Source organism: Chelonoidis abingdonii, chromosome 7, assembly GCF_003597395.2.
Source record: "Chelonoidis abingdonii isolate Lonesome George chromosome 7, CheloAbing_2.0, whole genome shotgun sequence".
In the NCBI taxonomy this organism is placed as follows: domain Eukaryota; kingdom Metazoa; phylum Chordata; order Testudines; family Testudinidae; genus Chelonoidis; species Chelonoidis abingdonii.
Window position 1 is genome coordinate 26104857 of NC_133775.1, and position 72089 is coordinate 26176945.

Consider the following 72089-nt stretch of genomic DNA (forward strand, 5'->3'; position numbering starts at 1 on the left):
TCCTTCAGCCACTGCAGAATTGTGATTATATTTTTTTGTACATAGACTATGTTTTAATGATGCAGTTTAGTTTTATATATCCCAAGCAAAGAAGCTTTCATTGCTTCCTTTTGGAAACTTTAATACTATAACAGATCTTTGACAGGCAGTCTTATTTATGAATGATATCTAGCATTTATGTTCTTTTTCCTGATTTCATCCCCTTATTCTGAGTTCTCCTCCTATCAGCCACCCTCCATTCTTCCTATTTGTATCTGTGCTTTTCCTGCACATCTGTGTCCTCTATTGCAAATTACAGCTTGTAACTTGCTCCTCAGTGAAGGAGATACAACGAGAGAGGGGACAGGTATTCTGGCTCTGTCAATGAAAACTCACCATTGTCCCAAAGGTGGGGCAGATCGCTGGCCCTTGCTGCATCCACCCCAAAGGTTCTTATACCTGTGCCCGGAAGGCAGCGCATGGCTGGGAGCGGGAGCGGGAGCAGGGCCCTACAGCCCAGCCCTAACAACTTCATTCCCGCCCCGCGACAGGCGGGATTCCTTTAAACGGCCCCGGGGCTCTGTGCAGCCGCGGGCACTGCGCCAGGCTGCTGCCTCCCGCTGGGCTCGCCCCGTGCCTGCCATTGGCCGGCGGGCGGCTGCCATCACCTGGCGGCGGGGATGGGTGTGCCAGCCGGCAGGCCGAGCGGGGGCAGAGTCCAGCGCGGGGGCAGGGGGAGCAGCAGTGTCCCCAGGCCGCTGGGGCGCGCGCCATGCCTCTGCGGCTGCGGGGCAAGAAGAAGGGCAAGTCCAAGGAGACCTGCAAGCTGGTGGAGAGCGAGGAGGCGGCTGCGGCCCGCGGGGGAGGCGATGCTGCGGCCGCGCCGCCCGCCCCTGCCCAGCCCGAGGCCCGGCTGCTCTTCCACACGCAGCTGGCGCACGGGAGCCCCACCGGCCGCGTCGGGGGCTTTACCAGCGTGAGGGAGCTGTACGAGCAGATCGGCCGGGCGTTCCGCATCCCCGCCGCCGAGGTGAGCGCCGGGCACTGCCCCCCTCCAGCCCCTGGCTCGGGCAGCCCCGCCTGCCACCGCGTGGAAGCTCCCGGGTGAGCGCAGCGCACCTGCCCCGGGGGAAGCTGTCCTGGCAGGGCGGCTCCTGCTGGCGGCAGGCGGAAAGGTGCAGCTCCCCGGGGGAGGGGGAGTTGGCTTTACAGAAAAGTCTCGCTTTGCCCTGAGGTAAGGAGCCGCTTTCGTCGCATCGCCGCGTGCGCTGGACATAGGCGCAGGAAGGCGGGTTGTGCCAATCCCGGCTCCAGGGAGCCCTGGCTTTCACCATGGCAGTGCCGCTTGCAAAAGTTTCTGTTGCTCTCCCACGGGAACAACAGGCGCCCTGCGGGACATTCAGTGCCACACGGGAGCGGCGTGCAAACGGCTTGACACGGGATATTGTCACAACGGGACACACAGAGCAGTCTTTGCACAATTACATTGCCTCTGAGGAAGTGGGTATTCACCCAGGAAAGCTTATGCTTCAATACATCTGTTAGTCTATAAGTGCAACAGGCTCTTCGTTGCTTTTTACAGATCCAGACTAACAGGGCTACCCCTCTGATCCTTTGCACAATGGAACCAATGGCCACCTTGTTTGAAATTGGCTGTTGTCTCTTGTTTAAATATATTTTAGTGAAACGAACATCAGGGGCTAGCTATCCAGTCAGTTTAAAAATGAGTTCAGAGTAGCTTCAGGTAAAACAGCTGCCTCCCCTCCTCCCAGAATTTTTGGCGCCCTAGGCAGAATTTGGGGGGCAGCATTTTGTGCGCTCCCCACGGGGCGCGTAGGAGCTTCCAGTTCCGCTCTCATCACGCCGCCGAAGGACCCTCCACCGAAATGCCACAGGTGACAGCGGCAGTCATTGAGCTGCTCAACTGCCTGCCGCTGTTTTCTGCGGCACGTCGGCAGAAGGTCCTTCTTCGGCGGTGCAACGGGAGTGGAACCAGAAGCTCCCATGCGCCCCGTGGGGAGTGCACAAAATGCTGCCCCCCCAAATCCTGGTGCCCTAGGAGACCACCTAGGGTCGCCTAATGGAAGCCCCCGGCCCTGCCCCCTCCCCAGCTCCCTGCAAATTGTTGTAGTTTTACAGTTATTTTTCTGTTTTTCAAAATGTTTTTCCTTCTGTTGCTGTTTCAAAAGACCCACAGAAACAGAGGAGACAGTGGACTGATTACATGGCCAGTGCTGTTAAGTGCAAATACAATTTGTTCTCTAATCGCTATGGCTGTATCTGCATTGGGGGAAAATGTATCATAAAACCATAGAACTGGAAGGGACCTCGAGAGGTCGTCTAGTGCAGTCACCTGCTCTTATGGCAGGACTAAGTATTATCTAGATCGGGGTGGGCAAACTTTTTGGCCTGAGGGCCACATCGGGATTGCAAAACTATGGAGGGCTGAGTAGGGAAGGCTGTGCCTTCCCAAACAGCCTGCCCTCGGGTCCTATCTGCCCCCTCCCATGTCCTGCCCCCTGACTGCCCACTCAGAACCCCCGACCCATCCAACCCCCCTGCTCCTTGTCCCCTGACCACCCCCGCCCCTAACTGCCCCCCTAGGGACCCCACACTCTAGCCAACTCCCCCTTCTCTCTGACTGCCCTGACCTCTATCCACACCCCCACCCCTTGACAGGACCCCTGGGACTCCCATGCCTCTCCAACCCCCGACCCCATTCACCATCCCCGACTGACCCACCCCGCAAGAACCCCTGCCCCATCCAACCACCCCCTTGTCCCCTGACTACCCCCCAGGACCCCCCACTCCCTGGCCCCTTACCGTGCCTGAGGCAGTCACGCCACTGTGCTGCCCAGCAGGAGTGGCGTGCCAGAGCGCAGGCGGCGTGGCGCACTGAAGCTGTGGGGGAGGGTGACAGTCGGGGAGGTGCTGGGGGTTAGCCTCCCCAGCCGGGACTCAGGGACCAGGCAGGACGATCCCGCGGGCCATAGTTTGCCCACCTCTGATCTAGACCATCCCTGACAGGTGTTTGTCCAACCTGCTCTTAAAAATCCCCAATGATGGAGATTCCACACCTCCCTGGGCAATTTATTCCAGTGCTTAACCACCCTGACAGTTAGGAAGTTTTTCCTAATGTCCAATCTAAAACCTCCATTGCTGCAATTTAAGCCTATTGCTTCTTGTCCTATCCTCAGAGCTTAAGAACAACAATTTCCCCCCTCCTTCTTGTAACAACCTTTTATGTACTCGAACTAACACATTTTAACTAGCATGGTGTTCAACACAATTTAGCACTTGTAAACTAAGGAAAACTCATTTATTTGGCTCAGTTTTGTTAATTTGTATGGTAGGCAAGAATAATTCTCTTCAGAGAAGGAATTACTGGGCTACATGATCATAGTGGTTCCTTCTGACTTAAAAATCAGTGGATGTAAGTGACTACAAGATGCCAAGTTATGAAAAATTAGACCCACGATTTTTAACCTTAGCATTCCTTTAACTTCAAAATTAGGGGGTAGTGAGGGAAAATTAAGGGAGCAGTGTAGGATGCTCTCTTCCCAGCCAAATAAATAATTAATTAAAAAGGCCAACTATTAAGGCACATGAATAAAAGTTGTGGTAGGAAGGTCCACCCTTTCCTTAATAGAAACCCTCTTTAATCCCTTTTTGAGTCAAGTTTTAAAACTTGTTTGGATTATGGTTTACTTATGTTTGTAAATGCATTGTTTTCATCTTAGCATGTCAGTGACCCTATGCAACTGTTCCTTGATGTAGCTGCGGACGCTTTACAGCTTGAAATGTCAAACTAAAATAAGATGCAAATATTTTGAAATACTTAAGTTTGATTTTTACATTTAAAATTTTGGGGGTTTTGTTTTGTTTTATAAAGTTTGATTGTGTCTTGTCACTATTGTCTGGTTCCTTTACTTCTAGTATATTGGAAAAAAAGAGTAGTTTTTGATCTAGGAGACAGACCTAGCAGTGTTTCCTTTACTAACATCGTAGTAAATTATCACAAAGAGTGGCCATATTGTTGAAAACATACTCTACCCTGTCATTCAGTTTCATTTGGTAATTAAGAAGTAACTACATTTTTCATTTCTCCCATGCACCAGTTGTCCTTCCCTGTTTCTCTCTGATCCTCTATTCCTCTTCCCCTTTGATTCTCTATTCTCTTCAGTTTCCTACAAAACCATGAATTCTCAGAAATGCAGGGCTGGAAGGGAGCTCTAGAGGTCATCTTGTCCATTCCCTTGCACGGAGGCAGGACCAAATATACCTAGCTAGACCTCTCCTGACAGGTGTTTGTTTTACCTGTTCTCTAATCCAATGATGGGGATTCCACAGCCTCCCTTGGAAATCTATTCCAGTATTTAACTATCCTTATAGTTAGGTATTAGGAAAAACTTTCTAACCTAAATCTCCCTTGCTGCAGATTACACCTATTACTTCTTATTTTACCTGCAGTGGACATGGAGAACAATTGATAACCATCCTTTTTATAACAACCCTTAACATAAGACTGTTATTAGGTTCCCCCCCTTGGTCATCTTTTCTCAAGACTAACCATGCCCAGTGGTTTTAAACTTTTTCTCATAGGTCAGGTTTTCAAAACCTTTTATCATTTTTGTTGCTTTCCTCTGGACTCTCTCCAGTTTATCCACATCTTTACCAAAGTATGGTGCCCAGAAATGGACACAGTTGTCCAGCTGCGGCCTCACCAGTGCCAACTTCAGTGAAGTAATTTACTTCCTGTCTCTTACATACAACACTCCTGTAAATACACCCCAGAACGATATTAACCTTTTTCACAGTTGCATCATGTTGTTGGCTCATTTTCAGTTTGTGATTTACTATAGTCCCACATCCTTTTCAGCTGTACTACTCACTATCTAGTTATTCCCCGTATTGTATCCGTGAATTTGATTTTTTCCTTTCTAAGTGTAGTACAGTAGAACCTCAGAGTTATGAACTGACCAGTCCTGTACAGCGGTGGGTGACCAAAACTGGACTCCAGCAGAGGCCTAGCCAGTGCTGAGTAGAGTGGTACTATCACCTCCTGTGACTTGCATGGTATGCCTCTGTTAATGCAACCCAAAATTATATTTGCTTTTTCTGCAACAGCATTGCAGTGTTGACTTGTGTTGAGGTTGTGATCCACCACAGCTCCCAGATCCTTCTCAGCTGTGCTGCTGCCAAGCCAATTATCCCCCATTCGGTATTTGTGCATCTGATTTTTCTTCCCTAAGTGCTGCACCTTACATTTATTTTTGTTGAATTTCATTTTGTTGTCTATAGTCCAGTTCTCCAATTTAGCAAGATTCCTTTTAATTTTAGCTCTGTCCTCTAAAGCAGTGGTTCCCAAACTTTAACAGCCTGTGAACCCCTTTTACTAAAATGTCAAATCTCACGAATCCGCTCCTAAAAATGAATATTTTGAGGGATTTTCTCCTTTACTGAGTACAAATTATATAAGAAGTGATCTTGGAAATATAAAATTAGTTTTTGTGACATGCTTATTACACACTATTTATTATTATTTATCATTACAGTATTTTTTATTACAACATGAAAATGGCAACAGTCTTCTAAGATCTCGCTTTCATAGCTTGTATCACTTTGAATAAACCTGTTATAAGACAAAGCTTGTGTGTTTCATCAAGGAGTATCAGATTTGAAACAGCATGAAGGTGTTTAAGAAGCCAACTCAAAGAGTTCCTCTTACGCAAGCATTCAGATCTTGAGCAGTCCAGGCAAACAACACACGTTACAACAAAGCTTAAACTTATTCTTCATAATAATTTTAAAAACAATACTAGCTGCCTATTTCATTTTAAAAACAGCAAAAATATCCACCTCCCTTTCCATTTCTTGTAAGGAGTCTTGAAATTTAAATCTCCTCAGTGTAGTAGATATGTTTGCTTTGATCTGCTTAGCTCTTGGAAGTCCAGGCTGCTGGCCCGTGCTGGGGTTGCTAGGGACAGCTCTGTCTGCCATTAGGGAATTTTTTCCTGAGAGCCTCCTGTAACATTCACGAACCCCAGTTTGAGAGCCACTGCTCTAAAGTGTTTGCAATTCCCTCCCTCCACCCTCCAGCTATGTGTCTTTGCAAATTTAATTAGTATGCTCTCTATTCCTACAGCCAGAACATTAATAAAGATATTAAATAACACTGGACCCATCTCCATCCAACCCCATCTCTCATTCTTGACGGCCCCTTCGGGACCCCCGCCCCATCCAACCACCCCTTCTCCCTGTCCCCTGACTGCCCCCTGCCACGCCATCCGACACCCCCTCCTTCCTGACTCCCCCCCCGGAACCCCTTCCCCCATTCAACCCCGTTTCTCCCCCCATCCACGCCCCCTTACTGCGCTGCCTGGAGCACTGGTGGCTGGTGGTGCTATGGCTGGCGGCGCTACATCTGCTGCCACCTGGCTGGAGCCAGGCCATGCCACCGCTGCCACCACGCAGCACAGAGACCAGGTCAGCTGAGTTTTGCAGCTGTGCTGCCCCCGGAGCTCACAGCCCCGCTGCCCAGAGCATTGCGCCAGCGGTGGAGCGAGTGAGCTAAGGCTGTGGGAGAGGGGGAACAGCGGGGGAGGGCTGGGGCGAGCCTCCTAGGCCAGGAGCTCAGGGGCCAGGCAGGACGGTCCACATTAGTTTGCCCACCTCTGCTCTAAGACCTTAGAGCAAGTGTGTACATTCTTGACATACAGCACAATGCCTTCTCCTTTATTTCCATACCTATCCTTCTGGAACAAGCCATATTCCTTAATGTTGGCCCTCAGATAATGGAAATTGTCCCAGCAAGTTTCTGTAACACCAGTTAAGTCATAAGTTTCTTCATATATCATGACTTCCACTTCATCCTGCTTGTTCCCCATGCTCCTTGCATAGGTATACAGGCATCAAAGATATTTTGCAGACTTCCCTGTTGTTTTTCTTCTTGTGTCTTTACTGCAGTTGTGGTTTCTAGTCCTTCTCCAGACTTCAGCCCTTTCCCCTTGTCTTCATTATTTGAGCCTAGATGCTCATGGGCTGGATTTTTGTCACCATCCCCCATAAGACCTTGTTTTAAAACTGTCCTTATTGGGTTAGCCAGACAATGTCCACAGTTGCTCTTACCAGTAAACTGGAAGAGATCCATGAGTTAGAAAAACAGAAAGAAGCAGCTACAGAGCTCAGGGACCCAGCAGTGAAAGGACTGACAAAGTAATTTAGCGTCTGAGAAAGCAGTGGAAATATTAATCCGGGAAGTCAGACAATTTCAGATGGAAAGACAGCAGGTGACTCCATATTAGTAGAAAGTACCAACACTGAGATGTGTTTGGGTTTTCATTGGAGGAACAAGCCAGCACCTGATTGGAGGGCAAAGGGGCACTGGAGTGAATGAGGGAACATTGTGGAGGGTTGAGCCTTCTGGAAATGTGGGAAGTTTGGACATTTAAAATCTTGCAACCCAAAACTATCTAAGACTGACTTAATCCTCAATAAGCAACACAATCCATCAACCCCATCCCCATATAGATATAAATATAATTAATGCATATATCTTCCACATTTTTGCATGGGGAATAAAATGTACACTGTAACTGGAAAATATATTCCTGTATTTTGTTGGATTTATGCCACCAGTGTGTGTAGGGGAACTGCGGCAGAGGTTGTAACAATCCCCTCAAGAGTGGAAGTGTTAGTTCCAGCCCCAGTGACAGGAAAAGCAAATACTGATGGAGAGGACACTATGGATCCATCTGGTGATTTGCTGGTGGCATGCTCCCTTGGGACTACACAAAAAGGAGTGAGACTGGTGTGGGTAGCTAATTTAGCACCAGAAACTCAGATATTAAAACTTGGCACTAAACTGGGGAAATTACTTCCTTGTTCTGGATATGAAGGAATAGTAAATGTCAAAAGTGATATTTCCTTTTGTAGGGCAGTGGTCAATATATTGGGCTCCCAGTTTGGCGTAAAGATTGTGTTTACATAGTTCTTTTGATTATGTTGCTGTTTGCTTTGTAGATGTAAAGATGTGGAGGGGCACTGCAACAGCTGTAACATGCTGGCTGGGTGACTAGCACATCCACAGTTTCTAAAGGGTGTGGCTCCTCTCACATTTGAAGGACCCTGTTTCTCCATCTCAGGAAGTAACTGTGAGGGGAAATTCTGAGGTGTAAGTGCTTCCTGCCATGGGGAAAGAGGGGAAAAACTAGTAACACCATCTGCAGTAGGCAAGCTACCTCTTTTCTCTCCCTCGGTAATAAATAAACAGGTTTTTGTAGTTTATTGAGTTTGTGCCTGTGTCAGTATTCCAGGGATTCTGCCTGCTTGTGCTAACCCACCAATAAGCAGACTGAGTTTGCATAGCAGTAGGCTGTACGTCCATCATTAGGCTGTTTGATATAAAGCTTGTTTGGTATCTGGGTTCTATTCCTGTCTCCATCAATGGCTTGCTGGGTGACCTCAGACAAGTCACTTCTGTGTCTCATTTTCCCACTTGTAAAATGGGGAATGATCCTGACCACTTTGGTAAAGTGCTCTAAGATCTACTGATGGAAGGTACTTTATGAGAGCTAGGTGTCCATTATTATTTGAAATATAAATTTTATATTATTGTGTGATACTTAATGATTATATTTTTATATGACTGTGTCACTTAGGGGCAAATTTTGAAAAGCATTGACTGATTTTGGTTGCGTGTTGATGCATTTGCCTCATTTGGGATGGCCTGAACTTGTGATTAGTGCTACACTACACTACCCTTTGCTCCCTATATATAACATAATAGTCTTTTCTTTTTCTTTTTCCCTTAGCAAACACCACCTCTGTAGCCTTGGAATTACTGGAGTAAGGGATATTCCACAATAGGAAGACTGTCTATTTAATCTATATTTTATGCGTATCAGTCCACGGAGTTTTCTGGCCAAATAAGATTTCCTTCTGTTATGGAAGCTGTACAAGATAACACTCCGGGCAAAATAAGGAGCCTGGATATCTGCTAATTTCTGTGGCAGTGTTGATTTAAAGTTGGCATGAAAGGGCACAGCATAGGTATGGTGGCTTGAAGATCAAATACTTGTTTTGTGAGCAGGAGAGGGAAAGAGCAGAAGTATGAAGGGAAGGAGAGATCAGGAGAATAGTTTATACATGGAAATACACATTTTTTTTTCTTGATGAAAACATGTACAATATAGGAAAAACATTTTTGAGCTTGAATTAATTTTATGAGGGGTGTATGAAGAGTGTACTCTGGTGGCTATTGTTTAAGTACTAATACGTTATTTTGGTTAGACTTTTATATTAAAAGTATGAAAAACGGTAATGAAGCCTTTATCTTCTGCATTGGCAGTCCTCCAGAATGTAACAAATATAAGTATACTTTTAACTTTTAGATGCTGTAATAGTATAATATATTGTGTAGCTGTATCTTGAATATGTTACTTTGTATATTTAGTTGTCCTGATTAGAAGCAGTTATTCACTAAGAAAGGACAGAGAATACAGGGTGATTCAGTTTTTATTTTTGACTGGCTGACACTCTTTCAGGCTAGTATGGAACTGACGCATTTGTAGAAAGTTCTGCAGCCTTGTAGGCTGCAGTGAGAATGCCACCCAGATGAAGGCTAAATAAAGAAACTCTGGATCATGTTTCTAAATATCACATTTCTGCCCTGTTGCCAATTTTATCTGTTCAGAGGTGTGAAACACGTTACTAGATGAGTGTCCATGTTTGACAAGGTCAAAGCAAGGGCACTATATTTTTCTTAGAAGCAAAAAATTGATAAAATAACATTTTGTGGAAGAGCAACATAATGGAAGAGCATTAAATCACAATTAAACTGATTGAGTCATTATCTAAATTGTGATATAAAGCTGGGAACGTACCACAAATCTTTGTAAAGGCATTTTGAATTGGACTCCCTCAGGAAATAACATATTTGATTCTGATGGCTTAAAAAGAATGGTTATGTGAAAGTAAAATGTGGGTGATGATGGTGGAGTGATAATTAACCAAAGAATGTTTAAGTTACCTATTAGAATAAAACTGAAGTGTGTTGGATGAATCTGTAATACTCAGTGGCCAGCTGATGTGCGACTTTTTGACTGGCTGCTAAAATAAGACATTAGAATGTAATGGTTGTTTGGCCTATGTGAAATGAGTTGGTGACTTTAAACCAGTTCCTAATAATATAAAAGTTTCTAGAGCTGTGGAGAGGTGCTTAGGTTATAAATAAAAAAATCAATGAATGATGTGCATAGGATGGAATAGACTGCAGTTTGTTCATTCTAAACTGTGAGAGTTCTGCAGTGCTTATGGGGTAAAATCAGCAACGCTTCACCCCCTTTTTTGTCATTAAACCAAGCAGATCAGACTCTAGTACACAAAGACATGTCTGCTGGGTAGGATGGTGCCATTTTTATAAAGGCAGTTTTCAGAGTAAAACAGCATGTTAAGATCCAATTCATTTTTGTTCAAACTAAGGTCTGGTCTAGAACTTACATCGACATAGTCACATATCTCTGAGGGGTATGAAAAATCCACACCTCTGAGAGAGACCGCTAACCCCCTGTCTAGGAAGTGTTAGGTTGATGGAAGAATTCTTCTGTCAAACTAGCTAGCACCTCTTGGGGAGGTGGGTTATATCTGCACTGATGGGAGAACCGCTCAGGCCTGTGTAGGTAATATCTATGCTGAAGGTGCTACAGCAGCACAAATGCAGTGCTACGACTGTGGTGGTATGTGTAGACATACCTTAAGACAAGCAGTAACACTGCGGATTTCTGGATGCTTTCTTAATTTATAAATAGATTAAAAATGCCTGCCTATAGGTATGTTTTTGAGAATGCTTTCAAGGCTATTCTTGCTACTATTGCTATCAAGGCAATTCCAAGATCATTTTTTGTTTCTCCCACTCACCACCTTAACACTATAATAAAATGCCTATTCAATGGTTAATGAGCCTTATCTCTACCTCCTAAACTGATTTCAAATTAGGAAATATATTCTTAAGATGTGAAGACAGAGGACTCATACCAAATGTTGCATAGGCTTTTTTTAAGTCTGGGACTCCCAGTAATTAAATTCTTTATATAGCCTGGCAGTATGTGCCTTTCATTTTTTGAGTTGATCTGAACTCATGCACAACCTCAGTGCTGAGTAACAGGTTAGGCACCTGCTTCTGTTCTCACAATTTAATTTGGCTGATTTACTAGAGTTATTCCTGATTTACACTGGCATAAGTGAAATCAAAACCAGACTGACCCAAAGAGCTGCTACCAGATTTTTTCCAGGCACTTCAAAGTTAATGGGAGTGCAACAAGGGTGCTGAGTCAGGAGCTGACTCAATATCCTATTGTTATTCAAATTCCTCGCCACTATAGATTAATTGGGATCTAATTAGAGGATCAATTAACCAGTGGTGCTATACTGAAGGGCTAATTAGAGGGGAGAGGCAACCCCAGCAGCAGGGAGCCAATAAATGGAGAGGAAGGAAGCCCTGGAGGAGGAGGGAACTAAGAGGCTGAAGAAAGGCAGAGGTGGCTGCTGTTAGTATTGTCCCCGTCCTCCAGAATCTGAGGGATGGGGGTGAGCCTGCTGGAACAGTATAAGGACACATGGTGGGGGTGAAGGAGAACTAGAGTGGGTGTGGTCTACACTTAAGGTGAGAGAGGACTACAGGGGACCACCCTGTGACAGGGAGATCAAAGGTTTTTCTTGAACAGGCGTAGCGGTTTCTTTGAACCACATCCTCTCAAGCAAAGGCTGCTGTTCTCTTTAAACTGTGGCATATTTCAATGACTGACTAGATAATCAATGCATGCTATGAATAAATGTGCATTCTTCTTTCCATGAAGAAACAAAGATAATTTTTCTGACTTTGCTACATTATGTATACTATTCTGCAGGCTGCTGGTTGTTAACACTCTGTTATGTATGTTTTGAAAATGTCTTGATATTGTAATAGTACAAAATGAAAACTAATTCAAGGTCCTTAATGTTGCTTCTCACAGCAAAAAGATTGCCCCAGAAATGTTTTGTTCAACAGTGTCTGTTTTGTTTGAGAAGAAAGCTAAAGGTCAGCTTTATATGGTGGACAAGTTTCTGGAGAAACAACCCTCTACGCTGCCCCAAAAATATCCACCATAATTCTGAGAAAGACTTGTTTACGATTTAATGTAGTGGTATTGCAGAAAAATCTTTCCTAGTTAGTTAGCACTGTTCAGCTCATTCTCCCGCTGAGGTGTGGAACCTGTTTGCCTCAGGGGGAGTGGCTCTGCAAATTCTCGCATGCTTATATCACTATTCAAACAAAAATATGTATTAATATTAGCAAAAGACAAAGGATATGATTTTCTATCCACTTTTCTGCTTTGAAGTACTATATGCTATTGGAAGCTGATGTTCAGATTGCTCTAGGGAACAAGAGGTAATGATTTTAAGCCATTGGTTCCCTCCAGAGTTACTCTGATTGGACACTGAGTTTCTTCTGTCTACAGTTTCATTGGGGAGCACCATAAATACTCCCACCATTTGCACCAGCCCCACAGACCACCGTGATATACAAAAAGACCTGTGGGAGGTGAAGTGGACAGTGAGGTATTGAGAGTTCTGCTGGCAAAAGGTGTATTCTGAAATTGTCTGATTGGGGCATAACAATTTTTTTGAAATTTTGTGCTGTAGTTGTGTAGAAGGATGTAAAAAATAGGGCGTGGAGGGAATTCACCACCATCAACCCAACATCCACAATGTTCTGAACAGAAAACCTCTTCCAGGAGGCAAACAGTTTGGGAATCTTACTACTTGGGCCTGCAATCTGGACTCTCTTCTCTCCTGGTTGCTATAAGCTTTGACAGGGGAGCTGGGTTGATGGTGGAAACAGAGTGCGAAATAAGCAAGATCTGTGCTCAGGAAACCACTTCAAGCTGCTGCTGATCTCCCCAGATTCATTCGCCTTGGTCATGCCTCTGGGCCACATGGAGGATAGCCTCTTAACAGAGATTAGGGAGAGGAAAGGTAGCTTGTGATGTTTCCCAGCAGTGCCTGGGCTTGCGAGGTACCTTGCTATCACTTGCCCTTAGCCTTGTCTGTACCTGCCAGGGGTCAGCTGTCCAACTCCCCTGGGTATTGGCAACAAAGCATTCCTCTCTAGGTCTTGCAGGCCCTGCTGCCTATCGACAGGTTAGAGATTGGCACACTCCAACCATCAAGCCATCCAAACATCAGCCTGGAATGTCCAGATTTGCTGATTTCAAAGAAACAGCACAGCCCAGTTTACCAGTCAGAACTTAGGTCACCTCTCTGTTCAACACACAGCGCTTAGATATACTTGATTTCAATATAAACATAAGTTTATGTAACAGAGTGTAGAGATTCAAGTAATAGCAAGTTAGAAGTATTGCAAACACATGGTGATATATAAAATAAAATCATAACACACATTCAAGAACCTAGTCTAAATTAATTAGATACTCTTATGTCTTGTAGAGTGTGGCTCAACCAAAGTCCTCATAGTAATTCACAGTCAGGCTTTGCTGTGATTCCGCTTTTCATGAAACATGCTGTCAGCTTGTCTCCTAGGTGAAGGACCCAATGTGTTCTTTTGCCTCCCAAGATATACAAGTCCTATCCTTTTGTCTTTATTCATAAACAGGATACCCCTCTGCTGCTTTGTTTATTCCTTTAGATTTTCTGTTGTAGATTTTGCAGCCTTTCAACTGGGACCTGGTTTAGTATGCAAATAGGCCTCCATTGTGAGGCAGACAATACGCAAATGGCCAGATAGGGAGATTAGTGTCTGTTACCTGCTCCCTGAAAGGGACCTGTCAGAGGCATGTTACCTCCTCGTGACCTGCCTTAACTCCAAGATCTTAAGAATGTTATTTTCAGTGTAGATACATAACTTAAATATTCTCTGTACATACATACATTTTTCAATGATTGTGATGTAAAGTGGACTACCATGTCTTGGTAGAGACCTTACATGTCACTCTTTGATGAACTATTATGCATATATCTGACCCAGGAAATCCCTTTAAGACCCTGTGCAACTCCTGTACCCTCTACCAGTTGGTACCAAGAGGTGTCTGAGTCTTAAGCTGTGAGCTAAGGTACTGGATAATATGTACCTTCTCCCCTGCACCCTGCTATTTCTTCTCTGCAGAATTTGTGCTATTTAGTATTTTTCTTGTCATATGAGTGGATGGGAATAGGGTCTTTAGCATTGATGGCTGGACAGAAAATGGGGGTCATCACTTAAGACCACAAAGGATTTTTTGCTCCAAACTCATGGGTAATTCAAATTCAGGAAAACAAAATTCTTTGCACCATTTATTTTCCTATCCTAATGGCTGACGTAATATTTTAAAACTCAAATGTAATTGATTTGTTTTTCCTTCTGTATAGATCATATTTTGCACTTTGAATACGCACAAAATTGATATGGACAACCTCTTAGGAGGGCAGATTGGTCTTGAAGATTTCATATTTGCCCACGTAAAGGGACCAAAAAAAGAAGTGGATGTTCTTAAATCTGAGGATTCTCTTGGGCTTACCATTACAGACAATGGAACGGGCTATGCCTTCATAAAGGTAAATTTTAACAGAATCTTTTATATCTAATATTCTTAAGTTTTATGGTTTTAAGTAATCCTCTAGAACTGGAGCTCTTTTGATGACTGAACATTCACCACAATTAAAGAAAAGCAGCAGGCAATCCTGTGTTGAGAGAGCCCTTAGATTTTTAGTTATTACTCTATTTCTAACCTTTTCACAACTTTCTTAAGTGCTTGAGAAGTTGATGATAGGGCAACTGCTCACTCAAGTGACAGTGAAGTTATCCTAAATTTCTGTCACTCTTAAAGCCTGTCCACAGCACACATAGTGCCCTTCCACTGCATTAAACTTGCCTTCATTGCACTGTCCCTCTTTATCCTGTTTCTGCAGTTATTCTACGTGCATTAGCAAAGTTAATTGGAGTGCAGCTGTGAAGAGTGGAAGATTGTCTAGAGAGAGATTTTTTTGATCACTGGCTGTTCAGTTCAAAGCCTACAATGAATTTTGTAAAATATGAACACTGAATTCTCAACAAAACTTTGAATTTCCTAGTGTCAACACTTCGACGCTTAAAATTCCTAGCACTTCCACTTTGCTCTTTTGGATGTATGTGGACAGATTCCCCCCCCCCCCCCCAAATGTTTTAAGAAGAATGTTTTAAAGGTCCACTCTTCCAGCACTCCTGGGAATGATACTCCCCTCTCTGCTTGGCTGGTAGCATGTGAAGAAAAGTGCCAATCACAGGGATTACTGTAGGTTGGGGGCAGATTGGAGAAAAAAAAAAAAGTGATAGTATTCTCCCATGATCCACCAACTCTCTAAATCCTGCTTGTTCGTGTCATAAAAATGAGCTGCTATTCACAGTAGATTGTGTAGATCTTCATAATACACCAACACCTTGTTTACGCAAAAACTGTATACTTTTAACTGTACCAGTATAGTTAAAGCAGCGCAACCCCCTTAGTTGCGTGCAGTTATACTGGTATGAATGTGGTTATATCAGGGTGCGTCTATACTTTAAAACACTGCATCAGCGCAGCTGCACTGCTGTAGTGCTTTAATGAAGATGTTCTACACCAACAGGAGAGAGCTCTCCTGTCAGTATAGTTAATCCACATCCCTGAGAAGTGATAGCTATGTCAGTGAGAAAAGCTTTCCTGTTACCATAGTGCTGTCTACATGGAGGGGCGGGGTGGTGGTGTTAAATCAGTATAACTATGTTGCTCAGCCGTGCGGATTTTTCATAGCCCTGAGTGAAGTAGTTATATCAATATAGATGTAAAATGTAGACCAGACCTCAGTATAGCTTATTTCTGTATGCTAGATTGTACAGGTATAAGTCTTGGTAGTCCATCGATCCGATGATGACAAATCTGTGCAGATCATCTATTGTTGGTCTCATGGTATGCCCTCTGATGAGTATACAAGCCAATTCTAGAGGTGCACATTTTGCTGCAGATAGTACATGGGAAGTTCGCGGTCAGTGGATTGTGCGCTGCTGGTGCTCTGTGACGTTGTTCACGTGCCTCTTGTAGATGCTGGTAGCGGTCTTCCTCAAAGGCAATGCAGGTATTCCTGACTGCTGCACGCCACTGTGTTCTGTCGCTGGTCGCGTCCTCAAGGTCCCTAGGTTTGATATTGCTGTACTGCAGATTGGCTTTCATGGTGTCCTTGTAACGTTTCCGCGGACGACCTATATGCCAGATGCCCTGGGAGAGCTCACCATACAGAAGCTGGTGGGGGATTCTGTTGGCATCCATGTGGCTAACATGACCGATCCAACGTAGCTGTGACTTCATGATCATCATTTCGATGCTTGTCATCTGAGCCCTCTCGAGGACCTTAAGATTGGACACTTTGTCTTGCCAGTGGATCTTCATGATGTTGCGGAGGCAGCGCATGTGGAATGCTTCGAGCTGCTTGATCTGATGCCTATATAGTGTCCATGTTTCGCATCCGTACCAAAGAGATGGAAGAACAACAGCTCTGTACACAAGCAGTTTTGTTAACATCTGGATGTTGTGGTGGTTTAAAACTTTGACACACAGACAGCCAAGTGCCTGGCTTGCTTTGGATATTCATGCGTTGATCTCATTATCCAGTGATCCATCACTGGATATGACACTACCCAGGTATTTAAAGTTCTCCACTACTTTAAGCTGAGTGCCGTCAATGGAGATATTTGGGACAGAAGCATTTGATACAGGTGCAGGTTGATGGAGAACTTCTGTCTTTCCAAGGCTGATAGTTAGTCCGAAAAGTTGTGAGGCCTCAGCAAACTTGTTGACAATGCACTGAAGATCATTTTCAGTGTGAGCCATGAAGGCACAGTCATCGGCAAAGAGTGCCTCAAGAAGGAGTTTCTGCGCTGTCTTAGTCTTTGCATTCAGGCGATAGAGGTCAAAAAGTGAACCATCGTGTCGGTATTTCAGATATATACCTTGATCCAGATCTTTCATTGCATGGTTGAGGACACATGCAAAGAACAGGTTAAATAAGACAGGAGCGAGAACACATCCTTGTTTCACGCCGTTGGTGATGTTAAAGGGGGCTGATGTGGCTCCATCAGACAATACTTCGCCTGTCATGCTGTCATGAAAAAGGCGTATAATCTGGACAAATTTTCTTGGGCTGCCAAGTTGTGTTAGAATAGTCCAAAGGGCTTCCCTGTTGATGGCATCAAATGCCTTCGTCAGATCTCTGAAGACAGCACACAGTACATATTCTGTTCAATGCACTTCTCTTGTATTTGTCTGACAGCAAACACCATGTCGACTGTGCTCTGGCCAGGTCGAAAACCTGTTATACTGGAACAAAAAATGCATGTAGACCACACCTTACAGCTCTGCTTTCTCTTGTTCTTTGAAAAGCACCAAAATGGCTAACAGTGCTGACATTTAAATGTCAAAAACTGATTATATTTCAGAGTTTAACATCCTATTGAGCTGAATGGTAGCAATTTTCACTTGACACAGCTCTCATTTCAGCTGTCTGCAGACTCAGGCAGACACTACTGCATCATTTTCCTTCATCTCACATTTGGAAGGTTTTCTTTGCAGCCTTGACAGCTAGATACTTATTTAAACAAAATTACAGTTTATATTCTGGAACTAAAGATAGCAGTCATTATAGAAAAGTGCAGTCTCACCAAACTGTTGCATATTGGCCTACTCTGGGACCTGGTTTTAGGAGGAGAGAATCCTCTGGTATTGGAAGAATATGAGCAGTGCTTGCAACATTATAAACCCAAGAAAGCTCTGTCCTGGGTTCAATACACTTCTGAAAAGTTATTTTTAGGGCTGTCAAGTGATTAAACAAATTCATTGCAATTAATTGCACCTTTGATAATAGAATATCATTTATTTAAATATCAGAGGGGTAGCCGTGTTAGTCTGGATCTGTAAAAGCAGCAAAGGGTCCTGTGGCACCTTATAGACTAACAGACGTTTTGTACCATGAGCTTTCGTAGGTGAATACCCACTTTGTCGGATGCAAGTGGGTATTCACCCACGAAAGCTCATGCTCCAAAACGTCTGTTAGTCTAAAAAGTGCCACAGGACTCTCTGCTGCATTTATTTAAATATTTTGGATATTTTCTACATTTTCGAATATATTGATTTCAATTACAACACAGAATACAAAGTGTACAGTGCTCACTTTACATTTATTTTTGATTACAAGTATTTGCACTGTAAAAAAAACAAAAGAAATAGTATTTTTCAGTTCACCTAATACAAGTGCTGTAGTGCAGTCTCTTTATCATGAAAGTTGAACTTACAAATGTAGAATTATATACATAAGAACGGCCATACTGGGTCAGAACAAAGGTCCATCTAGCCCAATATCCTGTCTTCCAACAGTGGCCAATGCCAGGTGCCCCAGAGGAATGAACAGAAAAGGGAATCATCAAGTGATCCATTCCCTGTCGCCCATTCCCAACTTTGGCAAACAGAGGCTAGGGACACCATCCCTGCCCATCCTGGCTAATAGCCATTGATGGACCTGATCCTCCCTTGAACTTATCTAATCTAGTTTTTTTGAACTCTGTTATAGTCTTGGCCTTCACAACATCCTCTGGCAAAAGAGTTCCACAGTTTGGATGGTGTCCCTAGCCCTCTGTTTGGCAAAAGCTGGAACAGAAGACAGGGAATGGATCACTTGATGATTACCTGTTCTGTTCTTCCCTCTGGGATGGTGTCCCCTAGCCTCTGTTTGGCAAAAGCTGGAACAGAAGACAGGGAATGGATCACTTGATGATTACCTGTTCTGTTCTTTCCCTCTGGTATGGAAGCCATTCCATACCCCTAATCAAGTCCACTCAGTCCTACTTCTTGTTCAGCCAATTGCTCAGACAAACAAATTTGTTTACATTTGCAGGAGGTAATGATTGTCCGCTTCTTGTTTACAATGTCATCTGAAAGTGAGAACAAGCATTCTCATGACACTATTGTAGCCAGCATCACAAGATATTTACAAACCAGATGCGCTAAAAATAGTGTGTCCCTTCCCGCTTCAACCACTACTCCAGGGGACATGCGTCCATGCTGATGATGGGCTCTGCTCAATAACAAACCAAAGCAGTGCAGACCGATGTGTTCACTTTCATTATCTGAGTCAGATGCCACCAGTAAAAGCTTGATTTTCTTTTTTGGTGGTTCTGGTTCTATAGTTTTCACATTGGAGTGTTGCTCTTCTAAGACTTCTGAAAGCATGCTCCACACCTCATTCCTCTCAGATTTTGGAAGACACTTCAGATTCTTAAACCTTGGGTCGAGTGTTGTATCTATCCTTAGAAATCTCACATTGGTACTTTCTTTGCGTTTTGTAAAATCTGGAGTGAAAGTGTTCTTAAACTGAACAACATGTGCTAGCTCATCATCTGAGACTGCAATAACTTGAAATATATGGCAGAATGCGGGTAAAACAGAACAGGGGACATAAAATTCTCCCCCAAGTTGTTTAATCACAAATTTAATTAATACATTATTTTTTAACAAGCATCATCACCATGGAAGCATGTCCTCTGGAATGGTGGCCAAAGCATGAAGGGGCATACAAATGTTTAGCATATCTGGCACGTAAACACCTTGCAATGCCAACTACAAAAGTGCCATGCAGATTCCTGTTCTCACTTTCTGGTGACACTGCAAATAAGAAGGCAGCATTATCTGCTGTGAATGTAGATTAGCTTGTTTGTCTTAACACTTGGCTGAACAAGAAGTAGGACTGAGTGGACTTGTAGGCTCTGAAGTTTTACATTGTTTTGTTTTTGAGTGCAGTTATGTAACAAAAACAGATTTACATTTGTAAGTTGCACTTGGGATTTTTGACAAATATTTTCCACTGTTGCTAGCACCTGTTCAGCTCCAACTGTGGCAACAACAGTGGGGCCCCTAGTGTAGATAAAACTTCTGTGGCTGCCAGTGTTTTTAATACTGTGACGTTATTGATATAAACTGGGACCATATAGAACATGGGTTGCAACCAAGGTCCTGTAGTGGCACCAAATCTTATGTAAAGGGGGTCATATAAGGTGTCTAAGACCAGGTTACGGGTTACTGGTTACGATTATGCTGTCTGTATGTCTGTATCATTTTTGTAGTTGAAGTTATGAATATTGGCTGTATGCTGTCTGTATTTCAAATTGGTGCTGCAGTTCTGGGAGACACCCCAGACAAGCTGGTGTCAGCTCAGCTTAGCCTGCTTGATGGCCCATTAAGGACCATCACCTACACAATTGACCCATTGAGAGGAGGCGAATACACCTTGTGACTCAACAGAGTGTGCAGAAACTGGCCCATGTGACTGCAAACTCCATTTTTTGCTGTAACTTTCCACAGTAGGACAAAGGAGTGTTCTACACCTGAAAGCCTATATAAGCGGAGGCCTCATCTCCATCTTGTCTTCAGTCCTGCTTCTTACCTCTGGAGGGACTTTGCTACAAGCTGAAGCTCTACACAAGGGACTGATGACCCATCCCAACTGGGGATGTTCTCCAGAGAGACTGATTTAAACCTGCAGTTTACTCCATCACTGCTAACAAGCCTGACCAAGAACTTTGCATTACTGTATGTAATTGTTCAATTTAACCAAATTCTAGCTCTCATCTCTTTTTTTTTCCTTTTATGAATAATCTTTAGATTTTAGATTCTAAAGGATTGGCACCAGCATGATTTGTGGTAAGATCTGATGTGTATATTGACCCTGGGTCTGGGGCTTGTCCTTTGGATCGAGAGAATCTTTTTCTTTTACTGGGGTGTTGTTTTCATAACATCATCCCCAGGACGGGTGGCACTGGTGGTGATACTGGAAGACTGGAGTGTCTAAGGAAATTGCTTATGTGACTTGTGGTTAGCCAGTGGAGTGAAACCGAAGTCATTTTTGTCTGGCTGGTTTGGTTTGCCTTAGAGGTGGAAAAACCCCAGCCTAGGGCTGTGACTGCCCTGTTTGAGCAATTGGTCCTGAATTGGCGCTCTCAGCTGGGTCCCGCCAGAACCACATCGTCACAAATACTATGTCATCTAATCAATACAATAATAACAATCCCTGAGAAAGTTTTAAATTGGAGTCAGCCATGATAGGAAGAAGATTAATTATTTGGTCAATGAGTGTATTAAATAATGGAGAAAGTGGGTAGGTGGAGAGACAAGTCTCCAAAAGGCACAAGCTGTATCTTTTAGTGCACTTTGTTCCCAGTCAGATAGAAAGCTTTAGTGACAGTTTCAGACATAGTTGAATAAAGAGCTGCATTTAGGGGAATAGCTTTTGTCATTAGAGCTTTTCCTTTCATTTGAACTGATTTAGTATTCCATTAGAAATTAATGAGCTCTGTTGTACTAGGTAATCTGTTGATAGTTATAATCACTTCCTGCTTATAACTACTGACTGCTCTGTGTTTAAAAGGGTAAGTTTCTAAAATAGTTGATAGCATGGTCAGATTTTATGGGTGCAGTTGAAAACAGTGGTTCTTTTGTTTTAAAATCTAAAGTTCTGCTTTATAATAGAAGCATTAATTTAAATTCAGTATTATGTCACTTTTGCAAAGCTGTATTCAACAGTCTGTCACCAATTCTATTATAAAGTCCTACTTTTAAGGGATTTATAGCTAAATGGGAAGATATATTCTGGAGTGAAACTAATTGTCCATGAGTTATCCCTTGGGGAAGAGAACTTTTTGTAAATGCTAAGGAGTACATTGTTATAGTATGATGTATGAAGTTATAGGTGTGCAAAACTGATTATCATAAACTGGAACAGTGTAATTAATTCCCTGTGTTCTGCATTGAAAATGCATGACTTACCCTTTAAAATGGACAGTAAACCATTTGAAAATTAAGCATTGGATCTCAGTGGCTGTGTCTAGCATAGCCCTGCTTTCTTTTGACAGCCCACCAGAAAGTTGTTATAATTAGCCTGGAATACAAAAGTTGGTTTGAAGTACCACATACATGTTTCCAGTCAGCAATGCTTAATTTGTACCCTGATAATAAGAACACCTGCTTAAGTGAAGAAACTAAGTGGGGATTGAATTTAATGAGATTTCACTGCTGTTTGCTAGATACACCTTGCACTTTATAACAGGAATGTGTGTTGCAGCATTTTGGGCCTGATTCCTTATGTGTAAAACACGCCTTCCTTCCCCCCCACTCCCCACCCCTCCAACAAAGTCTTCCAATTGGCTTTAATCTAGATTTAAAAATGATTTGTGCTATAAGAGTTAAACTCTGTAGGAAGTTTAAAATTGCCACGTCTTGCAGAACACCATATATTACCAAGTTTTCCACTGTCTTGCTCAGACACAGGCACACAAACTGGAAGCAGGCTTTTGAGACAGTTATGCTCCTAGCAGTTGCTCCAGTTCACATATTTTTGGGGGGGGGGGGGGCGAGGAATTTCAGTCCCTGTCCTCCCTGGCAGGGACCCCATTCCTGTTTATCCCCCCCTCCTTCCCACCCTAGCAGGGACCCTGAGTCTGCCTCAGCTGATGAGTCACCCCTCTCCACCCACATAATGCATGAGTTGAGTTCTCGGCAGATCCTCCTGTACTTCACTGGGACAAACTCCACGTGCACCAGGTCTCAACACCCTTTCGCCTAGTCGCCCTTTTATCTGGATGGAGGGGCAGCTGGGCTAAATTTGAGTTGTGTTGTGACCCCATGCGCCAGGTCACAATGCCACTTGTTGAAATGTGTCCTAGCTGACACTCCATCTGTATGGTCAAGCGTCTGGGTCAAATTTCAGTGGCATTTCAACCACACAGCGCAAGTGATTCTCTGAACTGCCCCGACAGCAGCCATGCTGATTTAGTATGGGACCACTGCTTATAAGTGGCTCCCGGTTCCATGAAAACCTTGGGGGAGGAAAATTGTCCCCCATTGGCACCACTGTCTGCTAGGGTAGGTGTTAAAATAGTAGACAATGATATTTTATTTCCTATATCGTCTTGTAAGCTGGATGAATGGATTTATTGAAAATAAACTCAGTTCTCACTGAAATAGTATGTGTTTCAGGAAAAGATAGGAATAAATTATATTATTATGTTATAGTTTCTCCACCGAAGTAAGGGAATGAAAGATGGGATTCATGCATAGAAAAATTAATACTACAATATATTTTTAATTCATATAAAAATTGAAATTTCAATTTTTAGTTCTAAATTCTGCCCCTAAAATGTTCTGATAATGCAAATGCTAGACATCTTTACATCCTTTGGGATTTTCTATCTTCTATAATTCATTCACCATAAGATGAAAAAAATACTAAGTTCTGTTATAAAAGACATTTTATAAATTTTAGATGTTTTGTTTTCCATGAGATGTCCCATTAAGAACATAGATTTCATAACTTCATTGTTATCTCAGTGGAAATACTGTAATGTGTGTCTGTGGGGTGCACTGGAAGTGTGAGAACATATGGTGTTCTGAGAGATGTGTGGCAATTTTAAACATACTGTTTATAGTACAAAACCTTTTAATAATCCAACATCTACTTAAAGTTCAGTTTATTTCTAAAGCAGATTTCAAAATGCATTTTATGCCACATCTAAATGCAATTTTATATTAAATGCATATTAAATAATTTTTGAATGCTTGTCAAGGCATGGTACATGAGAACCTCCTGTTCTGAATTCACTGTTAGAATAATAGGTGCAACTATACTGATATCATTAGAGTTTCACTCATCTGTAGCAGCAGTGAATTAGGTGCAACCTGTTTATTTTTCCACAATTTTGTTTCTAACTAATATAAATGCTTTTTTATCTGACAGCATATTAAAGAAGGCAGCCTTGTCGACCAAATCAAAATGATATGCGTGGGTGATCATATAGAATCTATAAATGGAAAAAATTTGGTGGGTTGTCGTCATTATGAAGTTGCCAACCTTTTAAAAGGACTGGAGAAGGGTCAGACATTTAAACTAACATTGATAGAGCCTATGAAAGCATTCGGTGAGTGACATGCATACTGTCCACCCCTTGTAACTGAAAATTGAAATACCATGCCTGCATTGTTTTGTTTTGTTTTGTTTCAAACACAGTGAAATTTATCCTAGGTAACCTAGTTGCCTAGAGGAGTTGAAGTGTGTTGTTTTTAAACTATAGGAAAACAAAGTTGAACTGGAAACCTTGAAGGTACCTTAAGATGTTAAGACGCTACCTCTGGGAGGTGGTCTTTTGCTCAAGTTTCACTATAACTATAGTTCAGTTTCATTTGATTTGTGAGCTATATTCATTTTCAGTTTTTATTTTCTTGCAAATTTCCTTGGAATTTATCAGTGTTTATTACAATGGGTGAAAATCAGTGCAAAAAATTGACTTGACAGTATTCTAGGTAAATATCAGTGTTACTACTGGAAGAATGGAGAACAGAAAAATATGCAACAAATAAAGAAAAGTAAGAGTATTGGAAGTAAAGGCAGTTTAATACTGTGGTTTATTTCATGAACTGTACCTTAACACATGCACATTTCCTCTGCATTGCCTAACTTTAATTGACAGCCTCGTATTAACACTTATGCTAATTTATTATTAACATAAACACATCTACCTAATGTACTGGATTTTCTTAACATAACCAGTATTTTCACATATTTGAGTGGTCTAAAATTCAGGTGAAAATTGTATTTGTAAAATAATAGTTTTTGTAAAACCTAGGAATTTTGGGGGTAAAAATTAGCAAAAAACCCAAAAACACAGAATCTTTTCTATGTTTCATGTATAGTGATGGGTTTGAACAAGACACAACTGTAGTCTAGTGCTCTGTATACATGTAGCGAGTGACTTTCTCTTGTGCCCAGAGTGACCCTAAACTAAATCAATTCAATGTGTGGGTCTCTGTGGCTATTTTTATTAAATGTAGGTTGCTTCCTTGATCTTCCTGAAAATGGAAGTCATAGAATCATAGGACTGGAAGCGACCTTGAGAGGTCATCTAGTCCAGTCCCCTGCACTCATGACGGGTCTAAGTATTATCTAGACTGTCCCGACAGGTGTTTGTCTAACCTGCTCTTAAAAATCTCCAATGATGGAGATTCCACAGCCTCCCTAGTAAGGTTGCCAACTTTCTAATCACACAAAACCAAATATCCCTGCCTGCCTCCTTCCCTGCCCTGTCCCCAAGGCCAGGCCCCTGCTCACTCCATCCCCACTCCCTCACTCACTTTCACCAGGTAGGGGGTTGTGGTGCGGGGTGTGTGAAGACTCTGGCTGGGGGTGTGGGTCTGTGGTGAGGCTGGAGATCAGGGGCTTGGGATGCAGGAGAGGGATCAGGTTGGGGCAGAGGGTTGGTGTGTGTGTATGTAGGGGGATATGGGCTGGGGGTATGGGCTCCAGGTGGGGCCAGAAATGAGAGTGCAGGAAAGAGGGTGCAGGAAAGAGCTCTGGGCGGGGGCAAGGGGTTAGGGTACTGAGGAGGTGAGGACTCCAGCTGAGGGTGCAGGCTCTGGGGTGGGGCTGGGTTTGAGGCGCAGGAGGGAGCTCTGGCCTGGGGTCAAGGCTTTTGGAGTGCAGGAGGGGCTGTGGACTCTGGCTGGAGATGTAGGCTCTGGGGTGGGGCCTTGGATGAGGGGTTTGGAGTGCGGTGGGGGGGCAAGCTCAGGGCTGGGGCAGGGTGTTGGAGGGATGCGGGGTGCAGGATCTGGGAGGGAGTTTGGATGTGGGAGGGGACTCTGGACTGGGGCAAGGGGTTGAGGTATGGAAGGGGGTTCGGAGTGCGGGTTTAATCACCACCCAGGTCCAATCACTACCAACCTTCCTGGTGAAAATCGAAACAAAGAAGTCATTAAACACCTCTGCCATTACCACATTTTCTGTTATTGTTTTTTCCCGTAACCTGTCCTTGGTCTTCCTTTTGCTTTTAATGTATTCGTAGAATGTTTTCTTGTTATCCTTTATGTCTCTAGCTAGTTTGATCTCGGTTTGTGCCTTCGCCTTTCTAATATTTCCCTTACGTACTTGTGGTATTTATATTCATCCTTTGTAATGTGACCTAGTTTCCACTTTTGTAGGACTTTAAAAATTTTTTAGATCACTGAAGATCTCCTGGTTAAGCCAGGGTGGTCTCCTGCCATACTTCATATGGAATAGTTTGCTCTTTGCCCTTAATCATGTCTCTTTGAAAAACTGCCAACTGTCTTCAATTGTTTTTTCTCTTAGACTTGCTTCCCATGGGATTTTACCTATCAGCTCCCTGAGTTTGCTAAAGTCTGCTTTCTTGAAATCCATTGTCTTTGTTTTGCTGTTCTCCCTACTACCATTCCTTAGAATCATGAACTCTACCATTTCAGGATCAGTTTCACTCAAGCTGCCTTCCACTTTGAAATTCTCAACCAATTCCTCCCTATTTGTCAGAATCAAATCTAGAACAGCATCTCCCCTATTAGCTTTCTCTACCTTCTGAAATAAAAAATTGTCTCCAATACATTCCAAGAACTTGCTGGATAATCTGTGCCCTGCTGTATTATTTTCCCAACAGATGTCTGAATAGTTGGAAGTCCCCCAACACCACCAAGTCCTGTGCTTTGGATGCTTTTGTTAGTTGTTTATAAAAAGCCTCAGCCACCTCTTCTTCCTAGTTTGGTGGTCTGTAGTAGACCCCTACCATGACATCACCCTTGTTTTTTACCCCTTTTATGCTTACTGAGAGACTTTCAACAAGTCTGCCTCCTGTTTCGATCTCAACCTCAGTCCAAATATATACATTTTTTATATATAAGGCAACACCTCCTCCATTTTTCCCTGCGTGTCCTTCCTGAGAAAGCTGAACCCTTCTATACCATAATGAATGAATGCTTCTTGCATTCAGCTCCTCTGAGCATTGTATCTGGAATGGTGAGTGCTTTCTGAAAGTTTGTCAGCAGTGCAGATCACCGTAGGCTGGGTCACGTCAGTCCCATTAGGTGCTTGCCCCCAAACTCATCATCCTGCCCATCCACCGCCCCACACACATGCAGAATGGGTACCGGGGTTGTTTTACAGAACACACTGATAGTATCTACACAGAGACTTTGTGATTCTTGCACTGGTTCAGGATTCCCCCGATTGCCCTTCCAGGTCCTTGGGAATGCAGTAAGGTTAAGCTGTGCTGTCATGGTTTCCATACCGATACCAGCCTTTGAGCCTATTTAAAAGGGTTAGGGTTCCACAATGTATATGTTTGCTACAGAAAAGATAATAGAAGCAGAGACTGAGGGTATAGCTACACTGGCACTTTACAGTGCTGCAACTTTCGCGCTCAGGGATGTGAAAAAACACCCCCCTGAGCGCTGCAAGATACAGCGCTGTAAAGCCTCAGTGTAATCAGTGCCGAGCTCCCAGCGCTGCAAGCTACACCCGTAGAGGATGTGGTTTACGTGCAGCGCTGGGAGAGCTCTCTCCCAGCGCTGGCGCTCCGACCACACTCACACTTCAAAGCGTAGCCATACCCTGAGATTCTCTAGTGTACCTGTTTACCTTGGTCTGCCTGTACCCTGCTATCTCTCTGTGTGCATCCCTCACCCCATGGCAAGCATCTGTGGGATGTGAGGAAAGCATGTGACAATTCATGAAAGGCTATTAACCCATCTCTGCCCATGCAAGGAGGGAGCAGTGGCTCTTTATGAGAGAATTATTTATATCACTAATCATCTATGTATTATATTTTAACAAGCCATTGAAAATTAAACAGTATACTTGTAGCTGAACATTTAAAAATTATTTTCTAGTTTTTATTTCCATTATTTTATTCAAGATTTCCCCATAAATTTTCTATATGATATTTTTCCATAATAGTAAATAATTCAAAATAAAATGTCGACAGATCATTGATAACCATTGGCATATGCACCCTGAATTCTGGGTTCTCCACCAATGCCTCCGATTTCAGCAGCAAGTTGAAATATTTGTTTTCCAAGTCATTGTAATCTGTGACCAATCTAGGAAGACTGTAATGCACCAGTGTGGACACTTGGTGTCAGAATAACTGCAGTAATTAGACAGAATGAAAGAAACTGGAAGTGTGTTTTTTTTAAGCTTGATGCTACAGCATCGTAAGAGAGGTAGGGGTATTACCTCTAAAAAAAAATATATATTTAACAAATATATATATTTGTTAATATTGCACATATGTACTTAATAGTGGTGCTAAGAATATAGAACATGTTGCAAATGGCAACATGGAAACAATTGATTTTGATATTCAAAATTATTAGTGCAATAGGGATGCACTAATCTCTAGGATACTTCTTGCTCTAGACATGGGGATACTAGCAGATGTTGTTACTTGGAGAGGGCACGCTTTCCCCTCCTCCTCTCAATATGTAAAAATGTTGTGTGTCCTATATAGATAATGTGTTTCTTTGAATTATTGTATTAGGAAATTAGTTTATGGAGGATTTTAAGGAGATATAAATCGCAAATGGAATTATATTCACCACAGCCCATTTGTTTCTGTTTTTTAAAAGAACATATAGCTCCAATATGTAGAAAAAATTGTCAACATAGCCTAAGTCCTTACCACATGGAGCTAGCCTGGAACTTTAGGCATATCCCTGAGCAAGGGGAAGTGTTTAAGCTGCATCACTTCAAGAATAGCTGCAGAAGGCATGGTGACTGGGAGTCACATCAGAGGCCTTGGCTTCACTTTACTTTATACCGCAATAAAGCCTCCCAGAACGCTCTACCTTACTCCCCGTCCACACTGGCAAGGCACGCAGAGTGCTCTGATTCCCTGGCTGGAGCATTCCTGGTACTCCACCTCCACGAGAGGATTAACGGCTGTTGTGTATTGGGTGGGACGCTGCTGCTCCAGCGTAAACGGGGATGTCATAAACAGATAGTTAAGGGTTAGTGTCTCTTTTACCTGTAAAGAGTTACAAGCAGTGAACCTGGAACACCTGACCAGAGGACCAATCAGGAGACAAGATAGTTTCAAATCTCGGTGGAGGGAAGTCTTTGTTTTGTGTTGTTTGTTTATCCGTTGTTCTCTCTGGGTTCTGACAGTGACCAGATGTGCAACCAGGTTTCTCTCCAATCTCTCTGATACAGGCTCTTATATGTTCAGAATAGTAAGTACTAGGTAGATAAGGCGGTTTTAGTCTTTGATAGTTTTCTCTATTTGCAAATGTGTATATTGCTGGAAGGATTTTAATTTGTATTTGTACTGGGGGGGAGGCTTCTCTCTAGTGTCTATAAGCTGAAAGACCCTATAACATTTACCATCTTGATTACAGAGACAATTTTTACTTTTTCTTTCTTTTATTAAAAGCTTTTCTTTTTTTAAAAGACCTGATTGATTTCTTCCCTTTTTAAGGCTCAAGGGAATTGAGTCTGTACTCACCAGGGAACTGGTGGGAGAAAGGAGGGAAGGGAGGGGGGAAGGTGGAATTCCTCTGTGTTTCAGATTCACGGAGCTTGAATCTGTATTGCCTCTTGGTGAGGGGAAAAGAGGAAGGGGGAAGGTGACATTCCTCTCTGTTTTAAGATTCAAGGAGTTTGAATCACAGTAATCTCCTAGTGTACCCAGGGAGGGGAGGATCTGGGAGGAAGAAAGGAGGGAGGGGGAATGAGTTATTTCCCTTTGTTGTGAGACTCAAGGGGTTTGGGTCTTGGGGGTCCCTGGGAAGGTTTTGGGGGGACCAGAGTGTACCAGGCACTGAAAGTCCTGGCTGGTGGCAGCCTATCAGATCTAAGCTGGTAATTAAGCTTAGAGGAATTCATGCTGGTACCCCATCTTTTGGACGCTAAGGTTCAGAGTGGGGGTCATACCATGACAGGGGAGTAACGTTATTACGCACTGATTGACCTCCAGAAGCTCCCCATAATCCTTTTAACTGAAGCGTCCTCTCTTGTCTTTGTGAACTTCAGACGCGGAAGTGCCATTTTAAAGCTCCGTTTCAGTGGCTGCTTATAAAAAAAACAAACACAGCTACTGTTTGCTTTGAATGAGTGAGAGACAGGCAGGGGGGCTCCGTTTGGAGTGCCGACACCTAGCGTTTGCTTGAAGAGAGAGGGGGCAGCGAGGGGAGGTGGGTGGCTGGGGTCCATTTCAGTGAGCGGCTGCTTATCTAGTCTATGAGAAAAAACCAAACAGCTGCTGTTTGCTTTCAGTGAGTGAGAGGGGGTGGGGGAAGGAGGGAGGTCAGAACTTACAAGGCAGCGTGCTGACACACTCTCAGCACCCCAAAAACCCACTCTCTCTCCACCCACACTTCCTGCCACACTTCTCCCCGCCATTTGAAAAGCATGTTGCAGCCACTTTAATGCTGGGATATCTACCCATAATGCACCACTCCCAATGCAACTGCAAGTGCTACAAATGTTGCCACGCCAGTGCGCTTTCAGCTCTCACTGTGGACAGACTGGAGTGCTTTCCCTAGTGTGCTCTCCAAAGGCTGGTTTAACTTAAAGCGCGCTACAGCTGCAAGTGTAGCCATACCCTTATGGTATGGTTACACTCACACTTTACAGCGCTGCAAAAACACCCCCGAGCGCTGCAAGATACAGCACTGTAAAGCGTCAGTGTAATCAGGGCGGCAGCGCTGGGAGCGTGGCTCCCAGTGCTGCACGCTACACTCGTAGAGGATGTGGTTTACGTGCAGTGCTGGGAGAGCTCTCCAGCGCTGCCGCTCCAACCACACTTACACTTCCAAATTCCAAATGTAGCCATACCCTTAGTGTCTTGCCTGCTTACTCCTTACTCCCAGGGGATGAGGGAAGAAGAAGAATTTACCAGCTGCATCTCCTCTTCCCCCATAAACACACACACCCTGGCTCAGTTATTCTGGCTAGTTAGTAGGGGTATGATGGACCCAAGAGGTCTGCTCATTTCCCCACCACTGTGCCCCCTTTCCCCATCCAGGAGTGCTGCTCAGGAGAAGCAGTAAGCTAGGAAACAGGTAGCCTGAGTAAGAAAGGGGTTCTTGCTCTCCCTTGGGTAGGCATGTGGTCTGAGTCACAACCTCATGTCAAATCATGAGTAAAGATACTACTGGTGGTAGAGCTAATGTAGGTGTATTCTTTGTCAGGAATGAGAATTTGAAATGTTTCTTGTTAAAGAGAATTTAACTTCCCCCTTGTTACTGCACCATGAGCACAAAAACTATACAGAGGGTTAAACAAATGTGAGTATTAGAGACTGTACAGCATCAGTTTATTAAAATGAGATAAAGTAAAATTAGTGTTTTGAAAAGTAAATTTTAAATTTGAAAGGAAGTAGAAATTCTCCTCACATAATCTGACTCTATAGACTAATAAAGAAACCAAATGGGACCCATCTGAATAAAATGAATGTAAAATACTGAAGATTCATCTTTTTAAAAGCAAGATTATTAAGAAAATGTCATGGACAGGGAATTCTTTTGAGGAATAATTCTGGAAGGATAATGATCAATTTTAGAGGCTTTAGACTATAAAATTCCTGGGTACTATGACTCTACTTTTGCATTTGGAATTATATTTTAATTATATTACAACTTCTTACAACCCCACCCAATTCTGTATTTTTCCACTTTAGTTCCTCATATAATACAGTACATGAGTAATAGTGCTAAAGTGAATAATGCATCCCTTAGGAACACTGGTCACTAATTTTATGAAGCAGTTTTCAAGAGAATATGCAAATAGGCTGTTTTTCTTAAAATTGATAACCAAGTTGTTGTGTTTTCCCTATGCATGAGCATATAATAGCATGGATGAAAAGGCAGGCATAAAGTGACGGTGTAAAGCTCCCAGTGGAAAGAATTAAAGTAATGCAGCTTATTAAAGTAATACAAGACTTTTTAAAAACTTCTGTAAAGAAGAGTAAAATACATTTTGGATTACTTTCTAGATAGACACCAAATGCCTTTTTTTTTTTTTTAACTATATCTTATTATCTTTTATTAGCTCAGTCATATGCTGAAATAATTGATCTTGAAACAGACAGATTTTTAATAACTGAAGAAAGGATTTCTTAGTAATAAATGTGTGACTGGGGTCCTAGTGGGGGCCAACTATGGTCACTCAATTAAGGTGAACTGCAAAGAATGGGGCGGACAATTCCCATAAAGCTATTGGATATTCCAATACCGAGATTTACCAAGCCAGTATACAACAGCTTCTTTATTACCTTCCTGGTTATTCAGAAGTCCAACAACACAGTTCCCTTAAAGTGATCCAGCCTCAGTCCTCCATCCAGGTACATACATCAAATATGATGAAATTTTTTTAAAATCTTATTTCATCGTATAAAAGAAAAGATTCTACTAATCCCAAAAGATTGGACGCATTACCTCCCAGGTTAACAAATGTTTCAGATCTTACCCAAATACATGCTACAGCCAATTCTTAATAACTAAAATCTAAAGGTTTATAAAAAGAAAGAAAGGTGAGAGTTAAAATTGGTTAAAGGAATCAGTTACAGTAATGGCAAAGTTCTTGGCTCAGGCTTACAGCAGTGATGCAATAAACCGCTGGCTTAAGTCAAGTCTCTGGAGTACATCCACAGCTTGGATGGGTCATTCAGTCCATCGTTCAGCGCTTCAGTCTGTTGCAAAGCTCCTCGAGAGGTAAGAAGCAGGATTGAAGACCAAATGGAGAAGATGCAGCTGCTTTTTGTAGTCTTTTGCCATGCAGCCTGTGCTTCCTTTGTTCCAAACACAAGCTGCCCAGCACATGGCTTGGAAGCCTTAGAGTTCTGTCCATGGGCATGTCCCTGCATGCCTTGCTGAGTCTTAAGGTGTATCTGCCTTCTCTCAATGAGTAAGTTTTGTAGCTGATGGTCCTTAATGGGCCATCAAGCAGGCTTGGCAGTGCTGATGCCAAACTGTCTGGGGGTGTCTCCCAGAAGCATAGCACAAGTTTGAAATACAGACACACATACATATCTATAACTCATAATACAAAGGTGATACAAACATTTAAAAAAGATTATCACATCTGGCAAATTATAACATTTTTTGCAGATATCTTACATGGCATATCTGGTTGATTACTTCATGGGTGTTACCCCAGGAGCAAACATTTGAAATCCAGGTATAGAGCCAATACTTACAACTGTAAATACAAAAATGATACATGCATACAGATAGCATAATCATAACCAGCAAATCGTAACCTTTTCATAGACATCTTACTTGACAACCTTTGTGCAATATTTGCTGCAAATATATAACAGTGGGTGCAACAATTATCTATATGGTCATATTTTAATCAGATAACGTCACAAAGTGTTATCTGGAAATTGTGTAGTGTGATGCATCAACATTTATTCAGAATGTTTGTAAAATTATTTTTACAGTAATTAAAAAATTAAAATTCACTGTTCTGGATAGTTCAATCTCATTTGAAACAGTCATTTAATATTTTACAATGTGTAATATAAAGTTAGTGAATGGATTTGGTGTTCATGAAAGGTTCTGTGAGACAATTCTATATGCAGTTCAGACCTGTAAACTCCCTGCTATTCATTTCTGAGACTTTCTTAAATAGATTATGAGTTGTGGAAAAGTCTGTAGTATGCCTAAATGAAGACTAGGAGTCAGAGTACCATTTTTACTTGTGACCTGAATGCTATACTTAAGTTTCCAGAAACAAAAGGCTAGTGTAAGCCTACACTGCCACCTACTCTCAATATACAGTATTTATTTTGAGATTAGATAGATACTTTATCTTCTCCTAATTTGGATTTCTAGCTAGCTCAGAGACAGTGTTTTTCTATTTTATTTTGTCATAAATATAGTATATGTGCAGCATTGAACTAAGTGCTGTACCTGTAATGAACTAATTTAACACAGAACTAATGCTGTGTATATATACTGTATCATATTTTGTGTGTATATAGATATTCCGAAACACAGAACCTTCATTAACTCAGAGTTAAGATTTGTCAAGTACATTTTCTTATAATATAAACATTAAAAAGCAAAGCTAATGTAACATTCATACCTGAAACAGTATCAGTCTATAAAGCATTAGTCTGCTACAATTATGGCACAGCTGCTTCAGTCTTGCAGCTGATAGCACATGGACAGACTGCAAGTGACTCTTAATTAACAATTTAAAACAGACTCCACATGAATCAGGAATAAAACAGAAGAAGAACAAGACAGTGATAATGGGCCAGAGTTTGGCAGTTCTGAATTTTAAGCTGTTGGAATACTTTTTCAGCATGTTCTCCTAGCTCCCATCAAACAAAGGAATGAACTGGTGGAGAGAGTATTTCCAGATTAAGAAGATAGGGAGTCCATTTTTTGTACAATCAGCTCTGTGACACCCATATCAGTCAACAGATTAAGGCCAGTTCAGCTGCTTATGAGTTGACAGATCAGAACAATGCTACCAACCTTACAGATAAATTTCTATCCTAAGTGGCAGTGCCACTGTGAGGCTGAGACATGCCACGTCTAAGAGGCATGCGGCTCATCAGGGAAATCCGCTGGCGGCTGGGATGGTTTGTTTACCTGCAGCATCCACAGGTTTGGCCAGTTGCAGCACCCACTGGTTATGGTTTGCTGTTCCAGGCCAATGGGGGTTGCGGGAAGTGGTGTGGGCTGAGGGATGTGCTGGCCGCTGCTTCAAGTCCCCCCGTTTGGCCTGGAATGGTGAACCGCAGCCAGTGGGAGCTGCGATTGGCTGAACCTGCGGATGTTGCAGGTAAACTAACCGTCCTGGCCCGCCAGCAGATTTCTCTAATGGGCCATGTGCCAAAGTTGCCAATCCCTGTTATAGGTGGTCAGCTGGACTTGGACTTGCAGTTCAAGATCAGTGAAAGGAGCCAAAGACTCCAAGAGACTGTGGAGTTTGCCACAGAACTTGCCTCTTTTCTTGCAATTATGTACCAGAAGAGGAAGCAGCTGCTAGTGAGGAAGATGGAAGCTGGTCACCATGAGTAGGGTCCTACCAAATTCATGGTACATTTTGGTCAATTTCACAGTCAGAAGATTTAAAAAATTGTAAATTTTATTATTTCGGATATTTAAATCTGAAATTTCACAGTGTTGTAATTGTAGGGGTCCGGACCCAAAAAGGAGTTGTGGGGTGGGGTTTTGCAAGGTTATTGTTAGGCGCTGCTGACGACGGTGCTGCTGTCAGAGATGGGCAACTGGAGAGCGGGGGCTGCTGGCCGGGAGCCCAGCTCTGAAGGTAGAGCCACCACCAGTAGCAGAGCTGGGCCCTCAGTCAGCAGATCCTCCCAGCTCTGAAGGAAGCAGCACAGAAGTAAGGGTGATATGGTATGGTATTAGAACCCTTACTTCTGTGCTGCTGCTGGCGGGGTGCTGCCTTCAGAGCGAGGCGCCCAGCCAACAGCCACCACTTCCCAGCCACTTAGCTCTGAAGGCAGCGCAGAATTAAGAGTGGCAATACTGTGACCCCCCTGCAACTCCCTTTTGGATCAGGACCCCCAAATTGAGAAATGCTGGACTCCCCTGTGAAATCAGTATAGTATAGGGTAAAAGTACGCAAAAGACCAGATTTCACGGTCCATTATGTGTTTTCATGGCTGTGAATTTGGTAGGGCCCTAACCATGAGTCCTGTAAGTACAGCTCTGCTTCTAATATGTATGATAGAGGGGATTCTAATTTGGCTCAAGACTGTATTGAATGATTAGAACAGATGATAAATCTGGTTGGTAAAACAAGGGAAATTGGCAATAATACAAAAATTAAAGGAAACAGTTCAATTAAATGCTGGTACCATGACAAATCTGGCCACAAAAAGAAGGACTCCTATAAATTTAAGGCTAGCCAGGACAGACTGTTGAAGATGTCTAGTGAAAGCTTCTCTCTCTCAGTTTGGGAGATGGGGGAGCACTAAACTGAAGGTGGCCAATTTGAAACTGAACTCCAAGAAATGTTAATTATTTCAAAAAGAGGCAATGTACTTTGGGCACACAATTGGTGAGGAGGGAATTTCCACTGTCTCTCCTTCACCCCACCCACCAAAAGAGGCTGTACAGAGCTTACCAACTTCCCAGACACACTCAGATATGTAAAGTTTTACAGGACTCTTCTCCTGTCACAGAAGGATCATTTATGGGTTTGCCAATATTGCAAAACCACTGCATAGGATGGATGAGAAAGGGAAGCCACTTCACTGGCCAGGAGAGCGTGATGTAGCATTTTCAGAGTTGAATCAGGCTCTTAGCCTGTACATGTTTCAAAACCCCTTTCATATTGGACACAGATGCTAGTGCTTTGGGTTGGGGGCAATATTGACACAAGAACTGCAGAGACTTGAGAGGGTGATACCTTCTTGCTGCAGGAGTCTGAGTTTTGAGAGAAATTATTGCAAAACCTAAGAGGAACTCCAGCCTCATTCTGTACATGTTGCAAGTTTGGAGATCCTTCTTCCTCACTATCCGCCTCAATCGGTGCTTAATTTGTAATGAAGGAGGTGCCTGGGCTCAAGCAATTTTTTTTACATTCATAACTAATGCAGCAATCTCAGAGGTGCTGAGCACTGGCCTCAGTTGTATAAAATTTTTCTGTTGTATACTTTGTATACTCAGTTGTTTGCTTGCTTGGATATAACCTATAAACAGCAGAATTGCATCAGAGATTAGGATTAAGGAAGAAAAGAATACTGACGATATGCTAAGCCTTTAAAACAAACTGCATCATAGATGACTGTAAGCATTCCTGGCAGGAGCAGCTGTAGCTTTTTTGCTGCTCCAAGCACGACAGGCAGGCTACCTTTGGCGGCTTGCCTGTGGGAGGTCCCCAGTCCCACGGATTTGGCGGCTTGACTGTGGGAGGTCCACTGGTTCCACGGATTCGGTGGCAATACGGCAGTGGGTGCGCCGAAGCTGCGGGACCAGCAGACCTCCCGCAAGCATGCCGCCGAAGGCAGCCTGACGGCCACCCTTGCAGGGACCGGCAGGGTGCCCCCCGCGGCTTGCTGGCTCAGGCACATGCTTGGAGCGCTGGTGCCTGGAGCCACCACTGATTCCTGGGTTACATTCCAATGATTAAATCTATAGAATGTTTTCATCACTATTTGTATGGGAGGAGGGTTTTGTGAGGACAGAGCATGCTTCCCTGCAATGACTTTTTAGATTCAAGGGTCCTGAGGGATAGCTTACTAGGCAGTTGGAGAACTGCAGTACTATGATTTCACAGATACACGCAGGCCTGGCCATAAGCATGTTAATGCTGATGTCTTGTCCAGTTGACCTTGTTGGGAGGCTAATTGCAAACACTACCCCACGGAGAAGAGCAAGGAGTTAGTTGCTGAGGAGGATGGGTGTGCTGCTTTACTTCTAGTTTGCAGAAGTGTCTATGCTCCTGGCTCATCCTCTAGAATAATGGCGATGGGTGGCTCAGAATGGATCCCAGAGCAACTAAAATCTTCCCAAAGAGATGACTCTGTTATCAGGGTAGTGTGTAATTGGAAAAATCAACTGGAAAGTTGATTTTAGCCACCCTGGACTGTACTGTCAACCAGACATGACAAACTCATGAAAAAGCACAGGAATTGGGCTTGGTTTTGGTTTAATTGGCTTGCGAGTTGTTTTTTGGCTTGTTGCTTGTTGTAGCTTGTTGCTTTTTTTGACTGGATCACAGCAAGCAAGGGCGGGGGGGGGGCAAGCAAGGGCAAGGGGCAAGCAGGGGCCAGGGATGGGAGCAAGTCAGGAGTGCACAGCAGGCCCACCACAGTCCCAGACTGCACGCCAGGGAATCTAATCACATAGAGCTTGGGGTTCTTAGGGATTGGCTTGTTTTGGCCTTGTTTTGAAATAGGATTAGCTTGATTTTTCTCTTATTGTGAAAGTCGGGGTGCTTATTTACCACTTGAAAGTTGGCAACTGTGGAGTCAACTCATAATACCACAGTAAAAGCTTTCTGGACACAGTAGGAAAACTTGGAATTTAAAGATGAAATATTGTATAGGAGCTGGCATAGGTGCTGGAACTAGGGATGCTGGGGTGTTGCCATACCCTCTGGCTTGAAGTGGTTTCCATCATATACAGGGTTAACAGTTTGGTTCTACTGCTCTCATTACCCCAGGTGATGAGATAAACTATTGGGTGATGGATATAGGTACTAGCTATTTGTACCAGATACATTAGAAAAGGTGATTCTGAGGTTATGTCATGATTTTAAAACTGCTGGACATTTTGGGGTTGCAGAAACCTTAGCTAAGGTAAAGGAGAATTTCTTGGGTAGAATGCAGGCTGGGTTTATAAAATTGGTGCAGGAAATACAATGCTTGCACTATAAAGAAGGGCCCCCTAAAACTGGGAGAGCTGCTTTGCAGCAGTATCTTGTGGGGTATCTGGTAATCAATAATGGCTGGCAGCTATGGACTGCTTCACAGAATGGCCTGAGGCTTATCCAATAAGAAATCAAGAAGTTGTAACAGTATTAGGAGTCCTAGTGAATGAATTTTTACCAGATTTGAGGTCCCGGGTGAGTTTCACACAGATCAAGGGAGAAATTTTGAATCCAGTGTTTAAACAGATTTGTTAGATTCTAATGATCCACACAATTCTCACACCACAGCACACCCAGAATCTAATGGGATGGTAGAAGGATGCAATAGGACTCTGGGGGGTTCAGCTGGCTACTTTGGTAGAGCAGTACCAAACAGAGTGGAACTAGCAAAAATTCCATTCCTTTTGATAGTTTATAGGATAGCAGTCATTGAGAGTACACTGTGTGCTCTAAGATTTTTCACGTTTGGGCATAAGCTAAGGACGGCTGAAAATTTCTTGTATGGAGTTCCTGAAGAGGAACAAATGGATTGAAACCATTTGGACTATGTAAACACACTACAATCCAAAACTGAAAAAGTTCAAACCTTTGCTAGGGAAAAGTTGGTAGCCTCTGATAAGATAAAAAGTTTGTATTATGTAAGTTCATATGGGGAAACTTTTAAAAAGAGGGGACCTGGTCTGGTTACACAATCCTAGAAGAAAGTAGGGTAGGAGCACCCTATATAATACTGGCCCAAATAAATAAAGTGGTGTACAGGAACCAGTTGGGTCCCAGGACTAAACATAGTTACTATAAGGACCATTTGAGAAGATATCAGGGGAACAAAATTTCAGCTTCCTGTGGAAGGTAAGGCTGGAAAAGCTGTTACAGAGGTGAATGCCCGATTAAAACAAAATGTGCAGGGTCTGTCTGAGTTTACAAATTCTACAAATGTTCCTCAGGGGCTGATTGAAAGGAAACCTGGAAGAGAAAAGCCCCAAAGAGATTTGGGTGAGATTAAAATTATTTTGGGGATGATGATGTGAAAACATCTTGATAGAAAACACTGTACATATGTAAATAGTCAACCTTGTATAATTTTTAATTTATTTCTTTTCTTTCTGTTTGGGATGGGTTATTGATTATCGCCATTTTAGGCTTCACTGGGATGATAACCAAAGCTGAGTTGGGGGTGGGGGTGTTCCAAGCTGGGGAAGTCTTGTTATGGGTTGAGTTAAAACCTCCTTGAGATTGATAGGTGTGAACTCGCCCTTCAGTTAACATAATTGTAAACACAAGCCCCCACCTAAGAAAAAGAAGTGTGTGAACCTGCCCAAGTGCTTTTTTCCCCTAGTAAGGGTGGAGGAGGAGGAGGAGGAGGAGGGAAGGCAGAGCACAGAGAAATCAGAACAGAGGGTGACCTGGTGACCACAGTGTGGCCCTGGAAAAAACTTAGAAAGCGATCCCTTGGGTCTGTTGGCGACAGAGGTTTGGAGCTATAAACTAAGAAACTGCTCCTTTTGTTCTTGATTCTGAGTTTGGAGAATTAGGACTTTGTACCTAACAAGATTGCATCAAAGAAAATACCAGACTCCATCAACTTCTACTTCCAAATGGAACATCCCCAGACCCTGAACTTTGACTAGCCTCTCAGGTCAAAAAGGGGCTACAGTGTAATCCTGGAAAAAAGCTAAATCTGTTGAGCAGGGATTTACCTGTTAGTGTGGACCACAATGCAGGATTGAAGTCCATGAGAATTCTACCTGAGTAAAAACTGCATGATTTTTACCAATTCCTAATACTATTTAATGAATAATGATTTGCTCTAGAATAGAGAACTAATTTATGCAAATATGCACAAACATAATAGAATGAACTATGCCTACATAGATTCATTTTTCAAAGGAGAGTCTTAATTTTATAGCACAGTATTTTCTTTGTGCTTGTAAAGCATCTGAGTAGGATTCCATAAGGGCTGAGAGATCCAGGGTAGTGAGTCTTAATGCACAATTGGGGCCCAAGTTATATCTAAAATATTGTTGTTATAGATTCAAGTTGCTCTACATTTTACGTAGACCTAAAAGCTGAAGCTACTGAGTCAGCTAAAGCATATTTATTTAATTCTAATTAAATGGTACATTTAACAGTTGTACTTTTGTTTTTAGAAATGATTGAACCAAGGTTAAAAAGTGGAACTCTACCAGAGGCTAAAATCTCCAAGGGAAGAGAAACACTTCGATTGAGATCCAAAGGTCCTGCCATTGTGGAGGAAGTGGTATGTTTACACTGGGGGAATAATTAGAACATTTGAAACTGTTAGCATCTGTTAAATTTATGCAAAACATCAGATTTATCCTTCAGCAAAGTTTATTTGGCAGAATGGTATTTTCTTGAAAAATTCCAGCACAGCAAAATTGCAGTGTTTCTAACTTTGTTAAATGTCACTAAAGGTGGTTTAAAGCTACATTCAGTATTGATGTAAGAAATAAAAATAGTGGGTAATGGAACAAGGTGGCTTATTAGGAAATGTGTCAAGTATCAGAGGGGTAGCCGTGTTAGTCTGGATCTGTAAAAGCAGCAGAGAATCCTGTGGCACCTTATAGACTAACAGAAGTTTTGGAGCATGAGCTTTCGTGGGTGAATACCCACTTCGTCAGATGCGTGTGGTGGAAATTTCCAGGGGCAGGTATATATATGCTAGCAAGCAAGCTAGAAGGTTAGTTTTACAATCAGGAGATGATGGCCTGTTCTAGCAGGCTTGAGTGTGTGGAAAACCAAGAGAGAGAGAAACTTGTTCTATAGTTGGCAAGCCATTTCACAGTCTTTGTCTCAACCCTGAGCTGATGGTAGTCAAATTTGCAGATGAACTGAAGCTCAGTCATTGTTCTCTTTGAAGTCTGGTCCTGAGTTTTTTTTTGCTGCAGGATGCCCCTAAGGTCTGGCTATAAGTGTGGGCCAAGGAGGTCGAAGTGCTTCTCCTGCATCGTCAGGTTTTGTATATTGCTCATCCTAATATCTGATTGGTCCTTATGCTTTGTTGCCATACGAGAATAAACTGGAAGCTCTCACTGAAAAGGATTAAATGGACACAAATCAGATATTTAGGAATGGGCAATATACAAAAACCTGTATTGAGGAGGACTCAAGGGGGGGGGCCCCCACCTTTTTTTTCAACCTCCTTGCCAAGTGGCAATCCTTTGCATGCAAAAAAAAAACTTCTAGACCAGACTTGAATAGGAAATTGTGAGCTTTCAAGTTTCATTGCAAATTTTTGACACCATCAGCTCAGGATTGACCAAAGACTTGGTTAATGGCTTGCCAGCTTAATTATTTTTAGAACGTTTCTCTCCTTGGGTTTTTTTCACACCCTCAATCCAGCCTGCTTCTTTAAACAGCAGGGCTATCCTCCCTATGAAACTAACGCTCGTTATCTCTAGCTTGGTGCTTTAGATTTATATTATAACGTGCCCCTGGAAATTTCCCCCACACACATTGACGAAGGGGTATCCCCATGAAAGTCTATGCATGCTCCAAAACTTCTGTTAATCTATAAGGTGCCACAGGATTCTCTGCTGCTTTTAGGAAATGTATGATAGTTATAGAAATAAATTTTAAAGCCAGGTTACTCATATCAATGCTGTGAACTCGTGATTTTATTACAGGTCTCACAATATTTATTTCTCCTTCTCCCCACCGCCTTCTTAAAGCCCCAGTTCTTGGACACATACGATTATGTGAGAATTTCAACTTGCATTTTAACAAAACAGTTTCTAAACCTGGTGGCTATGGAGAAAATCTAGAAAATATGAACTCCAACAGCTCAAAGTCCATAAGGCAAATAAAAAGTTTCCAAAATGTATTACTCAATAAACGTTATTTTTTAAGACAATTGTGATTTTTTTTTTTTAAGTCTGACTCATGATTTTAGAATGCTTGGAGTCTGCAATACAGATACTTATATATACTGTGCAAATATCTGACACTTGAAATCATTCAGAGATTAGATTGTGTTGTGTTTGTACAGCGCCTAACACAACGAATAGGTCCATGAATAGGACTCCTCGGTGGTACAGGTGGTAGTAATATTAATAATAATTTTCAGTAATAAATGAATCAGCATCCTTTATGTGGAGTTTATAGGAATATCAAATTATCTTTGACCAAGGAAACATCTTTCTGCATTAACCTTCTTCGCTTTCAGTTGTTATAGCTTATTACTGATCATTCAAAACGTGAAAGATGGCTGCATCTTTTGGCATTTGTCAGGGAAGTGAAAGGCGTATCACATCTGTTTTCCAGTCATATAATAAGCTATCAATGGCACATCTTAGCCAAAAAGTAGGTGAGTGTCACACGGCTGTCCCTTTAAGAGAGTCAGATGCCCTGCCTACCTGCAACAGGCTCTTCTGAAGGGAAGGAGCCAGCCCAGCTTTGCCCGGGGCTAGCTAACTGCCTAAGTAGCTGACTCCCCTTTAAGGGCCAGCTCTGTGAATGTGAATGACATGCTTCTCATTTCATTCATGTGCGTGCCCAAAATGCTGAATCCCTCTGTCAGGTGGAGGGAACTGAAAGGTGTATCTTCTGTTCTACTTGTGCAGAGTCACCAGGAAGTCAGATGTTTCTCCCTAACTGTATCGTACTGCTATTTCACCCTAGACTTTGGCGTGGGATGGGGTGGAGGATAAATCTTAACCAAAACCCAAAACATTAAGATAGAAGATTTGCTTGCAATTTATTAAACAAAAAAAATGGAACAAGTCAGATCCTAAATGCAAAATCTGGATTAATTTGGGTGTCTTATATGTTTAGGATTTAAACTCTTAAGTGTTTTGTTTCCATAAAGCCCTCTGAAATTGAAGAAAAAGCAATAAAAAAAGTAGATGACCTTCTTGAAACGTACATGGGAATAAGAGATATTGAACTAGGTGAGTATTTAATTAATGGTTTCAGCACTGCTATTTGATTAAATCGTATTCCTCTGCTTTGTTGTTGTAATTAATCCTTATCTAATGCTCCCTCTTCTATGCAATGTGTATATGTAGTTGTGTGCATTATTGGATAGTGTGCATTGTTGCTCTGGTTTACATCCTTCAGTGGTCAAACATAAGTGTCAAGGGCCTGTGGTAAAAACCAGGCAGCAGAACCAGAGTTTTATCTTTGTTATGCTATTACACAGCTCTAAGTACCTAAGATTCCTTAGCTGTGGAAAGATTATCAGTTGTCACAAATCTCTTCAATCAATATGTAATTTCGTTTTCATACACTGACTATAAATGTGATAAGTTACCCATGGAAATGAAATATGAGGAAAGGATTCATTCAACTAGGAATTTCACTCATTACTTATCCCAGAGTAGCTGAAAATACAAATCACCACAAGTATGATAGTTATTCAACAGGCAAATGATTAAAAGCTTTATCATTGACCCCCACTCGCATTCTGTTCTGTTCTCCAGGGGCTTTTGATGTCAGATAATAAGCTATTCAATCTCCATTAAACTGACATCTTCCATAGTGTGATTGTGTTTAGAATGCAATGCTCCTAATTTTAATTCAGAGGTTTAAAAAGGAAATGATAAAGTAGCATCCATTATAAAAAAAATAATGGAGTAAAATAAGATCAAGCCATAATATTTGTCCAGTGAAGGATCTTGTACAGTGTAAAGTTTCAAGAATGACTAAGTACACAGAAATATCTAAATAGGTACAATGCTTTAAGCTCAGTGACAATGCAATTTGGCCGGTAGTATTAGGGGAACATTTTCAAAGACGCGAAGGGCCATTAAACTCCCACTGGCAATTGTGCATGTAACTCATTTGTGCCTTTGAAAATCTGTCCCGTATACCATTTTACTAGAGTTCCACTCGGGTCTGGGCAGAATGTGTCCCAGAATTTGGAAACATATTGTCCTTCACAATTTTAAGGGCACAGTGGAAACTGAGTCAATAGACTCTGCTTCTTATTTAAAAACAAATGAGCCAGTGAAAGCCTCCACAAATTATTCTAACACTGGTATGTGGTGGTGGTAAGTGAACGGAAACTGCTCTTTGATTGGTGGGACAAGAGAGACTTCTCCCTGAATGATGACAATGAAGGCCGCTTTCAGGATCGCTCCTCTAAAGCTGAGGTCTGGAACACATGGGGCTATCTGGGACTCTTTCTTCTATCCTGGTGATGGCTGGATCATGGAAGACTGCTCCTGCTACCAAAGAGGACAGAAGAGGATGGGAAGCCTATGTCAATAAAACCCAATTCTGGAAGAGCTCTTCTGCTACTGATGGAAAGTTCCTGACAAAAATGACTTCCTTTCCAACTTGGGATCTTTTCTCCAGTGCTTATGGGAAATCACCCTGTCCTTCAGAGTCACTTATCTATTAGTATGTCTCAGGATGCTGTACTTGGTTCCTTCTTCTGGTCCTTTAGTACCTTCCCTAGCACTTCAGGCAACCTCATCTGTCCTCTCTGCCACTGTTCAGATTATTCCTAAATCTGCTTTTCAACCCTTTACCTCCATCCCTCTCTCCAGTCTCGTATCGCTAAACCTCTGACATGTCTGTTGGGATGTCTCACCACTATCTCAACTCTGCCCAGAACTTCCATCCAGATCTTCTTATCCTTAAACCATCTCTCTTCTTCATCATCGCAATTTACAGTTCTACTCTTCTTACTTTCTCCAAGGGTGGCAACCCTGTGGTCCTAGAATTATAGAAATGTTGGGCTGGAAGGAACCTCAAGAAGTCATCTAGTCCATCTCAGCCATCTCAGAATTAAGTACACCCTAGGCTGTTCTTGATAAGTATTTTTCTAACTGTTCTTAAAAACCTCCAATGGGATTTCACAACTTCCCTAGGTAACCTGTATCAGTGCTTAACTATCCTTATTGATAGAAAGTTTTTCCTATATCTAACCTAAATCTTCCTTGTTGCAAACTAAACTGATTACTTCTTGTCCTACCTTCAATGGACATGGAGAACAATTGATCTTTATAACAACCTTTTACATATTTGAAGACTGTTATCATGTTTCCCCTCAGCCTTCTCTTCTCTAGACTGAACTTCCCCATTTCTTTCAACGTGTCCTCACAGGACAAGTTTTCTAAATCTCATATAATTTGTGTTGCTGTCCCCTGGACTCTCTACAGTTTGGTCACATCTTTTTTAATATGTGGGGCCCAAAACTGGACACAGTACTCCAGCTGAAGCTTCAGCGGTGCCGAGCAGAGTGTAACAATTACCTCCTGTGTGTTACGTATGCCATTCCTGTTAATACATTGCAGGGTGACATTTGCCTTCTTTACAATGATATCACACTGTTGACTCATTCCGTTTGTGATCCCCTATAACCCAAGATTTTTTTCTGCAGTATTATTGCCTTCCTAATTATTCCCCATTTTGTATTTGTGCATATGATTTTTCCCCTCGTAAGTGTAGTACTTTGTGTCTCTATCTCCTTCTCACATAATAGTGTCTCATTAACTTCTTATAAGGAAAATCTCTACCCTCTTCAGTATCCCTGCTGCTAAAACCCTTCTCTGTACCTGGTGTCATAAACAGTTAGCTAAGGGTTAACGTCTCTTTCACCTGCAAAGGGGTAACAAACAACACCTGACCAGAGGACCAATCAGGAAACAAGATGTTTTCAAATCTCAAGGGAGGGAAGTTTTTGGTTCTGGGTCTGGGTCTGTTCTGTTGCTCTCTTGGCTCTGAGAGTGATCTCTCTACTCTCCTGGTTTCTAATCTTTTGTTTCAAGTTGTAGTACAAAGGTAGAAAGACAATAGGCTTATCATTGTTTTTTTTTATACATGTGTGTAGTTGCTGGATGTTTTAATTGTATTTCTTTTGATAAGGCTGTTTAATTCATTTGATTTTCTTTTAAGCCATAACCTGTAATTGTCACATCACAATCCCAGAGACCAGTTTTATGTCTTTTTTCTTCTTTTTTATATAAGCTTTCTTTAAGGCTGTTGGATTTTTTCCTAGTTGGGGCTCAAGGGGATGGTGAGTCTGCAGCTCACCAAGGGAATGGTGGGAGGAAGAAGACAGGGCGAAGAGAAAATCTTTGTGTTAAGAGTACAAGCTGCATTTGCAGGGCTCTGATGAAGGGTGAGAGAAAACCTGATCTCCTGCGTTGTTTTCAAGGAATTGAAAACAGGGTGATCTTCAGGTCATCCAGGGAGGGACAGCTCTGAGGAGAAAGTAACAGGAAACAAGGGAGGGGGTTATTTTCCCTTTGTTGTGAGACTCAGGGCATCTGATCTTGGGAGTCCCCCAGGGAGGGTTTTGGGGAGACCAGAGTGAGCCAGGGACTGAAATTCCTGGCTGGTGGCAGCACTATCAGATCTAAGCTGGTAATTAAGCTTGGAGGTTTCATGCAGGCACCCACATTTTGGACGCTAAGGTTCAGAATTGGGACTTATGCTTTATGACACCTGGTCATCTCTGTCCTTGACTTTTGTATCTTTCTTTGCAGCCTCCCTGATTCTCACCTGCTCTCCCACCAATCTATCCAACATGACTGCAAAAGCCCTTTTCCTTTCCAGCTGCTCTGAGTAGCATCACACTCCTTTATTGACTTCACTTGCTTTCTGTCTATCCCCTCATTAAACTGCCCTTTCCCAGGAATCTTTGTTGTCCTCTTGTGTTCTTGTGTTTTTTGTCTTGTATATTCTATGCTGTAAGTTATTTGGACTAGGGGATGTCTTTTCTGAGTATTGGAAACCCAGTGTATGTTTAGGATGCAATATGACTGTTAGTTAATTAAGAGGAAGAGTAACAGCCATTTTGTGGGGGGAAAAAAGAGCAAGTGTGTCTAAAAACAGAATCTATATGATTTCTGCTCCTCTCTTTGGTAGGTTGTGGCCCAGTTAAAATTGGCACCTGATTAAAATGAAACAATAAAGAAATGGGTTTCTAGGGATTCTTTTAAATATTTTTGATGGTGGTTTCAGACATGTAGACAAAATCAAGGGATTCTAACCACCTGCAAAAGGCAGGAATGCACTTGAAATGTATTGTCTGGAATGTCTCATTGGTATTAGAAGAGGGAATTATTTCTCTCCCTCTCTTTTTTTATTAAAGGCTCAGACCAGAACCACATAATGCTTGGATATTTTTGATGTAGGCAAATCACATTGCATTATTCCCTGCTAAATAAAAACTAGTTGATTCTATTCAGACTCTTTAAGTACTTTTATTAAGCTGGACTTAGGCTGGTTTACAGGGTAGGACTTAGGTGGCAATAAAGCCTCCAAACAGTTAAGTGTGCAGTAAGTGCTAGCCTGGTGCTGTCTAGGAGTGAAAGTGTATAAAAGATTGAATGAGAATGGCAGGCAGATCGGAAGACTCATAGCACATCAGAAGTATTATATGGTGTCAAAAGTGAAACTCAAAGGAAACTTCACCTCAGATGTTAAGTGTGAAAGGGACTATATCAGAAAATAGGAAAAAGTGGGTAAAACATCAGAGTAGCTATGTGTCTATATATTCTAGCAGAGGTCACTATAGTTGACTTTTCAATAGACTTCCATTCTAACAGCCCGTTTTCAATCACTTATTATAACTTATTGAAACTCATAGTTTGGGCTGATATTTCCCAGACTTGGCTTTTGCCTCAAAGTGAATTGTTTAGCAAAGTTTGAGGAAAAATGTCTCAGCCTTTTGAGTCTGAGGAGAATGGGGAATAAGGACACTTTCCCCCATAGAATAAAATCCCAACCTTGTACTGTGCAGCTATTATAAGAAGCAGTTGGGGGTAAAAAGAGGAAACTGACACTGTCTGTGAATCAGTAAGATTTACTTAAATAATTGACATGGAAATAGCTCTCCCTGACAAGTGCCTTTTTAATGTTTTGACAAACATTGGCTTGATTTGCTGTTGCAATTATCCATGGAAAATTGCACTCTGTAAACATCAGTACATACTTCATGGAGTTTTCTCACTAGGCCATAAATGACCTATCTCAAGGAAACTACATACTGTGAGTGCACACGTGGCTAAATTAGTCTCACAGTGAAAATGTTATGAAAGTACTCAGTGTTTGAGGAGCCCTTATTTTATTTACTGCTAAGGTGTGCAGGGAATGAGGCAGGAGTCAGCCTCACACATGCAAGAACCTTAGTGGGACTTGAGAAAATCAAGAATGATTTGGTCCCACATCTTACACTACCATTTAATAACATAGTAAGGTAATTCAGCTCTACTGACACTAGAGGTCAGCCCCAGGCTATTGTGAAAGTAACACACCTACTACTAAAGTTATGATCGTTCCTCTCAGAAATTTCAGATTTCATAATATCAGATGTATCTGAGCAGAAGAAGTTGCTTTAATGAGAATAGTACATGTAACGTACCACAGGGGGCACTGAAATTATCATTACCATTGAGGAAGCACTTTTATTACAACCTCCTGTTCTGAAAAATCTCACTGACTGGGCTGACATTTCTCGTGGGTGTTTCAGCTCTGTGGTCATTTTTAAAAAAAGTTTAGTTAAACCTCCAATTAGATATTTTTGAGATGCTATTTCTGCTATTTGAATGACTCATTTGTTTTAATTGTACTTAGCAGCAATGTTTTGGTTTGTTCCCTCTTCCCCATCTAACCATGCAGTTTAAACAGGGTTGTTAACCCCTGGAAGTCAGGGGGGAATCTCAACTAGTGCTGTGAAAATCTCAACAATTTCAGTTCACCAGGACTTATGCAAGGTTCCGTGGCTTTGATTTCCAGATTCTGTGTTTGAGTTTCATGTTTGAATGCATATTCAAACTCAAAGTAAAATTCAGTCAAAACTACTGATTCAGTGATTTTGAAGTTTACTCATAACTTGTCACATCTTCACATAAGTCCTCTCTGGTTTGCTAAAAGTTCGTAAACATCAGTGAACTTGGGAGGAGTTTCATGTTAAGAAAACTTGAAACCAGGAGAAGCTCACATGGTTTTGATCAGACAGATTTACAGGCTCCAGTCCTGACTCAGAGGCAGAGAGCCTCTGCTAGTGGTTTTATTCTTCTGTTACCTTGGTCAGGCACTGTTGCATAAGTTGTTTTACATCCCTCTAAGTTGAAAGTTTATAGGAGTTTTCAAATCCTTCCAAATGTGACAATAGCATTTTCTCTGTGGTGCTTGGGAAAACAGTGACTTGAGTATTGGATGGATCACAAAGTTTCAGTTAATATCAGCTGGCAATTTAAGAAAAAGAGATGAGCCAGTAAAAGCAGAAGTGTTTTGAATTGATTTGATTCTAGGTTGTAATATTCTCCATTGTTGTGAATATGCCGTGAGGCTGTGGTATCTACACAAATATCTCAGTGAGCAAGCTGCATTCAAAGGCCAAGTCCTTGGTGGACTGTGCTGAGACTGCTTTGCATAGCTTTGCAAGCACCCAGCATCCCTAAAATTATCTCAGCCATCCACTGAAGGACTTTCCCTGACTAAGGGGTCCTTGGCTGCATAGAGCTGCTCTTGTGGCTCCTGTGCTGACACCCCTTCATCATCTTTGCAGTTGGTGCAGGCAGCATGGCCAAGGCATCCCTGGGCCTTGCCAATATCCAACTGCTGTAACAGGTCCCTGAGGATATTGGTAGTGGGCATAAAGTTAGAGCAGCCTTCTCTAATTGATTTTGGGTTCTAGACCAATGCCCAGATGGTCCAGGATTGGGAGGGTACAAAGGACACCTCCTGAACTCTAGTAATTACTCCTTGGCAGAAGCCGAGGACTAGGTCCAAAATAATTACCATAAATGTATCCATTTCCAATCTGAAATCTGTAACTCAATCACAGTTTCTCATGCTCTGCTGTTTTGTGGAAGTAAATGCTGGCCCACATACACATACAGGGTTAATGCTGCTTTATTAGCAGAGCTTCAGCAATCTGCTCTGTGCCCTAGCAACCTTGTGTACTAGATGTGCTAGTTGTCTTAGATTACAATACAGTGCCTTTAAATGGATCCATCATTCTATCCTTCTTCCAAGGCTTTACAAATACACTAGAGCCTAATGCACATTTTTCTAGTTTTGTTCTCATATCTGCCTTAATAGCACTATAGTTGTTTCAGTACAGCAGATCTTCCTTACTGATCTTGCCACAGCATAATTCCAAAGGCTGTTTGTCTTCCTTTACTCTAAAATGATGTTAGAGACCTGCTTTTCAAAATTTCTAATGACAAATCAGATTTTTTCCCCTCACTGGATCTTCATTTGCACCTGAAATCTTTCCATGTTTAATATCTTTTTACTATTCCATTTTGTAAATTGATTAAGTTTATCCTATACATTCTTGAGGGTTTTTTTTCCAAGCACTTTGTAGCTGTTTTGAAAGTCTTTATTCTGCTTTGTGTGGCAGAAGCCCTCTGGTATCTTCTCTTTGGCTTGCAATTTCCTTATTATCAATTTTTGTGTATTCATCTTTCAAATGAGAATATTTCAGATAATGCAGAGAGTTCTCTGTAGAGCTAAAAGCACTTTACAAACAAGGTAAGTATTATTATCCCCATTTTATGTGTGAGGAAACTGAGGCACAGAGCGGTGACATGACTTATCCAAGGTCACCCAGAAGGCTGTTGGCCCAGTAGGGAAAGAACTTAGGTTTCTTGAGCCCCAGTCTAAGACCCTATCTACTGGGCCACACTACATCTCTGTCTCCTTCTGTATCCATTCCTTGGCCAACCTGGAGTGCTCTGCTGTCTGTTTTCTGCCTTTTACATAGCAGAGAGATTTACTTTTTCCTGTCCAGGCTTTGAATTTTTTCAGCCTAGAAAAGATACAGTGTTTTCAGGGTTTTTTTTCTTGTCATATTTGCAATGTCTTTTCAAATGCAGGGCAAGCCGAGTATACTCCTGACTGGGGTCTGATTCATCCTGACTTCTGCAAGTGTTTGGAAACTAGTCTGTCTTCAGTTGCATGCTTGTTGTGTACAGGTTGTACGCTGCTCTCTAGGCTCAGGTCCTGTGAATTCTCCGCTTCCACAGATCATCCAGTGTCCAACAGTGTGGCCATTTTAAGCTCTGGCTTGCTAAGACTGTTTTATGAAGCCCAGTTGATTAAACATGTTGCATATTTGCTTCTTGATCTCACAATTAAAATAACTGAATTTATGATAAGTAGTTGGTGTCACAGTCTGGCATAAAAATTCTGACATCCTGGAATAGATGTGTTATGAAGTGTTGTGCCACATTTTATCTGGTTCTTTAGCTCCAGACCTGGATTTACTTTCACAAGACACTACAGTTAGTAGTAAGGATACTGAGTCTGTGCTGAGCAAGAAGAAATGAACCAGAACTAAAGCGAACAAGATCAGGAAAAATTTGTCCCTAGGAATCCAGCCATGCTCTCCTACGTAGCAGAGCACTAGTGATTAAGAGGGAGATTTAGGAGCATGAATCCTGTTGACTCTCTTTTGGGACTTGTGCTCCTAAATCTTGTTAGATGCATTTTAAAATCTCCCCTAAGCAGACTTTTCTCAGTGTTTAAAATATATTCTTTTGAAATATTACAATGAGCATGTCATTTAACTGTAATTTTCTTTATAATCTTCCTATATATCTGTGTTTATGGCCTGGTCATTTTTGTTTTTGTTTGTTTGTTTTTAAGCTGCAACAATGGTAGAAGCAGGAAGAGACAAGAACAATCCAGATGAATTTGCTGTTGCACTTGATGAAGCTCTTGGAGACTTCGCATTTCCAGATGAGTTTGTTTTTGATGTATGGGGAGCCATAGGTGATGCTAAACAAGGACGATTGTAATGAGAAATGTACAATTTATTAATCGCTGTTTGAAGATAAAATTGCTTTTAAACAATTATAGGATCAGAATTTCAATTTATTAATATGAATGATGGGCTGATGCTGTATATGTTTGAAATATTCCTTTTGCAAAATAGTATTTTCAGGGTACATGTTTTGAAAAATCTAGTATAGCATCCAGGTGTGCTGAAAACTACACATTTAAAAACAAATATTTGATCTACTTTTATGAATTAATGTATGGAACAGTTCCACGGTATCTGTTTAGCATTCCATTGATTCAGTATCTTTTTCTCTCACATGTGCAGTATATTAAAAGTATTTTGCAGCTCTCTGAAGTAATATTAGACATATATAATAAAGAGCTAGGGGTATTTTATCTTTTTTAAAGAAAAGCTTTATAAAACTTGATAATATGAAAAAGTACTCAGATGTGCTATAACTCAATAATCCTCTGTTCCCTCCTGTACACTTTGATATACATCTAATCCCTTCTTACTGTTGTGTATGAAGGAGTGCTCTTCCTCACAGAAAGTTGGAAAGAGGCTAGTCTTTGTATAGGTTCAAAAAAAGCTTCCCCTCAACAACGTCCGAGGCTTCATTTGAGATCTGAGACCCTTTGGATGAAAATGATTTATTTTAATTTGGTGTGTAATATAAGATGCCTAAGTACTACCGTGGTGGGTCTATTAGAAATGCATAGAACAGATTATATATCAGTCTCTGTCTGCCATATTGCTGCATCAAAGTCTTCTGGACCACAAAAGAACACATAAAAGCCAGCCACACCTACTTACTCGCACACATACGTAATGGCAGGGATTTGGCATTGAATGCTATGGCATATGACAACTCATGTGCTTATTAAAGTTAAGCATATGCTTGAGTGCTTTGCTGAATCAAGATCTTAGTTTCTACTGTTGTTTGTGTGGCTTTTTCATGAAACATGGGAGAGAGAGAAAAATTTAAAAGCAAGAAAATGTGATTTGTAAAACCATAAAACAGTGGCAGCATGGATATAAAGGCCAGGCTTAGAACCTCAAATTACTTTTAACTCATTTCTTTTAAATTGATTAGATTTCAAGTTGTCAGTGTCCTTTTAGAAAATCATGTTGTACATGAATACGTTTCTTTCTCTCTTTTATGTATCGGTAATAAAACCTATGATTAATAAGGGGGAAAGAACTTTAAAAAAAAAAACCCAATTTATCTATATTTACTCCCGTGTTTACTGTTTGTGTTCAATCCATTTCACTCTTGTTTATAATCAGTTTCATATTCAGGTTTTCAGTGTTGCAATGTTTGGATTTTAAACAAGGCAGAAGGATACTTTCTACTGTTTTTTCATTAGGTTTTGTTTTGTTTTCTCTTTGTTTTAAATTGTGGAAATATATTGATCTTGGAATTTATAAAAGCTTGTTTTACATAATTTAAACATGGGCCAAATGATGGGTGACAAGATCCCTTTATAACAAAACCGAAGAAAAAAGTGGGACCTTATCTGTGCAAGTGCTGTAGCTTTTCAATGTTCCTTGATATTTGAACCAGCATATAAAATAAATACTATTCCAAAAAATAAAGTTTTCTAAATTTCTGTCTAGTTGTTGTTTTTCCCCTGTGAACAGTCAGCAGAAAAAGTTTTTCATTATCTTCCTGTGGCTGATTGAAATGGATGTAACAAGTGCTCACACATTTCATGCTAATTAAATATTTCTAAAAATATGACACTTACAAAATGGCACAGCCTGTACTAGAACCTGAAAGGTGCCGTTTTGGGAACTGACTCATAGCTCTTGGTTGCTAAAGAGGTTGCTGAAGTAATGAAAATGGTATATTTTGTGTCCACGGAAATGGACACAGCTGCTTAACTAAAAAGACACACTTATTGGCTACACTTTTTCATCCTGCATTTTATAAAAATGGTATCTTGTGTTCAGTATCTCAATAACGTATATGATAAAGGTAGCATAGATATCCGACTTAGTAGTTTGTTTCCATTTTCATCTATACATCAGTGTGACATCAAATGAAAATTGAGATACCTTATTATCTTGCAAAAAACATCTAAAAAAGGGGGGTTGGTAATTATTTTTCATGACTCTGTAATGATAGAGTTAGTAAAATAATGTGCTCTGACCAATGAGATACACTTGCTGTGCTGTACAAAATGATGAGAGGATTTCTTTAATTTCCTTTGAGAATAAGTGCATGAGTGCAATAAGTCTCAGTCCTTTTCAGAGGATAGACAATATAAGAATTTTCAAAGTTCATTTATAAATATCCTTTTAATTTAATACAGATACTGACTTGAGCAGAACTCTGGGCATCTACTCAGGGGTTTAGGGGCCTGAAGTGTCTTTGCATGCATGTGTGTTGAGGTGGCATTTGCTGGTGATCTGCAGAGAGCTGCCAGGTTACATGTTGCAGGCTCCTCCTCCTCGCTTTCCAGCTTTTTATTGCACTAAAAAATGGTGTAAAATGCATACTTCATATAAACAATAGTTTGATTTGCTATGATTGGATGTTAAATGGAACGTGAGTTGTCCATAATATCTCTCCTTTAAGATGTGGTTCACATTATGGAAACAAAGTTCGAACCCCTGATTTAACTGAGCGAGTCTAACGTAATTCAAAAAATGAAAAGCTAGAATTGCTCAAGATAGTTAAGCCCCAGGCAGAATGCGAAGAGCTACAAAAGGATCTCTCAAAATTGGGTGACTGGGCAACAAAATGGCAGATGAAATTCAATGTTGATAAATGCAAAGTAATGCACATGGGAAAACATAATCCAAATTATACATACAAAATGATGGAGTCTAGATTAGCTGTTACCACTCAAGAAAGAGATTTTTGGAGTCTTTGTGGATAGTTCTCTAAAAACATCCACACAGTGTGCAGCGGCAGTCAAAAAAGTGAATGGAATATTGGGGATCATTAAGAAAGGGATAGATAATAAGACTGAAAATATGATGTTGCCTCTATATAAGTCCATGAAAAGCCCACATCTTGAATACTGCGTGCAAATGTAGTCGCTCCATCTAAAAAAAGGTATATTGGAATTGGAAACGGTTCAGAACAGGGCAACAAAAATGATTAGGGATATGGAATGGCTGCCACATGAGGAGAGATTAATAAGACTGGGACTTTTCAGTTTAGGAAAGAGATGACTAAGGCAGGATATGATATAGGTCTATAAAATCATGACTGGTGTGGAGAAAGTAAATAAGGAAGTGTTATTTACCCCTCATAACACAAGAACTAGGGGTCACCAAATGAAATTAATAGGCAGCAAGTTTAAAACAAACATAAGGAAGTATTTTTTTCACACAGTGCACAGTCAATCTGTGGAACTCCTGGCCAGAGGATGTTGTGAAGGCCAAATCTATAACAGAGTTCAAAAAAGAACTCAAGTTCCTGGAGGATAGGTCCATCAATGGATATTAGCCAGGATGGATAGGGATCATGTCCCTGATCTCTGTTCGTCAGAAGCTGGGAATCGGTAACAGGGGGTGGATCACTTGCAGGGCTGGCTCCAGTGTTTTTGCCACCTCAAGCGGCAGGGGGGAAAAAAGGCGCAATTGGTGGCACTTCAGCGGCAGCTCTACCGCCGCCACTTCATTCTTCGGCAGGAGCTCTACCGCTGCTGCTTCATTCTTTGGCGGCAATTTGGTGGCAGGTCCTTCCCTCTGAGAGGGACTGAGGGACCCACCGCCGAAGACCCAGACGTGCTGCCCCTTTGCGTTGGCCGCCCCAAGCACCTGTTTGCTGTGCTGGTGCCTGGAGCCAGCCCTGATCACTTGATGATTACCTGTTCTGTTCATTCCCTCTGGGAAACCTGGCATTGGGCACTGCTGGAAGACAGGATACTGGGCTAGATGGACCTTTGGTCTGACCCAGTATGGTCGTTCTTATGTTCTCTTACAGATGTAATTCTGACAGAAGAATTCCGAAGCAACATATTAACTGCTATGGGGTTCCAACCTGCTCTCACTGAAGTTGATGGACTGACCTTACAGTGTGCAAAACGCAGCAGACAAGGAATATCTTACACTTCTAAGGGAATGACTATTGTGATTTATGGGTGGACTTACTGCGGTACCTTTAGTACTCCAGATGTCATTTCAAAGACAGAGTTGGTGATTTTATAGGATTCATTATAGTGTAATTATGCAGGAGTTTGAGGATTTATAATTAGAGTCGTGGACAAAATCTTGAGAGAGTAGGCTATGCCTTCTGAAAAATATGAAATAAGATACACAGCTGCCTTAGGAACTGAAAGTAAATAAAAAGGATAATGAATAATCCCACCCACCACTTCTTAAAATCTATACACATAAAAGCCATCCTCCCTGACTCAAACCATCAAGGATGTATGAATTGTGACAGACTACTAGGAATTTGGTTACATCAATGATCCCACATTCAGCATCACATAGCACCTGCAAGTTGGTGGACTGATGTGTCCTTTATAACACACACACACAAATTTCATTATCAGGTGGTGCTCAAGCAGCTATCTGTATAGTCAGTACTTCTAAGAGCAGATGTAAAATGAACAAATCAAATCTGAAAATTGCACCTAGATTTGCCTCCTGGTCTGAATATTGCATACACGTCTAATTCTATGCATCACCTTCTACATCATATGGCATGCTCACTTGTTTTAGATATGCATATATCACAAAGGCTTTGAAAAACTAGTCCCTCATGCCTTAAATGGAAATATTGATCTTAAAGCCAACTCATAAGAGTAATTTCATAAAGGTGAAGCTGACAGACAAGACTCTAAAAACAAAGGGAAAAAATAACAGCAGTGAAAGTAAACATTGTAAACAAATTAAAATCCTAGAACATTTAATTATTTCAAATAAGCCTATGATAAAAAATATAATTTTTTTGATTGTAAGATGCTTGCTTTAATTATTTTAGGCTTTTACTTGATTTTAAATTACATGCAATTTTGAATGGTAACAGCCCTAAATTTGAATTTTTATTTCAAGAAGCTCTGAATAATGTAGCAAAGAGTTTGGCCTTTGATGCCAATGGCACCAGAATTTCACCTCAAATATCAACAATATTGATAGATATTTTTGTCCTAAATCTTTGCTCAGTTAGCATACATCCTGCAATACTAAACTATCCTTGCAGTAGAATGAGAGAGACAAGGTGGGTGAGATAATATCTTTTATTGAACCAAAGGCAGTTGATGAAAGAGACAAGCGTTCAAGCTCCACAGAGAAGAGCTTTGCGGAGTTTGAAAGCTTGTCCCTTGTCCAACAGAAGTTCGTCCAGCAAACAATACTTCCTCACCCATTTTGGAACTAGGATATGAAAGATACAACATGGTTACACCACCATCACAAACAACTTGGAGTGGGATGGTGAACAGCTGGATTCCACTCTGTGTCCATCCAATGTGCAGTAAACTCAGTTAAAGGGAAGAATAGATTAAGACAAAACAACTGTAGAAAAGGTATCTCAATTTAATAGATGCACTCTCAACTTGGGTTTAAACTAAACAACCCAGAAGTGAAGCCATGTAGTGAACTGGAGAAACCTCCTCAGGTGCTTTTAAGCTGCTTTTTGTCCTACTTTTGCTGTGCATGCTCAGAAGTGGGTTTTGAAACATTGCCCTAAGGTTAGATTACCTGCTTAACTTGAATCCTTAGCTATGCTAGTAGACCTGGGCTAGCATTTTTCCAAGAAGAATCCACCAGCAATTTTTGTAGCTGATGCATGAATTTGGCTTTTCAAATGATTTTTTCCAAGAACTAATTCAGATTTGGAGTCATCGTAAAGTTAATGTTACTGCCAATTATTATTAGGTGGAAGAAAAGCAGAAAGAGGAGGATAAAACAGCTTCTACGTTTTTCTATTTGGTGTATCTTTGTTCACTGAAAGAAAACTACAGCTGTGTTACATGTGCTGTTTCCGGCACATTGTAGTAATTAATTCAGCATTAGTTGATTTACAAATAGCAGTATAAAATCTAGACATGTCAGGCTTGTAGGTATAATGCAGATTCTCGTCAAGTGCGTAGATTTAATTTTTTAAATTGTGTTCTGAGAGAGATTGCCATCTGCTATAGCCATGGATTTGCACAATATTTTGGATTGATGCTAGCTATGCTTTGGTATACATATTTGCATACCAATACTACAAATGTTTTTCCAGCTATCACAGATGCATTATGGCTAATTAATATTGAATTTGAGGGACTGCAATAAATATGGGAATATAGATTTTTAGTGCACAAATCTGTGCATTAAAACTGTAATCAGTAAGACAACCAAGGGAAATCTTTCCGCTTTGTTTAAAGTCAGCGCATCTAATTTGCCAGTTAAAACAATATGGCCAAGATTTTAAAAACTGAATACCTAAAGTTAGGCATCTAAAGTCATATTTAGGTGCATAAAAATAAAATGGTCTAATTTGCAGTCAGTGCTGACCCTACAAACTACTAATGATGTCTGACTTTACAGATACAGTTTTGAAAAATTTGGCTTAAGATTTCAGAACTTTATGTCAACAATGTAATTAAATAGTACGGCTGGTGAAGGATAGAAATTCTGTTTCATGAAGGATTTTGGAATCTGGCTTAATTCCAAGTCAGAACAAACCCTAAAGTTTTCAATATTCTCTACAAATGAAAATTAAAAAAAAAAGCATTTTGGATCAATCAAAATGTTTTGTTTCAACAAAACCAAAATGTTCCCAGACCAAGGAGATACTTTGGTGATGATTGCAGGGTGATACAAGAAATAGGATTGGAAGGCAGAAGAGGGCCTGGGGATGGGGAGAAGCAGGTGTATGAATCCTAGGTGAGGCATCTGCCAGAAACCCCAGAGAGAAGAAATGTGTGATTCGGAGGAGTCTGGGAGTGGAAGTGCACTGAGCATATGGGGGGTGGGTGGGAGAGTGCACATGTGGGAGAGATGTCGGGGGGAGAAGGGAGAGAGAAGAGGAAGAAGCACAAGGGTTGTGGAGAGATTTAAGCATGTGCTTAAAGTAAAAAACCTTACTTAAGTGCTCAGCACTGTCCTGAGCAGAATTGGACTTATGCACATGCTTAACAGTTTTCCTGATCGAGGTCTAAGTGTGTTACGCAGCGTGCATAATGGAGGAGCCAACAGCAGGGAAACCAGAGTAGATCAAATGAGGAAAGTCAGATGCTGCTTCTGGAGATTTGTTCCTGTAGCACTGCACTAATAAGAGAGAAACAACTGCTACTGGTCCACCTGACATGCCTTCTTTCCTCTCCCCTCGCCTTCTCTACTGCAAACACACTTACCATATTTACATGGGTGCTGGGGGTGCTCTGCACCTCCTGCTTGAAATGGTTTCCATATACAGAGTTTGTAGTTTGGCTGAATGGCTCCGCACCCCATCTATACAAAATGTTCCAACACCCCTGACCATATAGACTGGCTAGGGTATAAGTGAATGACTAGAAATGGCAGGCAGTGTGAGACTGGCTGGATTCCTTCACTGCTAATCTCTACACTTTCAGTAATTTAGGTTTTTGAAAATGTGACTTTCTTTTTTAAAAGGTGCTTCTTTATTTGCAATTATTTTTTTTGGCTCCATGGGTTGAGAGGGGCAAGTTTTTTTTTTTTAACTTTAAGCAAACCACAACCTCTTCCATTTATCTAGTGTTTCCTACTCATTAGTTTCTACTACCCATTTGTATATCCGGGTAACATTTTCATGCAGTCAGAGAGGGAGTGAACAGAAGGGTTTTATGTACAGTAACTCCTCACTTAACATTGTAGTTATGTTCCTGAAAAATGCAACTTTAAGTGAAATGATGTTAAGCAAATCCAATTTCCTCATAAGAATGAATGGGGGTGGGGGAATTAGGTTCCAGGGGATTTTTTTTTTGCCTTACCCCGCACAGGCACAGCCCACTGGCACTGGAGACAATGAGACAGGCAAGGAGGCTGAAGGTGCTGTAGGCTAGGAGAAGCATGTTGTGCAGCAGCAGTGGCAGCTTCCCCTGCTCTGCAAGCACCAGGGGTAGGGGGCTCAAGCCTGCCCACTCCCTCCCTTCCCCCAAGCCCCCGCTGTTAACCCGCTTCTTCTCCCCCGCTTCTCTCCTTTTACTCCACATGCCGCATCATTGCTCCTCCCCCCTCCCTCCCCTGTCTCCTGCCTGTGGCAATCAGCTGGCTTGCAGCGTTCAGGAGCAGGAGGGAGGTGAGAGGAGGGAGGACACAGCACGCAGGCTCCCCCCTCCCTCCCCTGCCTCCTGCCCACGGCAGTCAGATAGCTTGCAGCGTTCAGGAGGCAGGAGGGAGGGGAGAGGAGGGAGGACTCGATGCGCAGGCTCCCCCGTCCCTCTCCACCTCCTGCCCGTGGCAATCAGCTGGCTTGCGGCGTTCAGGAGGCAGGGGAGGGAGGGGGAACCTGTGTGCCAAGTCCTCCCTCCTGCCCCCTGAACGCCACAAGCCAGCTGATTGCTGCGGGCAGGAGGCGGGGGGAGGAGGAGGAAGGCGCTGATCCGTGGGGTCTGCCGGTGGGCGAGAGGCGCTGTGCAGGGGGAGGGCACAGGGGACAAAGCAGGCAGCCAGCTGTGGACAAAGCAGGTAGCCAAACGACATTATAGCAAAGCATTGCACAACTTTAAATGGAGCATGTTCTGTTATTGAGCAGGGACGTAAGATCGAAACAACATTAAGCGAGAGGATGTTAAGTGGGGAGTTACTGTATTTTGGGTTATTATGACGTGTCTGAAATAAATAGTTTTTGCTCTTGATTATTAATTATGCTTTATATTGATCTTTTTTCTCCTTCCCTACCAATAGGAATGGGTTGTTAAATGTTGTATTCTAAATATTTCTTTGTTGAATGTGAGATATCTCAATGTACCTTCTTACTTTTAAATTGTTCATTAATTTCAGAGAAACTTTAATTGCAGAAATATATTGCTGCAGAAGGTTTATGCAGAGGCTAAGAATTTCACCTGCCTGCCAAGAGGGTGGCTGATTAGGTTAATTATTCCTTATTAAGTTCTATTATTTTTTAAATAAAGAAGTGAAATTGTGATTGGTCAGGGAGAGAATGTTTGTTTTGATGGAGTGTACCTTTAATGCTAAACAGGTGATTACAGATAGTGTTTACAACCTAACAGATCTAGCAGTGATTTGTTAAATGCCATTAAACAGACGATTACCAGTAGTAGAAGGAGAGTGGTTGGAATACTATTTTGATGAAGCTTTAAACAGGTTAAATAAGGGTGTCTTGTGTTACTTTAGATGGAATATATGGGCCCAAAGAATCAACAGTGTTAACATAACCCAGTCACTGTTCAATGTTATACAGTTTTAAACTAGAGTTGGGGTGGTAATTTGTATTAAAGATACAGAAAAGAACTAAAAGAACTAAAATACAATTAAAGCATGTGAAATGTAAAGTATAAATAAGGCTTTCGTTTGAACAACCTCTCTTGTTCCCTTTCCCCTTAGCAGGAAGAGTGCCTTTAGAAGGGGAAAAAAAACCCTTGTTTGATATAGTGTTGCCAGGTGTCTGGTTTTTGACTGGAACACCGGGTCGAAAAGGGACTCTGCCAGCTCCAGTCAGCACCAGTGACCGGGTTGTTAAAAGTCCAGTTGGCAGTGCAAGCAGGCTCCCTACCTAGCTCCGTGCGACTCCCAGAAGTGGCAACATGTCCCTCCAGCTCCTAGGCATATGGGGGCTCTGCGTGCTGCCTCCGCCCTAAGCACTAGCTCTGCAGCTCCCATTGGCTGGGAACTACAGCCAATGGGAGTTGCGGGGGCGATGCCTGTGGGCAGGGGCAGCGCACGGAGTCAGAGGGATATGCTGGCCTTCCTGAGAGCCGCTTGAGTTAAGTGCTGCCTGCACCACTCACCCCCTCCTGCTCTCCAACCCTCTGCCCCAGTCCTGAGTGCCCTTCTGCACTCTGAACCCCTTGGCCCCTGCCCAGAATCCCCTCCTGCACCCTAAATCCCTCATCCCTGGCCCCACCCCAGAGCCTGCACCCCCAGTTGAAGTCCTCACCCCAACCCCTTGCCCCAGTCCTGAGCCCCCTCCTTCACTACAACCCCTCAGCCCCAGCCCAAAGCCCACTTCCACACCCTGAACCCCTCATTTCTGGCCCCATCACAGAACCTTCACCCCCCAGCCAGAGCCCTCACTCCCTCCTGCATCGCAACCCCCTGCTCCAGCCTGGTGAAAATAAGCAAGTGAGTGAGAGTGAGGTAGAGTGAGTGACAGAGGGAGGAGGGATGGAGTCAGAATTGGTAGGGCCTCAGGAAAGAGGTGGGGCCTCAAGGAAGGGATGGTGCAGGAGGTGGGCAAGGGTGTTTGGTTTTCTGTGATTAGAAAGTTGGCAACCCTAGTTTGGTAGCTAGATAGTATTAAAGATGGTAATAACTGTCCTGTTTGGAGAAAAGAGAAGTTAATTGAGATAGACTGAAGCTGCTGCTGTTGCTGTTGTTAAAATCTGACCCTCCTTCCTTTCATGCAGTTTCTTTCTCTGATGTTGACTCTCACTTGCTGGAGGCACAGCATGTGGTCTTATCAGCCACACTGAGACCTGGGAATCTTGTGCAAGCATCAGGCTTTTTAGGGCATTGCTTTTAGCTGCTTCCTTCTGGTCATAGGCTTTACAGAAATGTTGCAAAATATATAGGCTTGGCCAGTTAAACCAGACTCTTATTAGACAAGAGGGTGGTTGGTATTCAGCTGGAACTAGTAGAGGTGGTGATGTCATATGGGTCCCTCTCTCTGGCCCAGTCTGGCCACGACATTTCTCAGGATCAGGATAACAAAGGCACAGGGTTGCAGGAGATTGTGGGTGTGGCTGATATGATGGTGGAGTCAAGCACCCCCCGGGAACTCAGAATGTTGGTATCTCTGCTTCCGACACACCAATTTTGCTCCTGTCTCACACGTTTCATGTTTATTAGGCAGGATCTTAACACAGCCCTTGTGTTGTATCAGTAAGCCTTTTTATTTGGACTAATTCAGGCCTTTTGCACCTTTTCCTATCAACATTTGTTGTTACAGGTTATTGTGACATCTTATGAATTTACACTCACTTTTTAGAGTTAAGCTCGCAATTAGGGTAAATTTGTAGGCCCAATAGTCACAACCGTGTCCAATGAAGAGATGTCTCCAAGAACCGAGTCTGGTTTAAAGCCAAAAATAGGTTAGTAATTACATTTCTTCCCTTAATACCACCCCCCACTTCAGATTCACTCATATTCTCGTACTGCTGCTGTTACTTAGCTTTTTCTATAGTCCCTGCCCTATTTGATAGACTGGTTGGAGATATATTGATCTCAGATCACGTGCCCATTTCTATGCTTCTAAACAGTGCTTAATTTGTAATGAAAGAGATTCAGGGGCTCAAGCAATTAGATGCTGAGGCTCAAGCAATTTTTTTTATTTTCATAACTGATGTGGCAAGCTCAGAGGTGCTGGGGCTATGAACTGCCAAGTGCAGGGATGCTGGGGCTAAGCCCTGGCAAGCTGTGGCACAAATTAAGCACTGCCTCTAAAGATGAACTATAAGGGCTTGAGGGCTTCTCCTTGGTGATGAAATATGGTATTTACTACATTACAGAACAGATAAGGGGCCACATTGTTCTCTCCTGTGATAAATCATGGGAGGGGGCATTGTGTGAGGATCTTCATAAGGATTTCTTTGTGGAGATTTTGTCAGGAGTGACTTTTCGCTATGGAAAAGTAAACTTAGCAGGTATCAGAGGGGTAGCATTGTTAGTCTGGATCTGTAAAAAGCAACAAAGAGTCCTGTGGCACCTTATAGACTAACAGACATATTGGAGCATCAGCTTTCGTGGGTGAATACCCACTTTGTCAGACGCATGTAATGGAAATTTCCAGAGGCAGGTATAAACCTAGCATATCCGTCTGTGAGGCCAGGCCTATTCATGTGGATGCCTTAGCATGCCAAAGCGGCTGCCACCACTGGTCCCAGCTCCTCTCTACTTTCTAGCACTGCAGCTCCTGTACAGCCATGTTGGGAGGTCTCCCCTAACTGCAGCAGTGCCCAGGGACCCTACAAGGGTACACAGGAAAGGGAATACATTCTGGGGCTGTATTCGTTTTTCAGTTATCATGATCCCTCTTCTCCCCACACATGTTTTGCATGGGACAGGAGTTAAAGTTCAGGGTGTATCCCAAAGAATTATCTTGCTAACTGCTCTCCCAAATCCTCTGGCTGGCCTTGCCTATAGTGATGCGGTGATGACTTTCAGTTATACTTGGGGACATAGGGCAGCAAATATTGATTCATGCTCCTTTGTGAACATTTTCACTGGCCCTGCTAGGTAATGTGTTTAGCTCTTTCTGAGGCTTGGGACTGAGCTGGCAGGTGCTTGCTGTGGCAGTTGCTGAAGCACACAGAGCAACCCCTCACCATTGCTGTGCAGCTGGTGCAAAGGTGAGCTTGCATCCTCCTCCATCTCCCTACCCCTTCTTTAGGTGTGCATGAGGGACACACCAGATAGTTCCCCTGCCCCACACACCCTGCTGGCCCGTCCAGCAGTGCACCAAGAGCAGAGAGGGAGCAGAACTCACCATCTCTGTAGTCAATTGATAGTGCCTGCTCTAAGGTGGGCAAGTTAGTCCACAGCCTTGCTGTTCACCAGGATACTTCACTGCTTCTGGAGACCAAAATTGTCATGAGGGTGAAAAATTCCAGTTGTGCCTGTAAGAAAATTGGGTTCCCTGTTATCAGACACAGCCTTTGCCATATCACCTATGCACTTGTAAGCTCCAGGCTTGGGCATCTAAATTCTCTGTACCTGGGTAGGAAACTGACAACTCTTTCTTAAAGTTACACTAGGTTTACACACCACAGCCTATCTGTGGGGAAGATTATTTCACCAAGGGATTGCCAGATATATCAGTGACTTACTGAAGGGAAATATTTTAGAGGGAGACCCGGGTTAAATTTTGGCAGCATATTTATGTGCATATTTTATTTGACAGCATATTTATATTTATATACATTAATGTTTAAAATTCCCTAAAACTGAATGCTTGACTTTAGTCTAAGGCTTGATCCAGCAAATGCTGGTACATGTGAGTAACTTTAATCACATAAGTAAACCTATTGAACTCCACATAAGAGACTGATAGATGGATTGAGGCTTAATCTTTTATTAAGGTTGATTTATACATTTAAATAAAAAATTCTAACATATATTCAGGAAGTTTAAACATTCATAACTTTAAAAATACCTAAGTTTCTTTAAATGTCACTTGTTTTTTTTTCTTCAATTTCTAAGTGCAACAGTGTCAATTTCCCCTTATTTTAATTTTTTTTTACAGAACAGTTTTCCTTTGGAAAATGCTGTTTAGTTGAAACTGAAAGTCTTGTGGGAATGAATCAATTTTGACATTTTTATGGAAAAGTATCAGTGAATCAATTTGACGTTCTCATTTTGTATCAATGATGTTGAAACGTTAACATTTTGTTAATTTCATTTACATATTTATATCTTTATACTATTTATTTAATATTTTAAAATATTTTATATTGCTTTGATAATTAAAATGAAAAAAGTTTTTACTTATTGAAACAAAATGTTTAAATGTGATTTAAACAAAATGCTTTAAAATAGAAATTTTGCAGAATTTCCATTCCAAGAAAACTTTCAAAATGTTATTATTTGAAATAAAAACAAATGTTGAATGTCAGAACTTTCCATTTTCCAACCATCTCTTTTACATGTAATCCTAAATCTACTGCTACTATGGAAAGAAATAAATTGTGACCCTTGGGAAATAATGTGTGTGCTTTTGGCCAGATGGCTTAGCAGTTAACTAGTAAACATTATTTCCAGGTCTTTCTAGACAATCCATAACGGTAGATTTAAAACTTATTAAAACTAATGTTAAAAAAAAATTATACAATACACAGGTTGAGAAAAGAGTGTCTGTACATCTGGGTATAGTGCTAGATTATCCACAAATACAAAGTTTGTTTTTAAAAGTCATCTGATACATAGAGGACATAATCAGCAATAACCCAAATTTAGGTGAATAGATTTAACAATACAGTTTAGATATTAGAATCTGAATAGTAAACAAGGAAATAGGCCAAGAAAGTCATGTCAGTATTAGTTCCAGTGACAAGAGGAAAATCCCAACCCCCCAATGAATGTTTTCCAGCTGGCAAGAACAAAATCAGTAAGGAACAAATTCTATTTGTAATGTTATGACAGTGAATTGTGATGCAATTTTAAAGGTTGATCATATCCTTTCAATATTAACAAAGTCAAGATAGTGCTTCATTACAGAGATGGCATCTTCTTCTGTCCATAAAGTAAACCATGGGAGAAATGAGGGAACCATTTAAAAACTCAAATAAAACAAAACATAGACAGAGCAAATGTGAATAAGTTTGGGGATCAAGGTGGGGTTAAGTGAGCTGTAGATAATATGATGCCACTGGGGATGGTTTCTCAGTTCTTTCTTTTGGTAGATAACCTATCCCTACTGTGTTAGCTTTCTCTCTTGGCAGATTTAACAGGTTAAATGTTTTGATCACACATTTCTTTTTTGTTTGAAAAAGTATGGGTGACAATGTATTCATCTATGTCACACTGAAAGGAAAACAGATTAACAGCAGAATTGTAATGAGATCATAACATAATGCGAATATATTGCTTTATTGGCCAGATAGTCAACTTGAGTAAATGGACATTCAATAAATTCATGTCGCTATGTTCATTTACACCAGCTAAGAATTTGGATTAGTATATCCAAAACAGCTATCTCAGTCTATGATCCAGCATAGGCTTAATGACCTGGTACTAGTCATATACTTAAAATTAAATCTGTGCATATGTCTTTACAGGATCAGGATATTAGCTACTAGCTTATGCTGACTTCTGGGCCCACAAGATGAGACGATTTCAAATTAACCACCAGAGATTGCCCACATATTTCAGTGAATGTGAACACTTGGAAAGAAATTTGAATTACAAACTGTGGACCAACATTTTAAAGAGCTGGCTTGTACAATTTCATTTGTCCACATTTTTGGGGGTGCAATCTTTGATGCTTATTTTTTTTTCCAACTTAAAAAAATTCTTTCTCTGGAGAAGGATTGATTGAATCATCATTGAATCAGACTATTTGGGATATGACTGAAGAACCGGGCAGCAGATTGGTTTTATTAGTAATATAAATTTATGCTAAACTCTCAGGGAACTGTTATAGCTAAAGCTGTGAAAGACTGCAGGCTATGAGCGAGTGGTAAACACAATATTTTATTGGGAAGAGGTTGCAAATATACTCAGCTGGGAAAATGATATTAAGGAGTTTATTTTTTTGCCATCTTAACTTATGGAATGAATCTGATGAGAAGAAAAAACATCAGGAATTTGGAACCTGCTGTATTTAGAAGGAATTTTTTCAATTATGCTTAGTTACTGGTGTTAATGTTCAGAGCTTGTGTATAGGGGGTGGAACTTCCCTATATCCAACATAGTATAACACAATGACTGCCATCCAAGCCCCCCCTTGCAGCGGGGGAGCCTCTGCCATGCCCCATCCCTGTCCCTGTTTTCCCCTTCAGGGCTCCTTAAACAACTCCCCACCCCCCACAGACCCTCTCATTAAGTCATAGCTCTTCAGGGGTCTAGTTTCTTTATTTACAAAGCTTCAAAAAGTGAACACAAAATAAATCTTCCAGCCAGCTTTAAACTAGGCACAGCTTATCCTTCCAGGGGTTCTGTCTCAGCTGAGTCTTCTCCCCAAGCCTCAACACCCTTCTTTAGGGGCTGCTATAGAAGATCATCTTGTCATATGGCTTCACTCTACAGCAGGGGTCGGCAACCTGTGGCATGCGGCTTGCCAGGGTAAGCACCCTGGTGAGCCGGGCCAGTTTGTTTACCTGCCACATCCACAGGTTTGGCCGATTGCGGCTCCCATTGGCCGTGGTTTGCCGTCCCAAAGACTCGTAGACTTATAGACTTAAGGTCACAAGGGACCATTATGATCATCTAGTTTGACCTCCTGCACAATGCAGGCCACAGAATCTCACCCACCCACTCCTGTAACAAACCCCTAACCTGTCTGAGTTACTGAAGTCCTCAAATCGTGGTTTAAAGACCTCAAGGTGCAGAGAAGCCTCCAGCTAGAAACCCATGCCCCACTCCAGGGCCTCTGCCAATCTTCCCTGGAGGAAAATTCCTTCCTGATGAGGGCTGTGGGAAGCAGTGCAGGCACAGGAATGTGCTGTCCGCTGCTTCTCGCCACACCCATTGGCCTGGAGTGGCGAACCTCGGCCAGTGGGAGCTGCAATCGTCCAAACCTGCAGATGCGTCAGGTAAACAAATCGGCCTGGCTCGCCAGGGTAATTACGCTGGCGAGTCGCATACCAAAGGTTGCCGACCGTGTGCCAGAGGTTGCCGACCCCTGCTGTACAGTTCCCCTTCTAGCTCTACCCTCGCTGAGAGTTCTCTGACCCTCTATAGCCCAGGTGCAGCTCTTTTAGCTGTCTCAGCTGGGAGCACCTGCTCTGGCACGGAGGCGCTGCACCTATTATTAACCACAGAGTCCAGCCACCCAGTGACATGTAGATACCAAAACTTCAGGTGGGATTACTATGTTTCCCTTCTATTGGCTCATTTATATCACTTAAGCACGGTTTACTACATGTGGTGGTGCAGGCAGTATTGGAGCTTTGAGGTAAAGAAAGCTGGTTGCCTACTATTGCATCCCTGTGTAGAATGTAACTGTATCCCTATGCACAGCTAGGAGCAATTCTGTCCTTCCCAGAATTCAGGGGCTGGAATCCAGCCTGCCCTGGGCCACACAGAAGAGAGGCTATAAGAGCTGGCAGCATGTGGCCTTTTTGTTCCATATATGTATCAAGTATACTAGATAAGGGGCCTTAAAAATGCACAGAATGCAGTGTCCATCTGTTAAGCAACAGACGCTGCTGTGAACACATTGCATATTTTCTCCACTCTCTGCATGTTGCTAGGTCTTTATTTAATAGAGTCCAGCTGAAGATCTCTGTCCTGATGTGGAAAGCTCTTTGTGGGATTGGCCTTACCGGAGAGATCTTCTACTCCTGTATTTTAATTCTTGAAGGCGTGTGTCTAATCACCACAGTGATAGGTACAAGAGAAACTGGTAAATAAATGAATTGGGTAGAATCAGTACAGGCAAAGTCTACATTTTTTATATGGCCACAAAAAGATGAGTATCAGTATAATAGCTATGCTGGAATCTCATTAGAATGGATAAATACAATGCATAATAAAACGATCTGGCTTAATCATATAAAAGAATATTTTTATAGAGTTGTTGCAAATTATCAATTTTTATTTTTTTAATTATATAGCAGGTCTGAAATGTGATAGAACAATCTGCAGGCTTCCCATTTTGTGACTGCCAGGTGGCATGTGTGGTTGTCGGTCTGACAGCTCTGCCTTATGGCTAGATGATTGCATTTTTATTTTGTAAAATATTGGCTTGAGGAATGAAATTGTGAAAAGTGCTGTTTTTGCTAAGAGACAAGCTAATGTGTCTAGAAAGATTCTTATTGTTGCTTCTTTGGCCTGGGTGGTTTGCCAGTATTTGGGGCCTTCCAGGTTTGTTTCATTAGGAGGAGAAATTGATGTGATGTCAGGTATATTGGTGCAATCCTGTTTACTTACAAAGAATGTAAACAGAGGCTTGTACCCCTGAATGCTGCAGGAGCTAACAGATGGCAGTGTTCTGCTCACAGCTTTCAAGCCTGCCTGTCCAGGGAGTCCTGTGCCCCAAGAAGCCCTGTATCTCTATTCCCTCTCAGGATATGTCTACACTGCAATTAAAATCCCGGGACTGGTCCATGACATCTGACATGGGCTCTAAGGGCTTAGGCTAAGGGGCTGTTTAATTGGTCTGTAGACGTTTGGGCTCCGGCTGGAGCCCAGGATCTAGGACTTTGTGAGATGGGAGGGTCCTAGAGCTCAGACTGCAGCTCAATCCCAAATATCTACACAGCAATTTTTCAGCCCTGGAGTCTTACCCCAACTCATCTGTGTACATGTACCCTGTGGGTATGTCTATGCTCCAATAAAAGACCTGCAGCATGGCTGTAGCTCGTCCAACTCAATTGACATTGGCTCTCAGACGCAGTGTAGACATACCCCATGTTTGCAATCGGGGAACCCCTCAGCCCACACAGGTTAGCAGCTGATTTGGCTAACTCACTGCATGAAGTTCTTTCCATTCGGCCTGAAAGAAAGCTTTAACCAGGTCTGTGATCCTCTATAGATCAAAGACTCACTTGGTGGCAGCCATTAACATCTATCACAACACCATCAGCTGCAAACATCACAGTCATCTCAGCATATGAAAGCATTCTTGAGCCAAATGGAATCCTCTCAGGTAAGCAAGGTGCCTGGAAAAGGTCCCATTGAATCTTCCTGCTCATGGTCACTTCAGATAAACAACACCGAGGCCATGTGTTCATTACTATAGCAGCACAGCTATAGGGCCATAGCTATGCCAGCAGAACCCTGTAGTGTAGAGCCAGCCTACAGTAACAGAAGGGATCTTCCATTGCAGTAGGAAAACCACCTCCCTGAGGAATGGTAACTAGGTTGTCAGAAGCATTCAAGCTCTGGGGGTTAGGTTGGCACAGCGATGGCACTCAGGAGTGTGTACTTTTCACACTCCTTAATGTTGTAACTATGTTGACCTAAATTTTAAGTAGTAGTGTACAGAAACCGGCTAGGGCCTAGGGAGGAACCAAGAGACATTTTATGGGAAAGTGAGACTAGTATGGGATGGACTGTGTTAAATTTGGAACTTGACTCATTTAAATGAGAGCAACACTAGCCAAGGGTCAACAACAAACTTTCTTTGTGCTGAATTGCTTTACTGCAGAAAGACATGAATTTGCTGATATTTGGAGTCTATTGTGTAAATAGAGCAATGTGGAACATTTAGATTAAAGGAGCTGATTACACCATCTCAATTTTCTCCATTTCTCCACTGGGTCCTAGTGCTGCTCCATCCCTCTAGACCTCTGACCTGGATCCTCTGCTTTGACAATTTAAGAAAGATAGTCTAGGATCCTGTAGCACCCTGCTCCTGCCCCTGGGAAGGGGCTGTGACTGGAGAAAGCAGCTCTAAAAGGCTGGGCTGATTGGGAGAAGTGGCTGCAGCTGGGGCCACGCCCCAAACAGACTCAGCAGGCTCTATAAAGGCAGAGAAGCCAGGGGTAGACAAAAGTCTTCCTCTGCCTGTAGAGAGAGAAGGGTGTGGCTGCAGGGAACTAGAGATAGGGTGCCTGAGTGGAGCAGGGCTGGGGAAAGGCAGAGGAGCTGGGGAGCTCTAGCCTGGAAATCCCCAGGCTGTGCCCTAGGATTGGGCTAATAGGCGCTAGGGGCTGCAGAGGGCAGCCCAGGGGTAGCCAGAGACAGCAGGTCCAAACCCCTTTGCCAGTGATGAATGGCTTATACTGCAGTCTGCCCCAGGGAACGGGGACTAGATGGAGACTGGGTAGTAGCCAAAACTGAGGCGAAGTGGGGATAGTGGGTTGGGGGTTCCCCAGGGAGGGGAGACTCAGATTGGTGGGGTACGGCCAGGGAGAAACACCCCAGTTAAAGGGGCACTGGAGTCCAGGGAGGGACACAGAGGCTAGAGGACAGGCAGATCATGGGCCTGCAGAGGGTGTTCTGGAGCTGGAATGAGCTAATGCCCCGAAGTCACCAGCAGGAGGTGGTGCAGGGATGGGTCCGCTCATCTACAGGTCCATATGGCATTTGGTTAGGAGATCAGCTAGTCTGGGAGTGGAGATGGAACAATAAAATTTGGTTTTACTGGAACGATTTCAGACATAATTCCTACAACTTTTCAAATTCTTCAGTTATAAACTCCACAAATCCTATCATGGAAAAAGCCTGTAGTAGAGCCAAAAAATGGAGCTGAATCAGAGCGAGTGTTTTTCCAGTAAGGACTCTATGGTAACTGGACCATCAAAAAAACAAAACCAAAACCCCCCAAACAACTCAAACAAAAAACACAGCCTTCTTTACAGTTCAAAATAATTAACTCTCAGAATATCAGAAACATCTATTTTTAAAAATCAACTGGAACTCTTGGTGCCCCTCTGTAGAGAAACGGGCAGTAATACATACAGAATATAGCTTTTACATCACCCTCAAG

The 72089-nt window shown here is 42.1% G+C and overlaps 1 protein-coding gene across 2 annotated transcripts; it reads left to right on the top strand.

The window, feature by feature from the left end:
- The first annotated feature begins 686 nt into the window (after positions 1-686).
- On the top strand, positions 687-52777 carry GIPC2 (GIPC PDZ domain containing family member 2). 2 transcript variants are annotated; one of them, XM_032802478.2, is made up of 6 exons: positions 687-1009; positions 14383-14568; positions 23800-23980; positions 40347-40456; positions 43025-43106; positions 51769-52777. In XM_032802478.2, the coding sequence occupies exons 1-6, from the start codon at positions 752-754 to the stop codon at positions 51918-51920; spliced, it is 969 nt and encodes a 322-aa protein (XP_032658369.1). In that variant the 5' UTR covers positions 687-751; the 3' UTR covers positions 51921-52777. The 2 variants fall into 2 exon arrangements, with proteins under 2 accessions (XP_032658369.1, XP_032658370.1); XM_032802479.2 differs by lacking the exon at positions 687-1009 and adding an exon at positions 1125-1213.
- The last annotated feature ends 19312 nt before the right edge of the window (positions 52778-72089 follow it).

Bases quoted from the DNA above. Each gene is read 5' to 3' on its own strand.
- GIPC2 (XM_032802478.2), top strand. From the start codon at position 752: ATGCCTCTGCGGCTGCGGGGCAAGAAGAAGGGCAAGTCCAAGGAGACC. The intron at 1,010-14,382 runs GTGAGCGCCGGG...CCTTCTGTATAG, and splicing joins TCCGCATCCCCGCCGCCGAG to ATCATATTTTGCACTTTGAA. The intron at 43,107-51,768 runs GTGAGTATTTAA...TTTGTTTTTAAG, and splicing joins AATAAGAGATATTGAACTAG to CTGCAACAATGGTAGAAGCA.